The 68,895-nt window shown below is 60.2% G+C and overlaps 2 protein-coding genes across 2 annotated transcripts in view; one reads left to right on the forward strand and one right to left on the reverse strand.

Moving 5' to 3' along the window:
• Positions 25,648-46,511, reverse strand: LOC108638200 (protein kinase C alpha type-like). Its single transcript, XM_018063972.1, has 5 exons — positions 46,324-46,511; positions 41,920-42,027; positions 41,161-41,301; positions 34,160-34,207; positions 25,648-31,610 (listed from the first exon to the last, which is right to left on the reverse strand). The coding sequence occupies exons 1-5, from the start codon at positions 46,336-46,338 to the stop codon at positions 31,446-31,448; spliced, it is 477 nt and encodes a 158-aa protein (XP_017919461.1). The 5' UTR covers positions 46,339-46,511; the 3' UTR covers positions 25,648-31,445.
• Positions 62,308-68,895, forward strand: part of CACNG5 (calcium voltage-gated channel auxiliary subunit gamma 5) — an 8,563-nt gene continuing 1,975 nt past the window's right edge. The window contains exons 1-5 of the mRNA XM_018063974.1: positions 62,308-62,738; positions 64,058-64,144; positions 65,523-65,663; positions 67,587-67,732; positions 68,019-68,895. The exon at positions 68,019-68,895 is cut by the window's right edge and continues 1,975 nt beyond it. Coding sequence (XP_017919463.1) covers positions 62,543-62,738; positions 64,058-64,144; positions 65,523-65,663; positions 67,587-67,732; positions 68,019-68,276 — 828 coding nt within the window. The 5' untranslated portion in view covers positions 62,308-62,542 and the 3' untranslated portion in view covers positions 68,277-68,895. The remainder of the gene's footprint in view (positions 62,739-64,057; positions 64,145-65,522; positions 65,664-67,586; positions 67,733-68,018) is intronic.

Below are 68,895 nucleotides of genomic sequence, written 5' to 3' on the forward strand. Positions count from 1 at the left end.
GCCACCTATTTTGAGACCAAGTGAGGTTTACACCAGATGTCACCTGCTTCCCAGCGGTGAGCAGGGGTGTCTGTCTGCCTCTAAGTGCAGAGTCAGGACCCAGAAACGCAGGCAGGCTCTGGGGAGCCTGGCCTCCTGTGAGCAGGGGTGGAGGTAGGCAGTCAGGAGGGCAGGGTCCGGAGCGCAGGGTCTGGCTCTGTGACCACACAGCTGCAGGCCCTGGACAAATCGCCTCGCAGTCTGAGCCCCTGTGTGACTGTGAAACACAGGTGCCACCGTTCAGAGGGTTTTGGGGAAAATAAGTGTTGATGGAAACGCAGGGAAATCGGAACGCTCACACGTTGTTGGGGGGAGTGGAGCATGGCGCAGCCGCTGGGAAAGCTGTGTGGTGACACCTCAGGAAGTTAAACATCGCGTCCTGCACTGTGCGACCCCAGGACAGCAGCCCACCGGGCTCCTCCGTCCACGGGATTCTCTAGGCAGAAAGACTGGAGCCGACTGCCAGGCCCTTCTCAGGGGATCTTCCCGACCCAGGGGTCAGTCCTCACTCTCCTGCACGGGCAGGCGGGTTCTTAACCACGGAGCCACTTGGGAAGCTTGGAATCCCCAGAAGACCCAGCAATTCCACCTCGAGGGACACGCCTCAGAGAATGTTCTCAGCAGCATTCACACCGCGTCTGGAGCTCTGTGTGCTGGGGGTCGGCATCTACACCACCGTCATCTGCCTCTCAATTTTATCAGTGCACCACCCGATGGGGGAACCACTTGCCCCTTCGTGTTAGAATTAAGCAACCTGAGGCTCAAAGAAGGAAGACAATGAGGTCACACAGCGGTCAGGCTCCCATCCCCACGGCCCCTTCTGGGGACGAGGTGGTGAGGAGCCTGGGGATACAGCCCGGAGCAGCCCTGAGCGGCCAAGCCCGCCGTCTGCTCTGCAAAATGGGCTCGCCACAAGGTGCAGCCCTGGCGGTGTGAGTTCTCATTACGTGTGCTACCGTCGCAGGGGCTGCCTGCTCTTAACGGGAGAAGTGCCCAGGGACCTGTGCTCCGAGGGGCCTGGCCCTCCCTCTCGGGACCCGAGTGGGGGTGCCCCTCCAGAGCCCAGCTCTCGCCCCAGGCCCAGACCTGCCCCCCTGTCCAGCTGGCCCCCGTGAGCTGCAGACACAAGCATGCAGGGACAGCTGCTGCGGCTTGGCTGGAAGCGCTGCCAGGGGGAACTGGGGGGGCCAGGCTGGCTGCCCGCTCCTGTCTAGGCAAGAGCTGCCCCACACCCTCTGCCCTGAGCCGGCGGCCTCAGGCCTGCAGGGCGTCCCTTCCAAGAAGGGCTCACAGAAGCCGGGCTCCAGGGCGGGAGGACCTGCTGCCCCTCTCTGAGGGGCTGGGAACCTGGGCGTGGGCTCTGGGGACGCGGGGAACCCTCCCCATCCGGGTGACGCCGCCCGGCGACAGCGGCTTCCCTGAGCCACACGAGCTCCCGCAGCTCAGAGTCTGCCTCTGGATAATGAACCCTGGCTCTCATTTCCCAGGTGTCCCTCTGGAAACAGGAGCTACTTCGACAGCGAGAAATTAAAACAGCAAACAATCAGGGGCGTGAAGACCGCAGTGGCCCGCCTTCTAAAACGTAGCTCCTGAACCACGTGTCCCCCCTCCAAGCCTCTTCCCTCCCTGCCCACTGCCGCTCCTGCCCCGGTGCTGACACCGGGGGCCTGGAACCCCCTTGAGCACTGGGGGGACCAGGGTTCCGCCCTTGCTGGGCCGCCTGTCAGCCCCATGGTTTCAGGGGAGTTACTTCACACCTCCGGGCCTCTGTGTCCTCATCTGTGAAATGGGGATGATAAAGCCCACTGCCCAAGGCTGCTGGAAGCGTGCCAGTCTCCGAGTTGTGCCCAGCTCTTTGTGACCCTGTGGACTGTAGCTTGCCAGGCCCCTCTGTCCTCTGTCTCTCCAGGCAAGAATACTGAGTGGGTTGCCATGCCCTCCTCCAGGGGGTCTTCCCAACGCAGGGATCCAACCCAAGTCTCCTGCATTGCAGGCGGATTCTTTACCATCTGAGCCGCCAGGGAAGCCTCCAAGACTGCTGGGGGTACTTAACTAATAGTTTAACCAGCAGCAGGTCTGAACTAGATCCACAGAGGTGGTGCCACTGTCCTTTGGAAATGTCCAGCCTCAGCCGTCCCCCACGCGACTGACACGTGGGATCTGACCTGCTCCTGGGCCCCTGCCCACAGCCCTGAGGTGGGCCCCACATCTCGTGAACCTGACGCGCTCTTTTTAAGGTCAAGCCAGCTCCTTGGGGCACCCGGGGCCCATGGTCTGCAGTGACACGCCCGCGGGCCCTGAGGGTGGAGGCTTCGACAGCCGGAGCCTACCTCCTCCGCTCCCCCATCTGGGCCCTGGTGAAACCAGGCATCCTGAGCCCCAGGATGGGCCGTGGTCCCCTACTCCACTGCCGCTTCTGCCTGAGCTGCTCGGAGCAGAAGGCGTTCCCGGGCTTTGCCCCTAGAAATCTGGGCTCAGATCTCCATCTGCTGCTCGTTAACTGGGCAACCATGAGCGAAGGCGCAGCCTCTCCAACCCCCAGGCCTCTCAGCTGTCAAATGTGTTTGCAAACAAAAAAATTATAAAAAACCCACTCACCCCCCCAACCCCGGCCAGCCATGCTGTTATCATCACATCGTTTTACCAACGAGGAATCTGAGAGCGCGAGTCACTCGGTCCAGGCTTCTGGGCAGGGAGCGCTGGAGGCCACGTGTAGCCCCCCAAGGCCACACGCACACCCCCCACCCCCGTGCGTGCGGTCACTTCAGTTGTGTTGGACTCTGTGACCCCAGGGACTGTAGCCCGCCACGCTCCTCTGCCCACGGGACGCTCCAGGCAGGAATACTGGAGGGGGCTGCCATTTCCTTCTCCAGGGGATCTTCCCGACCCAGGGAACTCATGTCTCCTGGATTGCAGGCGGGTTCTTTACCACTGAGCTTCCTGGGAGGTCCACTACCTGCACCCCTCCCCGCCATCATTTTCACATTTTAAGGATGCCTGCTGCAGATTGCCGGCTAAGCCTGTCTGGAGTGGGGTGGGGGGTGGAGAGGACCTGGGCGCCCCCAGCTGCACCTCTCTTGGCCTCTGCTCTGTCCTCCCTCCACACCTCCTTCTGCTCAGACCTGAGCTCCAGACCCAGGGGCCCTCGGGGCTCCATGAGGCGGGGGCTGGGATCTCCCTTGCAGCACCGCAGGGGTCCCAGAACCTGTGGGGAAAGGGAACCCTCCCTCCTGCCCCGAGCTTTAGGGAAGAAGGGGGCCTGCAGAGGAGTGGGAACCTGCCTGGGCCCACAGTGAGAGGACTGGGCTCAGCCCTGGGCTCCAGTGCCCCCCCTAGACCGGGGCGCTCCTGCTCCTGTGGCGGCCCCTGCCCCACCCAGAAGACTCGAGGGCTGCTCCCTACGGCCCTCCTGCCTCAGGCAGCCAGGCAGGCACAGAAAGTGCCCTCCACCCATTGGGCATCTTCTTCCAGTGAATAAAGATTCCAGCAGTGATGGGAGTTCCCTGGTGGTCCAGCGGTCAAGAGTCCGCCTGGCGATGCAGGGGGTGGGGGTGTGACTCCTGGTCAGGGAGCCAAGAGCCCACGTGCCACAGAGCCACCAAGCCTTCACACCCCATCTAGAGTCTGTCCCCATCTAGACAGCCTGACACAGCGATGGTCCCTCGTGCCAGAGCTCAGACCTGGTGCAGATAAAAAGATGGATGATAGATGGAGACAGATGAAACGTCAGTGACGGATAAATAGGTGACAGGTGACAGATGAGAGACAGGTGATTGATCGGTGATACATCAGCGATACACAGAGGACAGATATATAGACAGGTGATTGATTGGTGATTGATCGGTGATAAGCAGAGGAGAGACAGAGATATAGACACGTAATTGATCAGTGATCGGTGATACGCAGATGAGAGATAGAGATACAGACAGGTGATTGATCGGTGATTGATCGGTGATCGCAGATGAGAGATAGAGATATAGACAGGTGATTGATTGGTGATTGATCAGTGATCGCAGATGAGAGATAGAGAGATAGACAGATGATTGACCGGTGATTGATCGCAGATGAGAGACAGAGATATAGACAGGTGATTGATCGGCGATACACAGAGGAGAGACAGAGATATAGACAGGTGATTGATCGGTGATTGATCGGTGATACGCAGATGAGAGACAGAGATATAGACAGGTGATTGACCGGTGATTGATCGCAGATGAGAGACAGAGATATAGACAGGTGATTGATCGGCCGATAGATAGATGGTATAGATGATAGGTGATAGGTTACAGGTTATAGGCAGACGACAGACGACACACAGATTAGAGAATCCAGCAAGGAGAGCTGGCCTGCCTGCCCGGCAAGGTCATCCCCGGAAACCACAGGCTGCAGGGACCCCGGAGCCCCAGGACGCAGCCCTCCTCACAGGGCACACACCTCCTGAGAGGGCCTCACACCCTCGACAGCCCTGCACACAATGGTCCAGAGACGTCCCCCTCAGGGTCTCTCATCCGGCATTCCAGCCCCGGGGGAGACACCCCCATGTGCCGTAGGGGTAGGGGTGAGGGGTGAGCTCGGTGATCCCAGGGAGGTCCTCTGCGTCCTCTGCGGACCAGTGAGTCTTAACTCTCGGTTAAGTTTTAAATCCAATTTTCCAGGCTTTAATAGGAACAAATTTCTGCTGTGAGTCACTTGCAAAGTGGTTAACTGAGATTCTCTAACGCAGAGCCTTGGGGGCCATGGGGTGGAGCCTGTGGGGGCTGCCCCACCCCCGCTGGGCTATGCGGTGGGGGTGGAGCTTCCAGCCCACTGGCTGCGAGGAGGAGCCCGGCGGGCACCAATTGAGGAGCCCAGAGCCTGGCAAAGGGTCTGTGACGCAGAAAGGGGGGCCCCTCCCCAGCTCTCGGGAAGGGGGGTAGAGGGAGGCTTGACTTCCCTCGACCTCTGGAGACCTTGCTCTGACTTCTCCAGATGGCAAGGCTGCTGCCCAGCAAACAGATGCTCGAATCTGGACCAGGAGCCCATGGCAGGGCGAGACCGGAGGGTGCAGCCTGCTCCTCCTGCCCCCTCAACCCCATCTTCCCAGGGGCGCAGGGGGCCAAGGACGACACCCCCACCCGCAGAGCCCAGGCCCCCGGGGCTCCGGACCGGCCCAAGGCTGAGCTGGGGCTTGGACCCACTTCTGTGTGGCACACGTTTCAGTCTGAGATGGCAGAGTGTGGATGCTCAAGAGCACACGTCTCAGGGGTTCTCCGCGCCGGCTTCACCTTCTGGGCTTTGGAAGGAGGCGAGGGGACAACGCTCACCTGAGGGCGGAGGCCGGGCTGGCGTCTGCTCCTGTGGCCGGGAGCACTCCGGCCTTACTCTCAGAGACGGAGCCTGGGGCCCTTGGGGGAGCCTGGCTGACTTCTCCCGCCCCACGCCCCCTCCTCCTGGACTCCTCCTTCCCGCCTCGCCCAGGGCCCGTCAGCAGGGGACCTTCTCTGAGCCCCTCTGGGAAACGGCAGCCCGCACCCCGCCCGCCCTCCTCCCCAGCACGCGGCCTGCTGGCGTGTTCTTTCTTCAGCACATGTGGCACATCTCCCTCTAAAGAAAGCTTGCTTCTAAGGGAACGGGATGAAAGTCTTTTCTTCACAGCCAGGGCCCAGTGGGGTCGGCAGTGGGCAACGCGGGCCTCCAGGGGACCTCGGGGACCTCGGGCCTGCCTCTGGGGGGACACGTTTGGGTGTCACAAAGCAGGAGGGGTGTCTCCCCACTGGGAGAGGCCAGGGCTGCTCCTAAACACCCGGCCGAGCACAGGACCCCTCCCCCGAAGAAGAATCTGCTCCCGAAGCCAGCAGTGCCTCCGCTGTGTGCCCGCGACTCACAGGAGCAGCCTGCACACAGTAGGTGCTCAGCGACGGACCAAGGACGAAGAGCTACTGCGGTCACCATCAGCACCATCACTATTCCTTAAGAACAGCCATGCTTGAGAACGGGCTTGCAGGGGGCGCTAGCGGTGAAGAGCCCGCCTGTCAAGGTAGGGGAGTCAGAGAGCAGGATTCCATCCCTGGGTCGGGAAGATCTCCTGGAGGAGGAAATGGCAACCCACTCCAGTATCTTGCCTGGGAAACCCCATGGACGGAGGAGCCTGGCGGGCTACCGTCTGTGGGACTGCAGAGCCAGACATGACTGGATAAATTTAGCACGCACACACGGTCGAGAACAATCTTTAAGGGTGGCCGTGCTTTGGGGCTTCATGGCAACAGGTCGTCCCGGGGGCCCATGACCTCTGAGCCCCGGCCTGAGCCCTGCCCTCAGCAGCACCCGGATGAGAGGCAGTCGGTCACCGCTGCGCCATCGGCAGGCAGGCCGGGTCCACGGCTCAGGCCCCGGGAGCCCAGGTGACATCGGCCTGCCCCTCCCGCAGCGGGCCTGCTGGGGGCCCCCCTCAACAGGGACGGCCAGTTCTCACCCCCACGTCCCCCCAGCACTGGCCCTCACGTTGGAAGACCCAGGACTGCGGGCCTGGCCGGGCCAGGGGCCACCTCCACGAGCTGCAAGGTGACCCCAGCCAACCCCGCAGCCCCCGGACTTAGGGGTCTGCGTGAAGCACGCTGCTCCTGCTCTTTCCCAGGGAGGCCCCGGGGGCTGTGGGGACGCATGGAGCACCCCTCACCCCGGCCAGCACAGCCCATCATCTGCTGACCTGACAAAGAGCGCGGCGGGTTAAGCGGCCAGCAGCACAGCAAGCCACGCTCCAGCAGAGCTAAGAGCACCTCCTACAGCCAGAGCCCGGCACACCCCACGCGGCTGCGCAGTCGCGGGGTGGGGAGGGCAGGCCGCTGGCCCCGCCCCCCCCCCCCCCCCCCCCCCCCCCGCCACGGGACTGGAAGCTTCTACCTGCTCCTTCCTCGTTTAGCAGACCGCCTGCCCCACATTCCCGCTGAGAATTCCCACTGAGGGTCACAAATTTCCCTGCCTGACTTCCCCCGCACCGACTCCCCAAACCCTTCCTTCTCCTGGGAGCTCACAGCCTCGCCTTTCTCCGCGGAACTCAGAGGCCGGCCAGCACAGCACGTCCTCTCGTTCCTCCCCCCTCCATCTCCCCTCAGGTCCTGAAAGCCTTTAAACAAGTCACCTATGCCTAAGTTTAGTAGCTGACTTAACTGGGTACAAAGCCACACATAGGCAAAGGAAAGAGTCTCTAATGGTGTAATGTTAGGCAGCAGACAGCTAGGTTTAGGGGAACAGGACGCTATCTGGTGGGTTTTCCTGGTGTCCCTGAGGTCACAAGTAGCTGGTCCTGATTCTGCCAGGGAGGAAGGCTGACCCAAAACCCAGGATGGACTGAAGGAGCAGGTGTGTGCTCACTGACCACCCAGGAATGAGCCAGGAGGCTGTGCGGGGCAGGCCCAGGGCAGCCAGGGCTGGAAGCCTGAGCAGAACGGTCAGCTCCTCCGAGGTGGGGCTGGGTAAAAACTGGGTTCCTATGTCCCACCTGCCTTCTGGGAACCTGAGCCCAAACTGTCAGCGTCTCTGATACAATGACTCACACCCTTGCCCCCAGCTCTGAGGACGGCACGAGGGGTCCCGACCTCTGGAGTCCAGTGTCCAAGAGTCAGGTGGGGCCTGGAGGAAGCAGAATCTACTGGCCTTGGTCGTCCCCAGTGAGCCAACACGACGCCTGTGTCCTTGCTTCATGTCACACCCCAGCCCCATTCCAGATGAGGGAGCTGAGGTTGGAGCCCGTGTTTCCCACCATGACCTATGGCCTGCCTCCTCAGGTCAAATGTGAACAGTTCAGGCAACCTCCCCCTGCACTCCCCTCCCCAACCTCAAGCCACGGAACCCCACCTCGCTGGCTGAGAATGGCCGAGGTCTCAAAGCCAGCTCCCAGCTGAGGCGGTGAGGAGTGCAGCCCACCAGGATGCCCCATGCCACAAAGCGACATGGTGCACAGGGCACTCCACTCCACCCCGCCCCTATGTGAGAGGGAGGCTGAAGTCTGGGGTGGGGCTGTCTTGGTGGCCACTACAATTTTTGCCCCCTTTCTAAGCACCCTGGGGACCTGGCCCTGGGACACGTCCCCAGCTGCCTCCAGCTGCCAAGTCCGTGGAGAAGTGAGGCCAAGCTCGCGTGTCTCAGGCAGGCGGGGGGCTCTGGGAGGGAGTGCCATCCGTGGGTCAGCAGAGCGCGTAGCCAACCGAGACGCCTGTGGTCCTGGGATGTCCTGGGGCCAGGACACCAGATCTGAGCCAAGGACTCCTGTGCCCACCCTGGTGCAATCTGGTCTGTTAATGTATCAAACCCTGGGCACGTGGGGCTGCGGGAGTGGGCCTGAGTGGGTGCCGGCGGCAGTGGGGGCCCGTCCTGCTCTCCCCCGGACGGCATGGGGCAGGGGCTGGCAAGGGGACCCTGCGGTGTGGCTTCTGTCAAACTAAGTCAGGCCCCCACGTGGGGCCCCTCTGCTGGGTCCTGCTCTTGTCCAGTAAGTGGTGGATCCCTGCCCCTTCCCGATCGAGTCTCAACCATAAAAAGGGACACTGATGTGACCAGTCCCCCGGGGGGGGGGCAGGTGAGAGCCGGTGGCCCCAGCACTGGCACTGTGGGGCTCAGAATGTGAACCCCCAGGCCCCCTTCCCACTCCCTGCTCTCTCCTCCTGCCCAGCCAGGTCACAGGGGATTCTCTCTTCAATCCTAGGAAGAAGCTATCTGACTTCATTAAGAAATTTTAGCACACTGAATCTTCACCAGCTGTCAAATTAGGGTGAGGGCAGGGAGATAGGGTGAGGGCAGGGAGATAGGGTGAGGGCAGGGAGATAGGGTGAGGGCAGGGAGATAGGGTGAGGGCAGGGAGATAGGCCAAGTCTTTGGAACGGGAGGGGCTCGGGCGGCCGGGGAGGCCGCTGTGTTTCTGGGGGCTGCCATCTCTGCCTGCACTGCCTGCACTGCCCGCACGCCCCCGGCCCCTCACCCGCGTCCGCCCGGCCCCGCACCCGCGTCTCGCCGCGCGTCCATCTCTGCTCCGCGGCCTCTGGCCCGACACGTCCTCCTGTCCCGCTGGACGGAGCATCCTCGCCACCCCCACCGTCCCCGCGGCCCCGCCGGGGCGTCCGGAGCAGGCGGACTCGCGGTGGGACCACCCGGCCGGCGCGGACCGACAGCCCAGCTCGACAGGCGGTGGGGGGCTTCCCCCCGCACCACCCCATAACCGCTGCCCGCGGCGCTATTCAAGTTTGTCGTGGGCGTGCGCGCCCAGCTTTGGAGCGGGCAGCCCAGCCGCGCCCGCACAGAGGGGGCGTCGTCACCTCCCCCGCCACCCGCGAGACAGGCAGGCAGACAGACAGACACGCACACACGCTCCCCCCACCGCGCCCCCTCCTGCAGCGCGCGGGGCAGAGGCGCGCACTCGGCGACAGTCCGGCCGCCGCCCGGCCCCGCGGTAATGGGGGGACCCCGCGCGGCGGCCCAGGCTCGGGGGGCTCGGCCCCTGGGGGCCCGCGAGGGGAAAGCCGGTCCCGGCTCCTACCTCGCTGGAGCGGCAGCGGCCAGGCCCTGGTCGCGGGTCCCTCGCCGGCTCCGCGAGGGCTCTGGGAGCCCGCCCCGTCCGTCAGTCCGTCCGCAGGAACAGCGCCAGCGACCGCGGCCGCAGCTCCGACTCGGGAGGGCGGGGCCGGCGGGGCGGGGCGGGGCGGGGCCTCTGTCCTCGGCCGCTGCGGTCTGGGGGCGCCCTGCGCCCGCGGGTTCCACCCGGGAGGTGCGCGCGTGGAGGGGACGCAGCTCGGTGGGCCTTGCAGGTGGAGAGTCGGGGGCTGGGGTGGGGAGCAGAGGGATCCGGGGGCCGCCAGAGCTTGGCCAGGACCCGCCCCCCCGGCGCCCTCCCCCACCCCGACTTGAATCAGGCTTACCCTCAGCTTCCAGCTGCTGCTACAGCTGTGTGCCCAGCCCCATGGCGTCACCATCCAAAGACAGCTCTGTCACCAGCTGGTGCGGCGACTGCTTCCCCTGCCCTGGGCGCTGCTGAGAGCGCCCTGCTGCGAGCGCCGCGGGCAGCGATTATGGGGCGGTGCGGGGGGAAGCCCCCCACTCCCTGTCGATTTCATCTGCTCTGTGAAATCCTCCCGCCCAACAACCCCATTGTGCCGATGGGAAAACTGAGGCCAGAGCCCTGAAGTGACGTGCCTGGGGCCGCGCAGCGCAGCTCAGACCGCCTGGCTGCCGGATGCGTGCCCTTAAGCACATCGCTTGCCCCTCGGAAGCACAGGATGGAAATACATGTGCCGTGAATGATGCGCTGCGCTCAGATGCTTCAGTCGTCTCCGACTCTTTGCCACCGCATGGACTGCAGCCCGCCGGGCTCCTCTGTCCATGGTCTTCTCCAGGCAGGAACACTGGAGAGGGTTGCCATGCCCTCCTGCAGGGGACCTTCCCGCCCGGGGATGGAACTCGCCGGCCTTATGTCTCCTGCGCTGCCAGGCGGGTTCTTTACCACTAGTGCCACCATAACAACCGATACTTTTTATTTCTTCTTTCTTCAGTTTAGCCATCTCCTTTATTCTCTGGGTCCCTGAGCTCCGCAGGACGTTGTCATATATGAAAGGAGTCATGAGGCGCTGGAACGACCGAAGGCATGTGGAGAGGCCGCCCCAGGTGTCCGCAGCATTTCAGGCCTGGAAACTACCCAGCTTTTTGTCTTCTCCCACCTTCCCCAGGAGAGTGTTCCTCTCCACGCCCAGGGTCCCCTGGAGAGGCCAGCCCACTGAAGGTCCCCACATCTCCCATCTGGTTGGAGTCCAGCCTCTCTCGACCTCCCAGCTCCCACCAGCCCCAAACTGTTAGCTGGAAGCATTAGATGGAAGTTGGGCTTCAGCCTGATTCTGCCCCTGCCTAGCTGTGTGCCTTGGACAAGCTACTCGACGTCCCTGAGCCTCCCTTTCCTCCCCTGTACCAGGGCCGATCTCGTGGGCGTGTGCACTCATCCAGAACATGCTCTTGGCTCAGTTGGCTTAAAGATCTGTTTTTGTCTGTTTTGGCCGTCTTAAATTGTTTAATCATTTTGAACAAGGAACCCCATTTTAATTTTGCCCTTGAGCCCACAAACTACGTAGCTGGTGCTGGTGACAACCCCCCGTACTGGATTACTGCAGCACTTCACTGGGGGATGTTTGACAAACATCTAACACCCAGCTCATGACAGAAGTTAGCTCCCTTTCTCTGATCTGGTCTTGAAGAGGTCACCGGGTGGACAAAAGGGCTGGGCAGGCAGTTTCATGGGGAGGGGCCGGCTGGGCGAGGGTACGAGAACACCAGTTATGTTCAGGGAAAGGCAGAGGTCTGGGCGGTGGGGAGGTGCAGGCAGGGGTGGAGAGCAGAGGGCACAAAACGGAGGACCCCCCAGGCCAGGGCGACAAGTCTTCTGGCTCCTCGAGGGGCTGTGCTCAGACGCCCCAGGCAGGGAAGGTGGGTGGCTCTCTGCTCCACGGCCTCGCTGGCAGTCGGCCGGGAACTGGCTGAGCTAATGAGGCAGGTGCTGGATGCCGTGGGCGGGAGCCCCGCTCCAAGCTGCCACAGCAGCCTGCTGACAAGCTCGCTGTCGACATGATGGGGAAATCTGCAGGTGTGAAGCCCCGCAGTGTGCCTGGGGACCTGGGACTCCAGGCCTGATGAATAATGGAGCAGTCCCTCTTCCCAGGGCTTCTTTCTTGCCTTTCAATAATTCATGCGTTCCCAGGGTTCAGGCGTTTCATAAAGCCTCAGCCTTTTCTGAATCCTGGGCCCATCTGATGGCTTCATGCGTCAGGTCTTAATTAGAGACAGACGTGCGTGGCAGTGCCCTCAGCCGCACGTGCCTTGTTCCTGACAAGGAAAACCTCCCATCACGTCCTGGAGGAGGAAGAGGCACCCGGGGCCCGGGAGGCAGAGGTGGGGCCGGCTGCCCTGGGCGGTGGGGGTGGGAAAGCCCACACGAAGGCGCCCCCGGTGGCAGAGACTGCACACCGTGTGCTCGGCACCCCTCAAGCCAGGCCTGTTCAGGGGACCAATTCGGGGACGACATCTGAGCAGAGGTGACGTGTGTCTCTCCCAGATGGGGACTGTAACGGCCGTGAGTGCGCGGCCTTTGGGACTGGGGAGCGCTGCTGTTGCTCTGACGCTCCAAGTGGTGTCTCAGAGCAGAGCTTCCTGCTGACCTCTGATGGGCACACGGCCTGGGAAGGAGAGAAAAGCTTTCCTGTGAAGCCGCTGGGCTGGGAGGGTCGTTGCATTGGCAGCACACTGTGGTCGAACCCACTTAGTCTCCCCTGCCCGCCCGCCCTTTCTCGTACTTTCTAGTGCCTGCTGATCACGCCCTTAGGAGCACATGGGCTACACAGCCTGTGCAGGAAGGAGACGGGCTGGGGACCCTGAGCTCCCAGTCCACGTGGTTGCCAGTGGGGATGAGGGGCGAGGGGAACAGATAGAGGAAGGTGTCGGGATGTCAGGGTGGATGGGGTCGGAGTCTCCCAGCAGATGCAGGTCAGGTTTGAGATGAGCATGGCCTCAGGGCCTGGGGGTTTTTCAGTGTGTGTGCCTGGGTCAGAGGGAGGGGAGAGGGCCTGGGAGGGCTGGGGCGGGGTGGGTGGCAGTAGGCGGGGGCCGGGGGCCTGAGCTCAGGTGCAGCCGCTCTGCGGGGCTGGCAGGCAGCAGCAGCCCGGCGCCTGTCCCCGTGGCACTCGCCTTTGTGTGTCGCTGCCCTTGGCTCTCGAGCAACCCTCCAGGCGAGGAGGTGAGTCCCTTCCATTCCACATGAGGAAGCAGAGGCCCCAAGAAGCCTTTGCCCCAGAAGTGAGGACATGAGGGCGCTCGAAGAGGCTGGCACATTCCAGCTCGCGGGCTTCGCTTCCTCGGGTAGACGAGGCCGCTCGAGGGGCGCTGGGCCCCCCCGGCCTCAGGCACCCAGACTGCATGCCCCTCCTTGCTGATCACCCCCCAGTTCCGTCCAAGCTGTTTCCCAGCCCTGCCCTCCTGAAGCCCACTGAGGGACTGGCAGGTCTCCCACAGGGGCCTACAAAGCCCCGAGCCCATGCTCACCCAGGACTGCTCTGGCTCCCCCCGGAGCGGGGCCTGGCCGGGAGCGGCCACACAGCCGCGCATGTCCTTGCTGGGTGACCGAGCAGCCGCTCGTATACCCCACCGGCTGCTCTCCAAGCTGCCCTCCCTGCCCCCAAGCCCAGCTGTCCAGCCTCTGCTCCTGTAACTGTCCCCTTGGCAACTAGATTCTGGCTCATAAACCAGTTCCAAGGGCAGGGGACCCCATCTACCAAATGAAGACTCTTCTCCATCACAAAAGCTGAGAAAGTGGCCGAGTGCTCGAGAAAACAGCGTTGAAAGGCGGGCCTGGTTGGGCTGAGACCTGCGGAGCGGGCTGGGCAGGGGCAGGGACCTCGGCAGGAAGGGTCTGCAGGTGCCCGGGAGGAGGGCCCGCGCGGGCACAGCTCCCTGTGGGCTCGGGAAGCGCGCTGGGGGCAGAACGGCGTGGCAAAGGTGGTGATTGCAGCCCAACCCGAGGCTCCCCTGCTCCCTGCTGGTCCAGGGGACCTTCTGCCTGGTGACTCCTGGGCTCAGGATGCAGGGAGGGTGAAGGGAACAGGTCCAGAGAGAAACCTGGGCGCAGACCCCCGAGGAAGGGACGTGTGTTTCTCGCCAAATCCACAGACGCCGGCTGCGTGGACCACCCTCTCACCGGGCGCTGGCTCGGGGTCCTGCTCAGCTGCTGTAGGCGGGACACTAACGTGCGAGGAAGCCCTGGGCCTCCCAGCGGTCAGTCCTCACACCTCCTCCCTGCCCCTAACCCCGGCCAGCACCAAGTGCCCTCTGTGTCTGTGGAGCCGCCCGTCTGGATGCTTCGTACAAACGGAGCCTCACAATACACAGCCCTCGTGTCTGGCTTCTTACACTCAGCGTACGTTCTGGAGCCCCGTCCACATGGCAGCTGCGTCGGCACTCAGCCCTTTTGCTTCTAACGTTCTATTGTATCACGATTTGTTTATCTTCTTACTGGCTGATGGGTATCACCTCTTGGCTGTTGAGAATGGTGTGATTGTGAACACATGTGTACATGTATTTGGACACCTGTTTTCAATTTGGTTGGTACATACATCAGAGCAGAATTGCTAGATCACAGGATAATTCTATGTTTAACTGTTTGAGGAACCGACAGAATTTTCTACAGAGGCAAACTGTTTGTATTCCCATCAGTAATGGATAAAGTTTCCAATTTCTCCACACCCTTCCTAATAACTGTTATTTTCCTTTTTAAAATGATGATGGTGAGTTTGCCATAGCCCTCCTCGCGGGTGAGAACCGTGACGCTGATTTGCAGGACAAGGCGTCTAGGACACGGGTAGCGAAGGAGGGGGGGAGCTGGGAGCAGGCAGCGCTGGGCCCAGGGGCCTGTGAGCTGTGGAGCTTGTCCAGCGGCTCTGGCCGGCCTTCCAGAGAGAGCAAACGTTCTGTGGGAGTCACCAGGGCTTGGTTCTAGGGCTCCCTCTGGGCAGGACAAATTCTTAAGACATGAGCCTGCTTCAGGTTGCCTGGAAGCCTCCAGCTCCTGAGACCTTGCTTCCGAGTGACAGATGACTCGGCTGTCACTAGGGAAGACCGCAGACGCTGCTCACACTGAGGGGAGGAAAGACCGCTTTCCCTCGGTTCTTACCATCTACCAGAAAATGTCTGACATTTCCCAGCAGGTCTGATGTCCATTCATGGGAGAAAGCTTAGCTCAGGCTGTTTCCTGCCCCTTTTCAAGACAAAGATAATGAGGGATGGCCCACTGGGGTGGAAGGCCAAGGCTGCTCGAAGCAGGGGGGCGCCCAGCTCTGGGGCCTGCCACTCCACAAGCGGTTCCTCCACCCACCTGGGGCTCACTGATCCCAGCACATGCGCGCCAGGGTGGGAGGGGCCTGAGAGTCCATGTCATCTGTCAGCCACGAGGTGACTTGGGTAAATTTCTTGATCCCTTAAGTTCTGGTTTCACGTTTCCTGGTGGCTCAGCTAGTAAAGAATCTGCCTGCAATGCAGGAAACCCTGGTTCAATTCCTGGGTTGGGAAGATCCCCTGGTTCAATTCCCGAGTTGGGAAGATCCCCTGGAGAAGGGATAGGCTACCCACTCCAGTATTCTGGCCTGGAGAATTCCATGGACTGTGTAACCCACGGGGTCACCAACAGTCAGAGACAACTGAGTGACTTTCACTCTCATCATTTGAAACAGGCACATAAAGCCCGCAACACCCAAGTTGAGGGTTTGTGGAGAGAATGAAGGAAACGGTTTCTTCGAAGCATTCCGCAGCACAGGGTCTGGTGAGAAGTAGCAGCTTTTTACGTTTGTCACGTGCCCACTTATAAGTCTCTCTGGGGAGGGCAGCGCTCCCTGACTGGTCATCTACCAGCCTGCCGGGCACGTTCCGGCAAGCTGGCGGGGCGGGGAGGGGCGGGGGGCCCACGCTGGGGCACCTGGTGCCGGGCAGCGGGCCAGCCAGGACTGGGACACACCCAGATGGCTCTGCAGAGGGGGGTCCTGCTTGGGGCGTCCCCTCATGGGAGGCGTCACCCCCGGAGGCCCTGCAGAGGCGGGGACAGGGTGGCTCCGGGGCTCGCAGCGGAGCGTCCTGAGACTCACTGCGGAGGGGCGCCTGCTCTCCCTCTCCTCTGAAGTGACCACCTGCCCCCTGCGCCCAGCGCCACTCGAGGCTGCTCTTTTCACCACCCCCAGGCCGCTGGCCGATGTCTGGAGACACCTTTGGCTGCCAACGGGGGTGAAGGGCTCCAGTGTCCAGAGGACAGAAGCGAGGGCCGCCGCCAGACACCGGGATGGCCAGGACGGTCCCCTCAGCAAAGACTAGCGAATTCCCAAATGTCACAGTGAGACGCCTGTCAGGTTGAGAAATGTCAGGCGGAGATCCACGTGCAGGTCCTGAGGGCTGCGGGGCAGGAGGCAGCTCTTGGGAGGCGGCCGGCTGCTGAGGGCAGTCCTGATTTCCGTCCACGGCCCGGGAGAAGGAAGAGGTCTGTCTAACCGCCATACCGGTCAGTTACGCAGTCTCTGCCGTCAGGAACCACGTCGCTCTCTGTGGAGGAAAAGCCCTGCGCAGGGGACTGGGTTCTGCTCCTTCTGAGTCCTGGCAGAGTCCTGGCCAAGCCTGGCGAGGGGTTGGGGTGAAGGTCCTGCGGAGGGGTCAGGGTCAGGGGTCAGCATCCTAGGGAGGGGTCATGGTCAGGGTCAGGGGTCAGGGTCCTGGGGGGGGGTGGAAGCTTCACAGAGACACAAAATCACTCAGGGCTTTGGGGACCAAAAGATCGCCCCACCTTCCAAATGATTTCTCTGTGTTTTCAGCCGAATAAAATCCCCCAGCATCTCCTCTCTGGCCTTGAATCCCTCCTCCAGAGTCAGCTCACTGTGATTCGCGCGGTTCCGCTATAAAGCGCTCTTGCGGCAGCACTGTGTCTTGCCGGGGGGCCCCGGATAAGGACTTCCAGAAAGACCGCGAAGCAAGACGCTCGTTCAGACTGAAACGCCCCCAGGACCTCTCTGATGCCAAGCTGGTCTCTCCCAACAGCCCCTTGGGGCATCCGCAGGGCTCAGAGGGTCATCGGAGGCGGCTCTCAGCACGTGTCCTCGCCCAGAACCCACAGTGTCTGGGCCACGAGGCCGCTGGGGTTCCTGAGCTTGGTTCACACCATGAGGACCCATCCCCCAGGGCTCTAGAGGACCCACGCCTCCTCAAGTCAGCCCCAGACTGCATTCTGCCAGCAGAGTGGGGCACAGGACGGTGACCAGGTAGGCCACGGCCGTTGAGGGTTTTCCCGACAAGCTTCGACGTAGCCACCGCAGTTGCAGCAGCTGCCCCGCCCCCCGGGGACCACCCTGCGCTGCCCCCACCGACAGGCGGCTTCTCTCCTCGGGCTCAGGGGACTGGACTGCCTGGAGCCTGACCCCCAGCAGCCTGCCCATGGGCTTGACCAACGATGGGGCTGACCCAGGGGGTCCCAGGTCAGGGGCCTCCTGGCCTGGCCTGCTGGAAGGAGCCAGGAGGAGGCGGGGTCGGCTGAGATGTTGAGAAAACAGGCAAAGCAGGCGAGGCAGAAATGCATTCAGAGGGCCGCACGCTGTGTGCTCCTGGTTATGTAACTCTCTGGGAAGGACAGCGTCCCGGTGGGGAGGCTCAGCCATTGCCGGGGGCTGGAGCGGGGGCGCCACGTTTCCAGACGGAGCTGCCCTGGTCGTGAATACAGTGGTGGTCCCGGGCATCTGTGCCCACGACCGAATTCATAGAAACGCACGGCACGGAAGACCTGCTGGGAGCGGGACCAGCCCGCGGCTGGCCAGCAGCTCCTTTCCTCGGCTGATGTCCTCGCTTGGATCGTGTGCTGTGGTTATGTAAGCTGTCGCCGTGGGGAAATCGGGGTGGTGGGTAGGTGGGAACTCTGTATTATTTTTGAAAATTCTTTTGAGTCTTAAATGATTTCAAAATAAAAGATTTTAGAAAGAAAGGGAGAGCTGAGATGCTGACACGAGTGACAGAAGACGTCTGCCTCCCCAAAGCGCCGCAGATCCAGAGATTTCCGGGCCTGGGTGGGCCCATCTATGCTGACTGCAGGCCAAGAAGCCGAGCAGGGCAAACTCCTGGTGCATAAGGCTTGGTGTACATTTTTCATTATTTCCTTAGGAAAAAAGCCCCCACTGCAGAACTGCTGTGTGTGAGCGCATTTTTAACTCTTGTTACTTGTGCCAAATTCCCCTCTAGAAGGATTGCACCAATTTATACTCCCACCCGCGGCGCAGGGGAGGGCTGGCTTTCCCAGAGCTTGCCAAAATTGGGTTTTAATCTTTAAAGAAGGCTTAATTTTTGCCAAGGTAATACATAGAACTTGAAGTCTTGTTGTTATTTTTTTTCCTCCAGGAATTCTAAATTCGTGAACTGACTTGGACCACACAATCGGCTACTCACCTGGAGACTTGAGTGTATTTATCTTTCATTTAGTTATCTGTCTGCTTCATGAAGTTGCATCTCAATGTTAGGCCCCTGAAGGGTCACTGAAGAAAGGCTATGTGACGTTTGCTCCTGCATTTATCGTTTCATAAAACCTCAGACACACGGAGGACATCGCTTCTCCCATTGCTCAATCTCTCTTCTGTATAATGAAACCACTCCCAAGGATTTCTTTCAGGATTCAGTGCTAGGAAAGGTTCTCACTCCTGGAGGAGCACATAAGCTTCCTCTTTTCCAGGTTGGGAGAGCCCTGTAACGGAGCATCGATCCCAATTGTTTTGGCTGCTGGAAATGCGAGGCCATTGTGAGGATGAGCTATAGCGAGGCCATTGTGAGGATGAGCTATAGCGAGGCCATTGTGAGGATGAGCTATAGCAACTGTGTTAACTCTGGTGGGAAACGTCATTCTGTTTCTCTTGCCTTCAGTCCTGACCTTCTTGTTTTTGTCATTTACTTGATGTGTTTCACATGTAAGCTGCTTCATATCCTGTGGACCAAGGCAAAGGCCGAGACGTCTCTTGACTATGAGCTCTGCTATTCACAGAGAGCCCTGACCTGGAGCCCGACACAGTCCTCACGGAGACATTCGTTGGGTGAATAAAGGACCGAACTTGACAGCAGACTAACAACAGAGCTGACGTTGGTTGGAAAGAAATGCAAGTTACTAGTTGATCGAAGAGCCAGAAAATGTTACCAAGAAACGCAGAGCTTCAAGAAGCCAAACCAGAAGGAAAAAATACCAAGAGTCTCAAAAATGTTCAGTGTTTCTATTTCTGGGAACCCAACTGAGGAAATGATCCAAAGTGCCTTCAAAATTTTAGGAACAAAGATGTTCATCACTGAGTTGTTAAAAACAATTAAAAAACTAGAAATAACCTAAAGTCCAGTAATAGGAGAGTCAGTAAGAGAACTAGGTAGCCATTTAACGTGCTCAATACAAAGAGTCCTTGGGAACTGCTTGGCCGTCCAGCGGTTAGGACTCCACACCCTCGCTGTGAACCCAGGTAGGATCCCTGGTCGGGAACTAAGATCCCACCAGCCCCATGGTGCAGTCAAGAAAAGAGAAAGAAATCTTAGTGACCCGAAGGAAAATGTGTGCAGAAACGTTGCACGGAGAAGCAGGACACAGGAGCGCACACTCGCCACGCCTCTCACAGTGTCAGACACACTCAGAGAAGGGAGAGAAACTGCAGAGGCCAGCGATTGCCTCCAGGTCCTGTGACGGTGCGCGAGTCCTATTATTCTTCCTTGATTTTCCTGTATTTCCCAGATTTTCAACAACAAGCATGTATTTTACAGTAAAAACAGAAAAGAAAGAGTCCCGAGGCGAGGCTGCCTCCCTGGAACGCCCTGGGACCCGAGCAGGCTGCCGTCGAAGATGCAGCTCGAGTGGTCGCTCGCTTCTTCCGCTGACAGTGGTCAGGGCCCTGGAAGGCTCACCCACCTGGGCTGCGCCGTTTATAAAACGTGCCCACAGACTCCCAGTGGCCCTTAGGTCCTCTCCCCTTGAGTATGGGCTTAGTTACTAGACTTGGCTACTTGCTGCTAAGAAATAGCAAAGGCTGGAAGTGACACTGTGTGTCGCCCAGGATAAATGGTCCAGGCACTGCTTCTTCCTTGTTCTGTCTTGAGTCGCCTGCTTCTGGGTCAACACTGCCAGTCTGTCGGACATTTGAGCAGCTCAGCGGAGACCCGAGCTGGGCTCCCCAGATGGCTCAGTGGTAGAGTCCGCCTGCCCGCGCAGGAGACACAGGTTTGATCCCTGGGTCGGGAAGATCCCCTGGAGGAGGAAGTGAAAACCCACTCTGGTATTCTTGCTGGGAAACTCCATGGACAGAGGAGCCTGGTGGGCTCCAGTCCGTGGGGCCGCAAAGAGCACGACGCGGCTGAGCGACAGCACGTGGAGGCTGGCGGGGGGCAGCCGAGCCCGCGTCGGGAGGCAGGGGGGCGCGCCTTCTCCGAAGCAGAGGCTCCCCCGAATGGCCTGCCGGGCCCCGTGAGAGCCAGCAGCGAGCAGGGCTGCTGCGGAGCCTTCTGAGAGACAGGGCGCTGTTTTTCTCCCTCCACCCACACCCAGACAGCTCGAAAAGGAAAAGAAAGTCAGGTGAAGGTGGGAGAGAGCCTTCCAGAAATAGTTACAGAAGGGCCTGTGGTCTCAGAGGCATCGGTCAGCTGAGAAAAGGAAGCTTCCCCTTGGTGATAGGGTGGGCTTTGGCGGGAAGCCGTGAGGGGAGAGGCCCCCAGGAAGGTCCCATAACCCCAGCCGGGCTGTCTCTTTGGCCTCCTGAGCTTGCAAGGTCAGGAAGGTCAGAGACACGTCACTGCGCTGCTCAGGAAGTGTGTGACTGGAAGCAGTTAATTAAGCTGGGCCTCAGCTTCTGGTCCCTGAGACGGGAACCCCAGCTCTATTCTGGGAGGCGTCCTGAGGACTGAAGGGGGCGGTCACAGGGCAACCCCTCCAGAGCAAGAGCTGGGTCAGAGTCAGCTCTTTCCCTCCTCCCTGTTTAATGGTTTCGGTGTGGCTTCGACCCCTCCCGTCCAGCCTTTTCTCCATCAGACCGCAGCCTCCCACCCCTTCCTCCAAGAAGTCCCCCTAGCATGGCTCACATTGTGCTCTTCCAGTTGGCTCAGCTTGTCTGGTGTTGCTCCCCTGGGGATTGTTAGTTACCTCTTGGACTTTACTTTCCTCTTCTGTAAAATGGGCACAGCAAATAGGACCCACCTCAGGGAGTCACCGTGGGCTTTAAAAATGCACTTGAAGAAACCAGAATGGTGCCTGGCGCGCTTTCGGTACTGTGCGCACGCGCGCTTGTGTGTGGGTTTATCACCTGCGCCTACCCTCCCTTATCTTTTGCCATCTCCCCCGAGCCTGTTGAGCCCCTAACTCTTCTGTTCTCTAGAACCGTCTCGGACGCTCCCCGCTCCTGCCCAGAATGGCTCCTCCTGAATGTTACGGATCGAATTGGCTTTTCATAAAAGCGCCTGGAGGAGATGGGTCCCGCCTTCTCAGAGCCGCAGCGCGGCTTGCACGCGCCGCTCAGGCCCGGCCCCGCCCTCCCGCACGGGGGCTGGTCGGCGTTAGCGGTTCAGCTGCAGCACGATTTTACCCCAGAGCACGCGGCAGGCCAGAAGAGCCAACGCCAGGGCGTCAGTCGTTACTTGGTGCCACCGGGCAGCCACTGCCCCCGGTGCTGGGCTGACGGCGGGCCGGACAGCCGGGGTTCCCGCAGCACAGGCCGGTGGAGGGCTCGGAGCCGACGCTGGACTCGCGCCTGTGTGCGCACCGTGTCGCCGCCATCAGCCCGCAGACTCCCCGGAGCGGGGCCGTGACGGCGACGCTTCGGGCCACAGCCGGCCGGGCGGCGGGCAGTCTTGGGCCCCGTTCCCTCACTCATTTCTCCACAGACAGGAGCCGCTGCCGCGTGCCAGGCACGCTTCTAGGTGCTGGGGTCCAGCAGGGAATGGGTGGACACGCTCGGTTTTCTGGGAGAGCTTGCATTCTGATGGGAGAGGGCACACACGTGCACACACACACACACACACACACACACGAGTGAATGATCGAGTCGGCACCGTCTGAGCCCACCTCCTGCCTGTGGAACCTGATGTCACAATCCCGGCTGGGTGAGGCTGGGGGGCAGTGGGGATGTTTGGTTTATTTAAGGGTCATGGGGAGCCGCTGGAGGGCTTTACACAGGGAAGGGACCTGCTCAGACAAGGTCACGCCGGCTTCTGGCAGAGGGCCGTGGGGGTGGCAAGGGCGGCCTCGGGGCCCCAGGCAGGGAGACCCGTGCACATGGGTCCCAGCGGCCGGCCTGGGGGCTTTCCCAGAGCAAGGATCTCAGCACTGGCAGCGCTGCTGTCTGGGCTGGGTCCGCCCTCGCTGTGGGCGCCTGCGGGTTGCAGGATGTTGACGGTGTCTCTCGTCCTTGGCCCCTGCCTACCAGACGCCCATGCACTTGTCTCCAGACACGACGACCAGAACTGTCTCAAGACATTGCCCCAGGCCTGCTGGGGACAAAGTCACCACCGTGGGGAGTCGCGGCAGGCCCAGCGGGACCCGCCAATGAGCTGGACGCAGGCTGCAGGCGGTGTGGAAACCTGCCCACGGCCAGGAGGGGCAGGAGTGGGGGGCAGGAACCACAGGCGCCCCTCAAGCCAGACGACCTGCAGAGCTGACCAGGGGGCGAGTGCCGGCCCGCCAGAGGCTGACCTGTGTCAGGGAGGTCATAGGCTGTGGGCACCGGGTGTGGGGGGCAGCGGGACGGCTTCCAGGGCAGCAGAGCCTCGGTCTCGAGGTTAATGATGGTGAACCGAGCACAGCCCTCCTGGTGCTGGGGCCTCCGCGTGGCCTCTGCGGGGCCAGACGACCTGCTCACATGCTCTGGCCTTGGGGTCGCCCTGCGGTCTTGCTGTGGGGTCGCCCTGCGGTCTCGCTGTGGGGTCGCCCTGCGGTCTCGCTGTGGGGTCACCCCGCGGTCTGGCCTTGGGGTCACCCCGTGGTCTCACTGTGGGGTCGCCCTGTGGTCTGGCCTTGGGGTCGCCGTGTGGTGTCGCTGTGGGGTCACCCCGCGGTCTGGCCTTGGGGTCGCCGTGTGGTGTCGCTGTGGGGTCACCCCGCAGTCTGGCCTTGGGGTCCCCCTGTGGTGTCGCTGTGGGGTTACCCCGCAGTCTGGCCTTGGGGTCACCCTGCGGTCTGGCCTTGGAGTCGCCCTGTGGTCTAGCTGTGGGGTCACCCCTCGGTCTGGTCTTGGGGTCTCCCTATGCTCTGGCCTTGGGTTCGCCCCACAGCCTGCCTTGGGGTCGCCCTGTGGTCTTGCTGTGGGGTCACCCCACAGTCTGGCCTTGGGGTCGCCCTATGCTCTGGCCTTGGGGTCGCCCTGTGGTCTCGCTGTGGGGTCACTCCTCAGTCTGGCCTTGGGGTCGCCCCGCGGTCTGGCCTTGGCGTCGCCGTGTGGTCTCACTGTGGGGTCACCCCACAGTCTGGCCTTGGGGTCGCCCTATGCTCTGGCCTTGGGGTCGCCCTGTGGTCTCACTGTGGGGTCACCCCACAGTCTGACCTTGGGGTCGCCCTATGCTCCAGCCTTGGGGTCGCCCTGTGGTCTCACTGTGGGGTCACCCTGCGGTCTGGCCTTGGGGTCGCCCTGTGGTCACACTGTGGGGTCGCCCCACGGTCTGGCCTTGGGGTCGTCCTATGCTCTGACCTTGGGGTCGCCCTGTGGTCTCGCTGTGGGGTCACCCTGTGGTCTCGCTGTGGGGTCACCCCATGCTCTGGCCTTGGGGTCGCCCCGCGGTCTGGCCTTGGGGTCGCCCTTTGGTCTCGCTCTGGGGCCACCCTGCAGTCTGGCCTTGGGGTGGTCCCGCGGTCTGGCGTTGGGGTCGCCCTGCGGTCTGACCCTGGCATTGCCCCGCAGTCTGGCCTTGGGGTCGCCCCGTGGTCTCACTGTGGGGTCGCCCCGCGGTCTGGCCTTGGGGTCGCCCTGTGGTCTCGCTGTGGGGTCACCCTGCAGTCTGGCCTTGGGGTCGCCCTGTGGTGTCGCTGTGGGGTTACCCCGCGGTCTGGCCTTGGGGTCATCCCGCGGTCTGGCCTTGGGGTCGCCCTGTGGTCTCGCTGTGGGGTCACCCTGCAGTTTGGCCTTGGGGTCGCCCTATGCTCTGGCCTTGGGGTCGCCCTGCGGTCTCGCTGTGGGGTCACCCCGCGGTCTGGCCTTGGGGTCACCCCGTGGTCTCACTGTGGGGTCGCCCTGTGGTCTGGCCTTGGGGTCGCCGTGTGGTGTCGCTGTGGGGTCACCCCGCAGTCTGGCCTTGGGGTCCCCCTGTGGTGTCGCTGTGGGGTTACCCCGCAGTCTGGCCTTGGGGTCACCCTGCGGTCTGGCCTTGGAGTCGCCCTGTGGTCTAGCTGTGGGGTCACCCCTCGGTCTGGTCTTGGGGTCTCCCTATGCTCTGGCCTTGGGTTCGCCCCACAGCCTGCCTTGGGGTCGCCCTGTGGTCTTGCTGTGGGGTCACCCCACAGCCTGGACTTGGGGTCACCCCACAGTCTGGCCTTGGGGTCGCCCTATGCTCTGGCCTTGGGGTCGCCCTGTGGTCTCGCTGTGGGGTCACTCCTCAGTCTGGCCTTGGGGTCGCCCCGCGGTCTGGCCTTGGCATCGCCGTGTGGTCTCGCTGTGGGGTCACCCCACAGTTTGGCCTTGGGGTCGCCCTGTGGTCTCGCTGTGGCATCACCCCACAGTCTGGCCTTGGGGTCGCCCTATGCTCTGGCCTTGGGGTCGCCCTGTGGTCTCACTGTGGGGTCACCCCACAGTCTGGCCTTGGGGTCGCCCTATGCTCCAGCCTTGGGGTCGCCCTGTGGTCTCACTGTGGGGTCACCCTGCAGTCTGGCCTTGGGGTCGCCCTGTGGTCTCACTGTGGGGTCACCCTGCAGTCTGGCCTTGGGGTCGCCCTGTGGTCTCACTGTGGGGTTACCCCGCGGTCTGGCCTTGGGGTCACCCTGCGGTCTGGCCTTGGGGTCGCCCTGTGGTCTCGCTGTGGGGTTGTCCTGCGGTCTGGCCTTGGGGTTGCCCCGCGGTCTGGCCTTGGGGTCGCCCTGTGGTCTCGCTGTGGGGTCGCCCCACGGTCTGGCCTTGGGGTCGTCCTATGCTCTGACCTTGGGGTCGCCCTGTGGTCTCGCTGTGGGGTCGCCCTGTGGTCTCGCTGTGGGGTTGTCCTGCGGTCTGGCCTTGGGGTTGCCCCGCGGTCTGGCCTTGGGGTCGCCCTTTGGTCTCGCTCTGGGGCCACCCTGCAGTCTGGCCTTGGGGTGGTCCCGCGGTCTGGCGTTGGGGTCGCCCTGCGGTCTGACCCTGGCATTGCCCCGCAGTCTGGCCTTGGGGTCGCCCCACAGCCTGCCTTGGGGTCGCCCTGTGGTCTCGCTGTGGCATCGCCCCAGGGTCTGGCCTTGGGGTCGCCCTGTGGTCTCGCTATGGGGTCACCCCACAGTCTGGCCTTGGAGTCGCCCTGTGGTCTCACTGTGGGGTCGCCCCGCGGTCTGGCCTTGGGGTCGCCCTGTGGTGTCGCTGTGGGGTTACCCCGCGGTCTGGCCTTGGGGTCATCCCGCGGTCTGGCCTTGGGGTCGCCCTGTGGTCTCGCTGTGGGGTCACCCTGCAGTTTGGCCTTGGGGTCGCCCTATGCTCTGGCCTTGGGATCGCCCTATGCTCTGGCCTTGGGATCGCCCTGTGGTCTCGCTGTGGGGTCGCCCTGCGGTCTCGCTGTGGGGTTGTCCTGCGGTCTCGCTGTGGGGTCGCCCTGTGGTCTCGCTGTGGGGTCGCCCTGTGGTCTCGCTGTGGGGTCGCCCCACGGTCTGGCCTTGGGGTCGCCCTGTGGTCTCGCTGTGGCATCGCCCTGTGGTCTCGCTGTGGGGTCACCCTGCAGTCTGACCCTGGCGTCGCCGCGCAGTCTGGCCTTGGGGTCGCCCTGAGGTCTGACCCTGGCGTCGCACCGCGGTCTGGCCTTGGGGTCACCCTGTGGTCTTGCTGTGGGGTTGTCCCGTGGTCTGACCATGGCGTCGCCTCGTGACCATAAGGAAAAGTGCCTGCGCCGCTGCCAAGAATGCACACGAGTCCGAGGACACCAAGGGATGGTCGTTGTCTTTATTCGAACACACGGGCTTCCAAACTACAGGTGATGCATCTAACAGAGCACAGCATGCAAACAGAGGCCAGAGGGGACAGTGTCAGAGCAGCGCAGCAGCTGGCACACCCATCTCGGCCACGGTGAACCAAACGCGACCGGACAGCTGAACGGCCTCCGCGCGGCCCCGAAGGGAAACCACAGCCGCCAACCCTGCCTCCTCCACACAGACTTGGGGTCTGATTGACACAGGACGGTTTTCAATGAACAATTTAAACCTAATGTGTCCTTCAACCCTCCCCCCCCCACCAACAGAGCAAAAGCAATGATTTCAAGCGTCTCTGATCGTCTATATAAGATACTCTGAAAGAGTCTAATAGAGGAGAGACGAGGTGAATTTTTAGACTCAGAAGAATCACAGCCTTCATGGATGATGTGAATAGCCCCCGCAAGAATCACATTTTTCCCAGGGAGAGTATCAACAAAAGGCTACCGACAGTCACAGGGATAAAACGCCTGGAGTTACGCTGAGGCGACAAGGACACAGGTGTTTAATCAAAAAATGCGACGCCACCTTTTGTCTTATTTTAGAAAAACAGGTTCTTAGAAAGTAGACTTGATACTGTTTTCTGACAAGTGGGTCCTGTCTGCTCACACGGGAGGAGACACTGATGGGCACGTTTGCCGCTTTCTCTGGACGTTGGAGCAGGTCTGAGCCGCCTTCTCAGGGAGACCCCGAGAACTGCACAGCTCTTACACTGCTTCAGTGAACTTTTCCCAAATAACTGAGACCTGGGGACCCTAGGGACCGGAGACAGAGTGGAGGCGACACCCCTCTCCCAGGCCAAAAGGTGGCTGCAGAGCCTTGAGGAGCAAGAAAAGGGGCCCCAGGGACCCCCGCAATCCTGGAGCTACATCTGTACAGAGAACAGGGAAGCTTCTCTCTCGTGGCCCAGAGTCTCCAGACTTTAGACAGTGGTCCCCACTGTCTATTAAGAGCATCAAGGACGTCATTCCTCCAGGCACTGTGAGGGGCCACCGCACCCCACTAGCGGGGGCAGCCCTGCAGCAGAGCGCAGGTCCGGGCGCTCTGGGAGGCCCACCCCAGCTGAGTCCTCCTACAGGCTCCTAGTGACTGGAATCTTATGAAATCATTGGAATCACTGGAATCTTATGAAATCTTATGAACTCATTCTAAAATAAAATGAGTTTTATTTTAAAAACTCATTTTAAAGGAAGAATTGATTTATTAAAGTTCTCTATAAAAAAGTACAAATAGCCCAGTATATTCAGATGTTCTGTTTGGAATGAACAAATTAGATTTTTCCATAAGGTTTCAAAAAGTCTTTGGCGCCTGTGGGCCATAGTGCGGGTTATCATAAGGCTGTTTGATGACTGAGTTGGACACACACAATTATTAACTATCAGCTGATCACACAGATCAGAGGCACTGGGGTCCTAATCTCAGCTTTTAACCCTCCTGAGGGCTCCCGACACTGCAGGATTAACAGAATTGTGGCTGCGCCTTCCCTATGGCTGCCTCCGCCCAAACGGGGAACGGCAGGAACGCTGACAGTCACTATATTTCATAAAGTATAGCCCAAGTAACTCGAGGAAAAGGCTTTAAAAGACATCTCCCAACACTCCCTGTTAGACTGCAGCGTGGTGACTACCAGCCAGGGGACCCTTTCTCCCCTGCTGCCGGATCCCAAGAGTCATGCCCGGTTCCCTGCCCAGTGCCAGGGCCATGAGGATGTTTCCGGCGCCTGGCGGGGCAACAGACGCGGCTGCCCCTGCGGGGCTTCGAGAGCAGGAGACGGTGCACCGGACGGCAGTGAGAGGGTGCCTGCCACGGCGCTTCCTTTCCGGGGCTTTAAAACCGGACGGCCCCCACTCTGCCTTCCTGCAGCTCTGAGAAAACACCCCCAGCGACACACTCAGACTTCCGCGGGGTGCCCTGGGCGTGGGGCCGCCTGCGGAGCCCGGCGATTTTGCCCTTTCTGCCCGCTCCGCCCCGGGCTGCAGGCCGCCACCCTGCAGGACACTCGGGCCCCACCCAGAGCTGGGAGCCCCTTCACGGGGCGGGGGCTCAGGGGCCCGCCGTGGCCTTCCGGACGCTCTCGGGCCAGGAGCAGCAAACTTGCTCTCAAGCCTCCGGGAGCAGCTACGCCCCGCCGGGGCCCTCCCCCTTCCCGGCTTCCTCCTGCTGCGGGGGCGTCCGTCAGTCCTTCTGCGCCCAAGCCCGCCCTTGCCTGCACCCCTCGGCCCCCTCCCACGACCTCTCCCGGCCCAGAGCACAGCAGGGGCCCTCGGGGCGACCCCTCCCGCCGCAGACCGTGCTCATCCTCCAGGCGCGACTCGCATCAACCTGGGTCCTCGCGGTCTTCCATCCGACCTTCTCAGCCCGGGTTTCCAAAGACCTCTTCACCCTCTGATTTTCTCCCAAATTCCTGATAAGAAAGCCTAACACACCCCCCTCCGAGGACACAGCGGACAGTGACCCTGCGGGACGGTGAGCTCAGTCAGGCGGGCGGGCAGAGCAGACGCCGGGACCGGGGCTCCCCGCGACCTCCCGGCCCGCTGGCCCGCGCGGACCTCCCGGGAACCCTGCGGGCGGCGCACTCCAGGTGCTTCCTCAAACCAGGCCCCTGTGGGTCTAAACAAGACGCCGAGAGGAGGGGCAACCCCTCCCCGCGGCCCGCAGCCTCGCAGGACCGTCCGCCCCAGCGCTGCCTCTGGCAGGAAGGGGACTCGACCTTCTGAACGGCCTCTGGAGCCACGGGGTCTGGATTTCCAGGGCCTGCTGCTGCTGGGCCCACAGGCCCAAGCGATACCGCCTAGTCCTTCCCGGGTTGCTCGGGGGCCTGACCCCTCGAGGCCTCCTCCTCACTCCAACCCTTTGGCAGCTCCTCCCTGGGCTTTATTTTACCAGACCCCCGTGAAGGGGGTGAATCCACAGAACTTCGCTTCAATCCATTCTGCTAACCATCACCTACATGGTGTGTGCTTTCAACAGAACTATCGTGGGATGCTCAGTTTCTTAAAAAGCATCAGCTTTGATCTAAATTCGGGGCACAGCCACGCATCGACTCGCCCCACCACGGTGACCCTTGCTGACCCTGATCTTCCCCGGTTTCCCCCAAGTCTGTTTTCAAGCTCGAAGCCGCTCCCACAGGGCTGGCCCCACACAGGGGTTTCCGCACGTTCAGAAAGGATGGAAGCCCGCTGGGATGCGGGGCAAGGTTCCGGAGAAAGGCGGAGAAAGAGGAACAACCTGGAAGCCTGTCGGCCGCGGGAGGACAGAGCGGCTTCCCCGGCTCAGCGCCTGCTGGGGAGCACGCGATCCGAGCCGCTGTCCTGGACTGCCCTCCCCTTGCCGGGCGCCTGCCTGGGGACCTGTCCTGGGGTTGCTCCACTCCAGGGCAGGGTGACCGGCTGTTTCTTGGGTTCTCTCTATACCTGGGTCTCTTTCCATCAGACCAAATGAGGTGTAGGGGAGGATGGGCCAGACCCGCACAGACCCCCCACGGGGGCCCACGGTCCAGCAACGGTGGCTGAAGAAGCTCCTCTTCGCTGGTCTAACCTCTTCCCTACCCGGCGCCTCCTCCAATCACAAGTTCCCGGGATGGCAAGGCCTCTCGTCTCTTAAGGCCCCTCAGGGGTGGTGTGTCAGCCGAGAATCAGGGAAGAGCAGAGCGTAAAATAAAACGACACGTCCCTGGGAGGCCCTAGGGGCCGACGGGGAACGGGGCACCCCCAGCACTGACGGCCACGGCCTTCGACACGCGCTTCCTGCTGCTGCCGGCCGGCGCCCCCAGGCCCTCGCTGTGATGCTGTCTCACAGCTGTGCCCCCCCCAAGACCCGGAGAGAGCGCCGGCCTCCCGAGAGCATCTGCGGACCGCTCGGGCCTGGCCTTGCTGTCTGCGGACCGCTCGGGCCTGGCCTCACCGTCTGCAGGTGCGGAGTGGACGGTGGGTCGTGCCAGGGCCGGCATGCTCCTGGGGCGTCCACGCACCCACGTCGGGAAGGGCTTCCCGCATCACTAGCAGCAGCAAGGCTGCAGGAGGGGACAGAACAGATGAACCAAGTCTGGCCTGGGACCGCGAGGATGCCACAGCGGCACCCGCAGCCTGGGTCCCCTGAAGCCAGATGGTCCCCACGGCCCCAGGAGGGAGAGTGACGCAGGACCAGGGCACAGATGGTGCTCGGAGGGCAAGGGCGGGGGGGGGGGGTCTCACCTCAACATTATCTTCCAGAGAAAACTTCTGTTTGCAGGTAGAATTAAATATTTATACATATATATATACCTTATTGATCATGTAAAGTAGCCATTCACTTTCAGAATTAGATCTACTGCAATAAAAAATTAATAAAGCCACTCTAGTGCCAAGGCAGGGTACACACAGAGCGCGGGTGCGGAAGAGGAAGCTTTGCAAGGGGAAGGAAGCTAAAACTTGATCATAAAAGCAAGTTAGAAACAAGGGCCTTCACAAATATAGCACAGTTGTGTCTTATAAAATTATTATAATACTCTCTTTATACTTGATACGATTATATCAATAATATAGATTCACTTGTTATTAAGGTTTATTATAAACATGCAAAGTTCATTGCATGAAGCGTTTGCAAAACATATTAAAATCCTTCCAGCAATAAGCCTCTTTGAGCTGATACGCATCCAGGTTTCCTGACTGCAGCGCCAGGCGTGTCATTCGACACGACGCCCTGGGGCACCCACACTGTTCACCTCAGAAGATGGGGATGGGGGCGCGGGGTCCTGGGGCTGGAGCCACACCGGGTGAGCTGACTGTACATCGTACTCTCATAGACACCGCAGCCCGTTCAATAAATAAGTACAAAAGGGGAGGGGCGCACGCTTCCACTTCCCAGGCAGCAGGCAGTGAAACAGCAGTGTGTGGACGGGGTTGGCTAACAACACTGTGAGTAGTGGCATGATGGCTGATGGCACCCTGGATCCAGAGTCATCTCTCGGAGATTATGAATGTCCCACACTCACTCACACACACACACACACACACACACACACACACACACACACTGGTCTGTCCTTGATCTGATTTCTTGTGCTCATTTAGCGGATTCCTTAGAAGATTTGGCCTCTTAAAAAGACATGCAAGTATCAAAACAGTTATCAGCCAAGTCAGGTACAAGATGACAGACGCCCCCAACACCCATCTAGGGTTCTCTTCCTCTCTCTAAACCAGTGACCGCAGTACGGGAACCGTGAGCGGGTTACAGCGCCTGGGAGCAGTGAGCTTGCAAACTGGACTAGACTTCTCCCAGCCTCTCGGGCTCTGGGGACAGTGTCCACGGAGGCAGAGGACACAAGCGGCGGGTTTTCTGAAGCCCTCCCAACCCCCGAGTCCTGCCTCGCTCGCGCTCTGGGACCTCCATTCTTTTATTCCAAAGACGTGGTGGGTGGAGATGTTTCCGGCCCCCTAGACCGTGTGGTTCATTTGAACATCTCTGATCGGGAAATCTGGATGGTGACAATCAACAGAGGGTTTGGGAAACACATCAAACAGTACCAAAAAAAAAAGTGGGCCAGAGTCTGTCTGCTTTCCAGGAAGGGTCGATCCCCCGCCAGGTGTCACCTCTACGTAAAGCGGATGCTGACGTGACGTCATCTTCCGCCGAGATGACGCAGCCGAGCGCGGGGACCGCCACCCTACAGTTTCCAGGCCTCCACCTGGAACAGGGAGGGCCGAGGCCGGCAAACTCTAGGGTGGGGGTCGCTTCCCAGGCGGGGGCGCGGGCGAGGCTTCCGCGAGGTGTCTCATACCGCGCTCTGCAGGATGGGGTGCACGAACTGGGGGTTGACGTACGAGAAGCCTTCGAAATCAGACTGGTCGATGTTAGCGATGACCAGCTGGTCGGGCGGCGTCAAGACAGGCTGTCCTCGCGTGAAGAACTTGTCAAAGTTCTCTGCTCCTTTGCCGCACTGTGGAGAGAAGGGAAAGGAGAGGTCGCTGGGGGTTCCGCCACCGACCCCGGGGGCCGCTCTCCGCGGGGCGGGCCGGGGCCTCAGGCCGGTCCGGCGGGACGAGCCCTGGAGGGTTTGCGGCCGAGCGGCTGGCGAGCCGGAGCCGGGCACAGCGATCGCGCACGAGGTCACTCGCGGGTGAATCGGCCAGCAGCCCGGAGCCGGAACCGGAAGCCAGGCGGGGGCCGGCGTGCCGGCGGGGCCGGGCCGGCCGCGCCAGAGAGCCGGGTCTCCTGTGTTCCGCCCACACTCCGCCCGGCCCTTCGGAGCCACGGGGACAGACACCACGCGCTCAGGGCCGCGGGTCAGTCTGCCAGCTGGCAGGCCGGGAAGTCGGGGAATGCGCACAGTCGCCCCTGCCCTGAGAGGCTGGGGGCCTGTCGCACGTTTGGGTCTTTGCAGCCGTGTTTGTCAAGTTGTGTTATGCTTGTCTTCCAGCTAGGAGGTTCTGAAAACCTCGACCCTAAATTCATCTTCAGCCAGGACGGGATCAGCATGGAGGCAAGGCTGGCCTCTTCCTTCCCGGGCTCAGGGGATGGGGGCACTTCTGCCAGCCAGCAGACAGGCGGCCACGGAGCTCACTGTTTGTGGTTCCGGCCGGAGGGCGTGCGTGCCGGGGTCCCTGGACCAGAGTGTCTGCCTGTCCCAGACGCCCACCGCTCCCCTCCCGGGCCCAGCAGGCACTTCATGCGCCCGGGGCTGCGGGCAGAGCTGCCCGCCTGGGGGAGGGGTTCTGGGAAACACAGCAGCGTAGGCAGCACTGCTTGGGAGCCTGACCCCCAACTAAGAGGCAGGGGTGTCCTGCACACACTCCAGTCCCCAGAGGGGCGGCAGGTTGGGGTCCCGGATCTCAGGGCGACTCTGAGGCAGAGTGCTGGGGGTGCCCTGGTGACATGAGTGACCATCTTCTCCTCCCCCAGCGGGGACCTCAGGGTGGCACAAAGCAGTCCTGAGTCTGCGGAGCTCCCCCACCTCTCACAGGGCACAGGGGAGACGTGGGGCCACCCCACGCTCCACATTCCCAGGGAGCGCAGAGCGCCTTCGGAGTGAAGGCCAGCAGATGCCCACTCCCACGTTCGGGGCCCCCACCAGACCATTCAGAGTCCAGGCTCTTCAAGGAAGAAAGGACGGGAATTTTCCGAGACTCAATCAGGGGCCACACTTGATTCATCAGGAAAACCGACCAACAGCAACCAACCTCCAGACACTCTGGGGCCCCCACGACTGGTCAGGACAGAGAGACGGTGCGGGTGCGGAGGTCAGGAGGTGGCCCCAGCCTGGCGTGTGTGCTGGACGGCTCCCTGGGCAGTCCCGAGCCCAGACTGCCTCTGTGGCCGCAGCAGTGCGTCTGATACCCCGGGAGGGTTGGGGTTCAGGGCTGAAGTGCCCGGCGGTGGCTTCGGGCAGCGCACACGCTCCCCCGAGAAGATGGGGAGCGAACACTTGCCTCCTGCGGCTGCCATGAGGTTAAAGGAGCAGCTGGGGAACCCTGAGCCGGCGATGAGGTCCGACACAGACCCAAGATGGGCCCCACACACGCGGGCATCTGGCAGGGACGAGGCATGCAGCTAACTCGTGAGGGATGAATGAACTATTAGTAATCCGCCTCCTGCCCGACTCTGGATGGAGCACTGCCTGCCTAGTTCACTGGACGTTCCTGTGTCTCCCACCCCATTCCCCGATCTGGACTGAACTGCCCGCCTGGTTCTCTGCGCGCTTCTGGCCATTTGGTAAAATCATCGACGAGTGAAATGAATTGGGAAGGTCAGGCTGGCAGGAGGGGGTCACAGGAGGCTTGGGATATGCGCTCCCCTCCTGGAGCCCCACAGAGCTCACAGCCTCTGCATCTGTGCACAGGGCCGCGGGGAAGAGACGGCGTCTGCTCCTCGGACTCTCAGCTGGGACCCCGGCCTGCGAGGGGCCAGTGACAACGCACAACACACACGCTGGTCTCAAGCCTACCCTTCACACCTGAGTGTCCCGATGACAGAGAGATTAGACCCACGGGCACCAGCATGGGGATTAGGGTGAGTGTGAGTAGCTCCACAACGCTAGTTACAGAGCAGAACACCACACCAAACTCAGCACAGCAGGAAGGGTGTGGAACGAAGCCGGAGGAGAGGTGGACAGCGCAGCGAGGGGAGGACACTCCCTGCGGGCGGGGACCGTTTGCCAAAGACCAGACATGGCAGCTTTGTCTCGGGGCAGGCCGGTGGTCCCAGCAGAGGGGGCGGGGGGCACATCGCCCGCAGTGGGGCTCAGCTCCCTGACTCTCCATTTAGTTAAGGAGCCGGTGGAAGGAATGAGCGGGCGCCCGGGGAGGTCCCGTCTATACCAGAGAGCTGTCTGGCGAGGGGTTGGGACGCCGGGGTATCTGTGCTTCCTCAGACCAACATGCGGAGGGCGGGGGCTCCGTGCACGGCCCAGGCAAGCGGGAGCACACGCCAGGATTAGGCAGTGCGGTTAGTTTGTTCATCGCATCACTCAAGGTTCCGAGAGGTGCTCACCGAAGGCCTGGACGCCCACTGAAGCCAGTGCATTTTGGTGCAGAAAGTCTGGAGGAGGAGAACGGACAGAGGAGGGTTTGGAAGAGAGTCAGTGCCCGTGCAGAGGAGCCACAGGGTCACATGAGCCACGTGGGGCACCCCTGAGGTGGACCTCCGTGTGAAGGTTCACACACGCACGCAGCCTTCTGGAAGCTTACAGAAGTGAGTGAGCAGCAGGCACGGTCCGTGCAGAGGGTGGTCTTACATCCTTCCCTGCGGCTTGACTGCCTCTTTCCACACACAGAGTTTGTATTTTAATGATAATTCAAAAAAATGAGCTGGGGCCTCTTTCACCTCCTGCCAGTGTTCCCTGGAGACAGACCCTGAGTCTCTGACAAAATTAAACATAACTCCTCTCACCTGCCCGCAGAGCCTCTTAGGGAAGGCCACTCCAGGTCAGGAGGTAGCTGATTTATGGGTGACTTTGCCCATAAGTGGGGCTTCCCTGGTGGCTCAGATGGTAAAGAATCTGCCTGCAATGCAGGAGATGTGGGTTCAGTCCCTGGGTCAAGAAGATCCCCTGGAGAAGGAAATGGCAACCCACTCCAGTATTCTTGCCTGAAGAGGAGCCTGGCGGGCTACAGTGCATGAGGTTGCAAAGAGCTGGACATGACTAAGTGACTCGATGGACGTGAATCTGAGTGAACTCCGGGAGTTGGTGATGGACAGGAAGGCCTGGCGTGCTGCAATTCATGGGGTCGCAAAGAGTCGGACACGACTGAGCGACTGAACTGAACTGAACTGAAGCGACTAACACTTTGCCCATAAACAGACACACTGAAGGGGCAGGTTCCTGCAGGGTGAGGGCCTGCATATCTGAAGGCAGAGGTTGCAACTAATTGCGCCCTGTATTCTCTGGCATAAAAACACACATGCCTCCTGGTCTTTCTTTACACTAATAGCCAGCTTTATGGCGTTCGAGGCTGCTTCTCCAAGGAGGGCTGTTGTCCTGAGTAGCATCGTGGGGGACCTTCCTCCAGACCACGGCCAGTGACCACGGGTCTGCACTTTCCCCATTGCCTCCACCTCCCCACCCTGCCCTACAGCTCCCTGGGCCTTGCAGGAGAGCTGCTCATTCATATTGATAATTACTTTAAAAGTCTCATTTCTTCACGTTTCTCTCTTGAGCAGAATAGCATTTGGGAGCATGATTACCAAGGAATAGGAAGGCTTCTTGCCTCCAATTAACCAAGAAGATGCCGTCCTGGCCACGTTCCAGGCTTAAATCAACACCAGCACGTCACCTATGGCAGATTCCAATCCCCCAAGGCTGGTTAGTGTCCCCGCGCTGTCGGCGACCCTCCCAGAGCCTTGAGCATCTTGACTTTAATTAGCATCATTGCAGCTGGTTCCACGGAAGGACTCTGAGAAGGAACCATCTGCCACTGGGGAGGGCTGATGAGACGCGCCCCAAGGCTCCTGATCCAGCCTCCCCAGTCCTCCTCTTCCTCCTTCCTGGAGGGCAGCTGCTGCTCCCTGTAAGCACCTTCTTAGAGCAAAAGACTACAGCACCGTGAGATGCCCTTGAAAGTGAAAGTGGTCACTCAGTCGTGTCCGACTCTTTGCAACCCCCACGGACTGTGGCCCATCAGGCTCCTCTGTCCATGGTATTCTCTAGGCAAGAACACTGGAGTGAGTTGCCATGCCCTCCTCCAGGGGATCTTCCCGACCCAGGAACTGAAGCTGGGTCTTCTCCATCACAGGCAGAGTCTTATCGTCTGTGCCACCAGTGAAGTCTGAGAAGCCCTTAGTTCTAGGAAATGCACATGGAATAATGTCGGTGTGAACCTGTGGCTTTCTCTCAGGGGACCCAGAAAATACATGTATGTGTGTCCTCAGCTCGCTGCCATCACAGCGACGCAGAGGAAGGAAGACACGGGGCAGTGGTGGGAGGTTAACACTTAGGGGGTCCAGGGAAAGGGCATTCAGCAATCTGTGCAGCTCTTCTGTTTCAAGTAATGATTATTTCAAAATAAATAAAAAATACTAGAACACTGCACTAACTTGGATAATAAAACCATCATCACACTGCCTAAACAAACTGAGGACCCTGTGAGATAAAGGACTTAGAGGCGAATCTGACTGTGTCTTATCACCGTCCAGATGAAAGTTCTTTTCTGTTTTCGTAGGTAAAATAATAATAGTAATTTCTCAAGAAAGGCCACCTGATACAGACAGCCCTGTTTCTAAAGTTCTCTGCTCCCCTGTCAATCCTGGGTGTATTTCTCAGCGTTCACTTTGTAGATTAATTTCTAATCACCATTTCAGTGCAGTGGATGCTTTTGGCTGACCCGTGAACTAACTATTCTGCTCCTTGGTGCTGGCGGATAGGATTCAAGAAGAGAAGCACCAATTAACTCTCTGATTAGGATATTCACATCAACTGTTATTTCTCGTAGGCAGGCTGAACAGAAATGTGAATGCTGTTCTTGGGCTTTTTAGTCGCATGAATAATTGTTGTTCAGTCATTCAGTCTTGTCTTGACTCTTTGTGACCCCATGGACCGCAGCACACCAGGCTTCCCTGTCCTTCACCTGGAGCTTGCTCAAACTCAGGTCCATTGAGTCAGTGAAGCCATCCAACTATGAATAGTAAATCAAGATAAAAGCCTACAAAATGCAAAGTGACACGTGCTTCTGAGGGCGGCTGCAGGGATAAGGACTCGGGCCTTTCGTGTTTTCAGGAAAAACAAACAGAAGGTGCTTTCCTCTTCCAGGGAGTTCTCCCGGTGCTGGCCAGGCAGGCGGCTGCACCGTCCTCTCCTGATACCTGGTTGTTTATGGATGTCACCGGGAGGCAGCCCAGATCCTCGAATTTCTCATTAGTAACCGGACACGAGTCCTTTCGGGGGCAGCGTCTTCTTTAAACTCAAAAAAGGGACCTTCTTACATGAGATCTTTGGGACATAGCCTCTTTCGATGACTCAGCTTTGTCTTTCAGATCATCAGGCAAAACTGAGGTTCTTGCTTTGTTGTATTTCCTTGAAGAGAAAACTGAAACCCGCTCGGTTTGTACTTTTCTTCCATAAAGGAAGCTACGTGGCTGCCTTGTCTCCAGGAGAGAGCACGGCAGCACAGTGTCTGGTTTTGCCCAGTACACGAGGGACGGCCCGCCTCCTGGAACAGCCTCTCCGCCATCACACAGGGTCTCCCACCTCGGGGGCCGCGGGAGCAGGTGCACCCCTGAGCCTCCAGATTTGCCCCACCCTGTGGGAAATGGCCGTGGCCGCTCCTCCCGGCCCACGTTCACGCGAGACCCGGGACAGAACCCAGGCCGTGCTGTACTGCAGAGCCTGCCCTTAATGCTGCCGAGAGGGCGAGTTCTCTCAGAGCCTCCTGGGAGCCCAGGGCCATCGCGAGGTGCGCTGGGCTGTGGGATTCCACATCTTCCAGGCGCATGGGTACAGCTTCAGGGATGTAGCTTTGGGAGGAAAGAAGACACGCAGGGCCAGGACACCTGGAGACCCCTCTCCCCCTAGCTGAGCTCCGTGGCGGCCCAGGGATAGAACATCTCAACTCTCCGAGGGACGTCAGTGATCCTGGAATAAGCTTTCACTGGAGGATCCAAAAAAAGTTTAAACAATAAAACAAAGATGAGCCTCCCAAGCTTACATGCACAAACTTGATCTCCAGCTGCGCCCTGCAGATAATTGCGGGCACCTGAACTCTTTCTGTTAGTATTTACAATAACCAAGACCATGATTTCACGAGGGGGGGCAGGTGCTAACAGTCCTTAATCCAATAAATCTCAGGGAAGTCAGCTCTCCAGCGCTTGGTATAAAAGCAACGAGCGGCCCTCACCAAGACTGACACGCGAGGCAGCCAGGGCTTTAAATGTGGCTCCGAGCAGAGCTGCTGTCAGAGGTGGGCTCACTGCATGGGAAAAGAGCTGCTGGCAAAAAAAAAACTTGCCTGATATTTTGTCAGCAGCGAAAGCCAGGGTGGTGCTCCTGCGGCTCTCTGTGAAATCACAACACCGCCCACAGGAGAAGTCTCAGCTCTGCGTTTTATCTATAAATGCCTCTGACCCTGTCGTTGGCTCTGGACGAGGGAACCACGTCGCAGGGTAATGTCGGGGCCGCCATGTTCCCTCCGCGGCCGCACGTCCGGCAGCCTCAACAGAACCGGGGCCTACGGAGCTTCCAGCGGGTGGAATCGGCGCTCCTGGGGCTGTTCCCGGTGCGGGAGGGCCCGTCCCCTGAGGCAAGGCCTTGCCGTGCTGCCCGCGGGCGCCTGCTGTCAGGATGACTGTCCGGATCGGACTTCCCGACCGGGCCCCTCCCCGCCGACGCTCTTCGGCTTTGGGGCAGAAAGGCCACTGCCCTGCTCCTGCTCCAGCCCGCACGCGGTCCTGCCTTCCGCCCTTCTACACCTTCTCCGGCTGCGTCCTCTTCTGCGTCCACACGCCCGGCCCCCCTCACCAGGCGCTCCCACCAGCAGGCCCCTCCCGCCCCAGGCCCCGCCCCCGCCCCAGGCCCCGCCCCCCGCCCCAGGCCCCGCCCCAGGCCCCGCCCCCTGCAGGCCTGGGGCTCTGCCCCATAATTCCTGCTTCTGTCCTGAGCTCGGGGCTGTTTCTTCACAACCAGGGGCAGCTGGTCCACCCTCCTTATTAGTACCGTAACCCACGCTTGGTGAAACGCCAGCCGGGCAGCAGCAAGGCTCCAGGAATAAAGAAGTAAACACACCCTGATCCTGGCTCAGCTGCCTGACTCTGGTCCCGGGAGTTCGGTGGGCCTGGGGAGCGACCTGCCTTCTCCACTACCAGAGCAAGGACCCCATGTTTCCCCCACGTCTGAGTTCGGGGCCACCGTAGCCACGAGTGGGAGGCTGTGCCAAGAAATGGTTTCTTCTGAAGATGAAGTTAGAACAGAGAGAAGACGACGACGGATATTCTGGTTGACTCGGCTGCATGTCCCCTCTTTCTGGAGCGTGACTGACAAGCAATTGCACTTTGCTCAACACGCAAAGCAGGGTCAGCCCGTGCCTCTACGCTGTTGCTGCACAGAAACTAAGCTGTGAGTAGGACGCTACTGTGGGCTTCCCAGGCGGCTCTAGTGCTAAAGAACCTGCCGCCGGAGCAGGAGGCGGGTGCGATCCCTGTGTCGGGAAGATCCTCTGGAGGAGAGCATGGCAACCCACTGTAGTATTCTTGCCTGGAGAATCCCATGGACAGAGGAGCCTGGCGGGCTGCAGTCCATGGTGTTGCAAAGAGTCGGACACGACTGAAGCAACTTAGGGCACGTGCACAGGATGCTGTTGGATCAGTCAGTTCAGTCGCTCAGTCGTGTCCGACTCTTTTCGACCCCATGGACTGCAGCACACCAGGCTTCCCTGTCAGTTACCAACTCCCGAAGCTTACTGAAACTCATGTCTATTGAGTCAGTGATGCCATCCAACCATCTCATCCTCTGTTGCCCCCTTCTCTTCCCGCCTTTAATCTTTCCCAGCATCAAGGTCTTTTCCAGTGAGTCAGTTCTTTGCATCAGATGGCCAAAGTATTGGAGTTTAAGCTCAGCATCAGTCCTTCCAATGAATATTCAGGACTGATTTCCTTTAGGATGGACTGGTTGGATCTCCTTGTAGCCCAAGGGACTCACAAGAGTCTTCTCCAGCACCACAGTCCAAAGGCATCAGTTCTTCCGCGCTCAGCTTTCTTCACAGTCCAACTCTCACATCCATACGTGACCACTGGAAAAACCATAGCTTTGACTAGACGGACCGTTGTTGGCAAAGTCATGTCTCTGCTTTTAATCTGCTGTCTGGGTTGTGTACTGCCACATACCTCTCATATTTAACTTAAGAAGCCTGAAGAGATGTGAAAGGGGAGAGAGAAAATCCCTGACGGAGTACTCCACTGAGCCCTCCTGCAGCGCCCTTCATTACTGTCTTCATCCAATGCCCTCCTGCACCAGGCTCTGCAGCCTGGAGGTGGGATCCACTCCCACGGGAGCTTCCTGACTCAGCCAGGACCGGCTACAGAGAAGCTGGGTGGCAGAGACACAGGGCCCTACTTGAAATGATGACTCAGGAGGAAGTCAACTGACCCGATTAATTTCAGCTTTTCTTTAGTTTGTGCTAAAAATATCTTGGAAAAAGAAAATCAGTAGGCTCACCAGCAGCAGTTTTATTCTTGGAGGAGAGGACACATAAGCAGATTGAATGAGAAAGCTGCTGCTCTAAGAAAGCCACAAGCCCCCCAGAGCTACCTCGGCGCCCCGGGAGGGTCCCTGTGCAGGCTCAGGCGGCCCCTGTCGGAGGAGACAGATTCAGGCCGAACTAGCCCCGTGGACGTTCTGATGCTGCCTGTTAGTATGGCTGTTCCCCAGTGCTCTGGGAGGCCGCCCCCGCTCCCGGCTGAGATGGGGTGTGAAGATGCAGCCACGGGCAAAGGGGAAAGGTCCCGGGGCCAGAACACCGGAGCCGCGTCCTGGTTCCACCACTTAGCCGTGTGTGTCCTCGAGCAAGTGAGTCAGCCTCTCTGTGCTTCCGTGTTCTCAACTGTAAACTGGGGACCACAGTCGCCACCTCCCGGGTTGTTGTGAGGGTTAAACGAGTGAATTTGTAAACGGAACAGGCCCAGGGGAGGTCATACAGGAAGAATGGAAGCCAAGGCACTGTGCTGGAGACAGGCGGACACGGTCCTTGGGGCGGGGGCCCGGCCAGCATGTGGACCGTGCCCAGGCCCGCTGGTGGGCCAGCTGAGGCCTCCTTATGCTTTGGGGTCCCCGCTGGCCGAAGCCAGGCTGAGAGAGCTGCAGACAGTCCAGGGGGCCTGCCAAGGCCAAGCCAGGAGGTCCTGCCCTGGTTCTCACATCGTGTGGGGGGAGCTCTGCTGCCTACGGAGGGCATGGGGGCCACACGACTGAGGCCCGCTGAGAACTGCAGAGGCTGGGGGGTCACCAGCCCCTTCCCTCCAGAAGAAAGCCCCATATCCCCAGGAAGAAGGGCCGGGCACCGACTCACCACTTTGGGCTTGAAGGGTGGCTGGATCTCACGGTTCTCCAGCTTCTCCCAGTCGATTCTCCGGAAGAAGGCGTGCTCCCGCACATCCCGCTCGCCCTCGGGCCCGCAGCCCAGCCGCTTCCCAGGGTGCTTGGTCATCAGCTAGAGGCGGGGGAGAAAGAGGCTCTCAGTGGGACAGGGGCTGACGCGCACAGTCCCGGACTGTGCGCAGAAACCCGCTGATAGCCGAGCCGGAGCGCTCTCGCCAGAAAGATAAAAGAGGTGACGTGAGGTGATGGATGAGTGAAGTCAGCTGTGGGAGCCCTTTCACACTGTGTGTCTAGGTCAGACCAGCACACTTAGGCCTTAAATACGTGCCATTTTTCTCAACTACAATCAGTACAACTGAAAAAAGAGAGGAACAGACAGATCCACCGGACCACCGCCAGGGGTGGGTGGGAAGGCGGCTGACAACAGCGCCCGCCCTCGGGTTGCTCTGCACCCAGATCGAGAGCCCCTGTGCCGCAACTGCGATCCAGCCAGGCCAAATAACAAGCTTGTTAAAGGCACAGTCGCTACACCTGGTGTGTGCTTGAAGTGTCAGGCCAGCATCACGCGCCTGCTTGCTGTCTGGACCCAAATGCTCTGAACCAAGACTCATGGTTCACAAAAGCACACTCTGTCACAAGAAAGGCGCCACCTGAAACCTGGGGGCGTGGGCGCGTGGCCCCCCGGATGCCTCTGAGACGTGCCAGGAGGCATCTCCGGCCTGTGACTCACCCCTTTGCAGATGGACACGGCCTCCTTGGACAAGGACTTGGGGTACGAGACGTTGTGCTCCATGATGGACTGGAACAGCTCATCCTCGTCCTCGCCGTCGAACGGAGGCTGGTGCGGGGAAGAGGGGGAGGGGCGACTTAGGCTGAGAGGCTCACCCCTCGGGCCGCAGATGCCGCTCAGAGCCAGGGAACAGCTGGCTCCTTGCACCTGCGGGCTGCACACCTCGCGGGCTGATTACTTTTAATTAGGTTGGTGGTTGAATGTGTTTTCCATTTTTTTCCTCTGTCTCTTTAATTATCTTGCCCTGGGCAACCCCAAAAACCTTTAGGGAAAATGCTTTTGAGTAATGCTTCTAACGATTTGCAAATAAATTATAATTAATCCATGAACCTGTTCTTAATCTCTTCTGCTTCTCCTAGGTCCATACCATCTCTCTGTCCTTTATCGAGCCCATTTTTGCATGAAATGTTCCCTGGGTATCTCTGATTTTCTTGAAGAGATCTCTAGCCTTTCCCATTCTATTGTTTTCCTCTATTTCTCTGCATCATTCACTCACACAGGCTTTCTTATCCCTCCTTGGTATTCTTTGGAACTGCATTCAGTTGGGTGTATCTTTCCATTTCTCCTTTGCCTTTCAGTTCTCTTTTCTCAGCTATCTGTAAGGCCTGGGATGGACTGAGGGCAGGAGAAGGAGGGGACAGAGGGTGAGAAGGTTGGACGGCGTCACCGACTCCATGGGCATGAGTCTGAGTGTTAGAAGCCACTGGCTTCGAGTCTGAGACTCTGGGGGCTGGCCCAGGAGGAGGTCTCTGGGGAGGACGCCCAGGAGGCCTGGGGATGGAGGGGGGACAGGATGGCAGAGGGGGTGGCGGGGCGACCTGGCCACAGGCCTGAGCGGGACCGTCTCCCCTGGCCAGCGATGACCAGCCCGTCTCTCCTATAACGGGCACCCGTGGAAACGGACCCCGACGTGTCACCCCCAGCCTCGAAGCTGCCACACGAAAGTGTGAATCAGGGAAAGCGGCCTTGCTGTCTGGACTTGAGTCGGGTCGTTCACGTGGATCAAGGAGGGGAACTAAGCTTTCTGTGGCTTCGTGAACAGACGCCTCCCACAGGGATTACAATCCAGCCAGTTTTACTGTCAAAGTTTGAAAGGGGAAACTAGCTGCTGCTGCTGCTGAGTCGCTCAGTTGTGTCCGACTCTGCGACCCCATAGACGGCAGCTCACTAGGCTCCCCCGTCCCTGGGATTCTCCAGGCAAGAGCACTGGAGTGGGTTGCCACTGCCTTCTCCGGAAATTAGCTGGATGGAGGCAAACTTGAGCTTTGCCAGCTGCCGTCTCGCTGACAATGCTGCTGTGGAACTGGCTTTTCTGTGTTTACCAACTGAGATATTTAATCTTAAAAAGAATGTTTCCTTGAGGGGAGAAAACCTAAATAAATAATACACAAGCCCCTTTCTTAATACCAAGTGTTAACATCACTGAGAAATAATGACCCAATATAGGCAGAACCTCTTATTTCTTAAAAGACTGTTTTCGTGTCTCTGAGATGTATGACGCAATCAAAGCACGAGAGGCCACGGGCGGGGGGTGGGGTCTCCCAGCCCAGCGGGAAGCCAGCAGTCGCCTGACCCCCAGGCCCTGGGCCAGGCACCCTCCCCGCGCTGCCCTAGGGTCCTCCTCACTCCGCTCCAGCCACCTGCGCGGCGTCCTGGCATCTCTCCAGCATCACCGAACACCTGCGCCCCAGGGCCTCTGCTTGCTGTCGTCCAGCCTGGAATGCTCGTGGACACCCCTCCCTTCCTTGCAGTCCTAACTTCATCTTCTCCGTTAGGTCCTCCCTGGCCACCCTAGCTGACGTTCCAGACTTCCCTCCTCCAAGCCTGCATGTTCCTCTCCTGGTTTGCTACCCTTCTTCTGAGTTTATTGCTATTACAGTCAGCCAACCGTAGGTCGAAAGTGAAACAAAAGTCCAAAACATTTTAAAAAGCAAAACCCAGGATTCCCCGGCCATCCCGTGGCTAGGACCTGCCTTCACCGCCAGCACCCGGGTCTGATCCCTGCTGGGACACTAATATCCCACAAGCCATGCAGGATGGCCAAAAATACATGAATACAGGAAAAGGGAAACTTGGATTTGCCACACACCGGCAAACACTTAAAGAGCACTGGTGCCGTATTTACAGTTACGTACGCAGCGCTTACAGCGCGCTGGTTTTCAGCAGACACAGACCATTGACACCGTATTTACAACCACGTACGTAGCACAGGACACGCCCGGCCTGCGCAGACACTGTGCCGTCTACTCCAGCACTCGCACCTCCAGGACCCGGAGGTCTGCGGGTCGGGGAGCCAGTCCCCCCAGGACCCGGAGGTCTGCGGGTCGGGGAGCCAGTCCCCCCAGGACCCGGAGGTCTGCGGGTCGGGGAGCCAGTCCCCCAGGACCCGGAGGTCTGCGGGTCGGGGAGCCAGTCCCCCCAGGACCCGGAGGTCTGCGGGTCGGGGAGCCAGTCCCCCCAGGACCCGGAGGTCTGCGGGTCGGGGAGCCAGTCCCCCCAGGACCCGGAGGTCTGCGGGGTCAGGGAGCCAGTCCCCCCAGGAACCGGCTGTCTGCGGGGTCAGGGAGCCAGTCCCCCCAGGAACCAGCTGTCTGGGGTCAGGGAGCCAGTCCCCCCAGGAACTGGCTGTCTGCGGGGTCGGGGAGCCAGTCCCCCCAGGAACCGGCTGTCTGTGGGGTCGGGGGGCCAGTCCCCCTAGGAACCGGCTGTCTGTGGGGTCGGGGAGCCAGTCACCCCAGGAACGCGGCTGTCTGTGGGGTCGGGGAGCCAGTCACCCCAGGAACGCGTGCTGCCTGCGGGGTCTGGGAGCCAGTCCCCCCCAGGAACCCAGCTGTCTGCGGGGTCCAGGCACCAGTCTCCCCCAGGAACCTGGCAGTGTGCGGGGTCCGGGAACCAGTTCCCTGCCAACGCTGAGCGGCAAACGCTCCTCATCTACAGTCTCTCTCTAGACTGCAGGCTTCCTGAAGGTCAGGTCTGTGTGCTGCTCAGAACCTTCACCAGGCACATTTAATACATTCGCATTGAAGGGATAATAAGTGAGTTGATGGAGGTGACTTGTCAGAAAGGGTGACTCTTTCCCAAGAACAAAGATTCAGAGACTTCTTTGGGGGTATTTATTTACATTTTCTCCTACGAAGGCTCTTAGCTACGGAGGGCAAGCTCCTCGGCACACTTGGAGGCTGATGGGAAAGAGAAAATCGCTCAGTCGTGTCTGACTCTTTGTGACCCTGTGGACTACAGAGTCCATGGGATTCTCCAGGCCAGACTACTGGGTGGGAAGGCTTTCCCTTCTCCAGGGGATCTTCCCAACCCAGGGATCGAAACCAGGAGGGATTCTTTACCAGCTGAGCCACCAGGGAAGCCCCTGGAAGGCTGAGAGGTCACCTGAAGCTGCCCGGGACAGGATCATTGGCAGAAACGGCTGAGACGTGCCTGGGGCTCCCCAGCCCCGCAGTCCCACGCCGAGCGCGTGGCCAGCCCTCTGCCTCTTGGGGGCCCGTGGCCAGCACAGCGCAGGCAGGAGAGATGCATGTGGGCTCCAGGCTGGCCCCTCAACACTCTGTCCCCCTCTCTCCACCGGCCAGTTGAGTAAGGAGGAGGCAGCGGTGGAACCTGAGGCCCTAGACGGCGGAGCCACAGCCGGGAGCAGCGTGGTCCGTGGATGACCGCGGGCTGAGCTCCCCACCCACAGGCCTGCCCCGAGACCCTGAGACGGATGTGCCCCTGTTGCTGCTAACCCACTGAGGCTTGGGGGGGTTGTCTGCCAACGGCGGCTCGTGTCCTGAGCCTAGTGACATGGACAGGGAGCCACACCTTAGAAAGAGGGACTCGGGCAGTGGTGCCCTTGGTGATCTGACCTGGGTCACACGGGCAAGAGGAGCCTAGTCTTCCTTTTCTCAACGGGAGGTTCGGCCTCGCTGACTTCTATGAAAAGTACAATGAATTGCCCAGGGAGAGATAAGGGCAGATGGAGAAGCTATTGAAACACCTCTTTGGGTTTAACTAACATCTTGCTTTGACGATGACTGTCTCCGCACACGCAGCAGCTGGTGCTTTCTGGAGAACCATGCACCTCACCCCGGCCCCGGCTGAGACACGGAAGCACCGCAGGCGGCTGCCGTCTGCACCGCGCGGGGGCTTCAGTGGGTGACGAGAAAGGTGCGCCGTCTGCACCCCGCCAACAGGGCTTTTTCGATCAGAAGATGAGCTTGGCGCCAGTTTTCCCGCTCTCACCAGGATCAGGCAAGTCTGACCGGAATCGGCCGCGCCCCATGACCTTGGCCTGAGAGACCTGCAGCCGTCATGCCACGCGGCCGCACATGAACGTGAAAACGCGAAACTTACCTGCCCGGCCAACATCTCGTACAACAGGACGCCATAGGCCCACCAGTCCACGGACTTCCCATACGGCTGATAGGCGATTATCTGTGAGAAGGCAAACACGTCGACTGCATTCAGTGAGCGAACAGGGAAGGCAAGCGTGCAGGCGCTTACACTCTGTTCTCCACACGAGGTGGCGACGATGCTTGTTGCCACCAGGGATTATAGAAAGAGGCACTCGGGCAGCGGTGCCCTTGGTGATCTGACCTGGGTCACACGGGCAAGAGGAGCCTAGTCTTCCTTTTCTCAACGGGAGGTTCGGCCTCGCTGACTTCTATGAAAGTACAATGAATTGCCCAGGGAGAGATAAGGGCAAATGTACAAGCTGGACCTTGTCTGAATCTTGATTCAAACCAACTGTAAAAAGAAGTTAGTAAAACTAAACTACAGTCTTGAGATTGGTTGATGTTAGAGGATTGTTGCTAATGTTGTTCCCTGGCTACAAGGTCTGAGGGTTAGTTACAAAGTGTCCTTCAGTTAGAAGCGAGAAGTATGCAAGGCCCATGTGCCTCAGAGATGTATCTGTGGGTGTAACATGACACATGGCATCTTAGATCTGGTTTAAATACTTGAGTAAAATGAACCCGCTGGCTGCAGCTGGTGATGGGCCCAGAGACCTTGTCCCCTACTCGCCCCTCTACCCCCTGGAGACTCTCAGATGTGCAGGCTTTTCATGTTTGTACTTTCTGAGTTTTCAGACAAGAACAGTCTTCAAGAGAAACTAAGGGCTCTCTGCAGGTCCCTCTGGCTCTCCTTGTCTTGCCGAGGAAACGAGCTCTGAAGCTACCACATCCGAACATGCGCCCCCTGGGAAAGGGGGTAGTACTGACTCGGATTTCTAAGAGACACTGCCTCGCAGGTAGGCTGTGGGCCTGAGCACACACGTTGCTGACCGTGGTGGCGCCCCAGAACTTGGGTGGAGGGTTCCGACAGGTGCTCAGTACAACCACCTGCAGCTCTGCAGACAAACTGGACTCTGGGATGGGATGCCCTAGAGGACTCTGGGATGCCCTAGAGGACCCTGGGGCGCCCTAGAGGACCCTGGGATGCCCTAGAGGACCCTGGGGCGCCCTAGAGGACCCTGGGATGCCCTAGAGGACCCTGGGGCGCCCTAGAGGACCCTGGGATGCCCTACAGGACCCTGGGATGCCCTAGGGAACTCTGGGGAGTCCTAGGGGACCCTGGTGTACCCTAGGCTATGTTTCCCCTACGTCTAAGCAATGTCCTGGGACATCAGCTAACTTCCTGTATGTCTGTCCACCCCGTTCTTTTAACGAGTTACTATTTCTCGCTGGGGTGTGAGGAGGATGTGTTCCTGGCTCCGTGTGGGTGGGAACGGGGCGCATGTTCGGATGTGGTAGCTTCAGAGCTCGTTTCCTCGGCAAGACAAGGAGAGCCAGAGGGACCTGCAGAGAGCCCTTAGTTTCTCTTGAAGACTGTTCTTGTCTGAAAACTCAGAAAGTACAAACCTGAAAAGCACAAAAAACCCTACCAAAATGTGTCCCTAGTTTATTCCCTAATGACATGAAATGCTGGAGTCCTACCAGTCCCCGATGGCCTGACCTGAGCAAGTAGAGGACCACAGATCCTGTCTGGGAGAGGAGGGCTCACTCGCCCAGCTCCTAGCGTGTCACACTGCACACTGTGTGTGGCCCAGGGAGCCAGCAACGACTGCTATTCTCAGACTTCAGGGGACAGAACCGAGAAGCACAACGCTTATGAAACTTGCCCGAGACCAAACAGATAATAAGTTGTGCTCTGAATATTGACATATTTGTTTTAAAACTACAATTTATGGCTTTCAAATACACGGAACCACTCACACTGGGATTAATAAAATATGAATCAAAGGGCTCTGAGGATTAGTTTAACAAGATTCAAAATCATCATTCCAGTTGTTGTAACTATATTTCAAAAGCCCTTGAGTAAAATTTGTTCTTGTAACTATATTAAAGAGAGGCCCTCAATCTGTTCTCATTAATCAGTATTTTAGTGTTTTTAAGAATTTTTAATAGAAGGGCAGTTGATTTACAATATTGTGTTAGCTTCCGGTATAAAGCAAAGCGACTCTGTCACATATATATGCATGTGTTTGTGCTGAGCCACTCAGTCGTGTCCGACTCTTTCGTGACCCCGTGGACTGTAGCCCACCAGGTTCCTCTGTCCATGGGATTCTCCAGGCAAGAATACTGGAGTCAGTTGCTATGCCTTCCTCCGGGGATCTTCCTGACCCAGATATCAAACGGCAGGTTTTTAACCATCTGAGCCACCAGGGAAGACTACACACACACACACACACACACACACACACACACACACACACAGACACACACACACAGAGACACACACATGTATATATGTTTTTAAAAATTCTTTTCCATTTAGGTTATTATCAGATGTTAAATATAGCTCTCTTAGCTGTATAGGAAAACTGCTGTCTATCTATTTCAGTTTTTGTTTATTTTGAACACAGGCTGTGCGGAGGCCCCACACTGCTGTGTGACCCACAAGGCTGAAGTGCGGCCTGGGTAGGGAACCAGCTTTACCTCGGACTCCACTTCCACACACATCCGAGCATCTCACCATCCAGGCCCGCCTGCTCGTGGGCTGGAAGGTGCCCCCGAGTTCAGGTAATTGTCAGAAGTCCAGGGTGCGGAACTCTGACTCTTGCCAGAATGACCCACACACCCTAAAGGCTGCTGGAAGCTTTCAATGCTGTTTGTTCTGACTCTTGTACTGACTTGCTGCTTGCGGTCCATGTCCACAGAGTTAAGCTCTCCTGACTGGTGCTCAGAAGCCCGCTGCGTTCTCTGAGACGCAGCCAGCCAGCCCTGCTCGGAGCGCCCAAGGCCACTCTGAACCCCACAGCACCTGCGGGTGTTAGTAACGGGACAGCCTTAGGGGTTAGCAGGAGCATTTCCTCCTGGGGATCCTGAGAGTCCATCACGCTGGCTTTGCCCTGGATGGGATGAGACGGCTCTAAGATCTGAGTTGCCAGAGAGGTGGTGACCTCAGCGCCACACACCCTCATTTAGCAAGAAGCAGACTTTGCCCCCAGTGAGCTGCTATTAACAAACATCTCCACCTCTCTGCAAAGGGGAACCTGCTAGAGACGGAGCCCGCGAAAGAGCCGAGCACCTAGAAGCACAGGCCTAGGGGAGACCCGCTCTGGCCCCCTGAGCAGCCGCTCAGCCACGTGCGGCTCCGAGCCTCTGAGAAGCAGCAGTGAAACAGAGATGCACCTCTGGGTGCAAAACCCCCAAATGCAGAATAGCCCGTGGAGAATTGTTTACTTTGGATATACTGGATTCAATAAGATATATTAGAACTAACTTCCCCTCTTTCTTTTTTCAGACACGTGGCTGCCTGAAGGCAGCTCTGGCTTGCATTTTATTCCATCTGGCAGGGCTGGTCCAGACTGTCTGAGTCCTACCAGCTCCCACCATCCAGTCCGGTGCTCCTGCTCCCACCCACCCAGGAAGCCAGCTCTGGGCGAAGGCCGTTGCTCAGGGACCGCAGCGCGGACGGGAGGCTGCCTTGGGTCTGTCCCCAAAGGAGACGGATGCACCGTCTCCGGCACTGGGAGCACAGCCCAGCCCAGGAGATGCCTGGTGCCCTGCAGACCCCGCGAGGGGCTGCCCTGGCAACATGGTTCCCGTCGCAGGAAACTCATGACAGGAGAGGCAGGCTCGCAGGAAGGCTGGAGCCGGCGGCCTCCCAGCGGCACACGGGAGGCAGAGGCGGCCCCGGGGCCCGGTCACCAGCTCCACGGCTGTCATCGTGACCGTTACCATAGCCCCTCGAGCCACGTGTTTGGGGGCGTCAGGATGTTGCCTGTCTTGTAAGCAGGGTATGAACAGCTTTCTGCCAGCCTGGGCTCAGGACCAGGGAGGAAGGGGCAGGGGCAGGGGGCAGCCCTGGCCTCTTAGGGGCCACAGGCCGGCAGCAGCTGGAAGGATGTCGCTCCAGGACCACCCCCGCCCCCCGGCCCCCACTGTCCTGGGCCAAAGTGGACGGGCCTTCGTGGAATCCGGGGCAGCGTGTATGGCTTCAGACGCAGTTGAGAGCAGCAACAATCAGGACTTTGACCAAGGGCCGGGGTCTCCTCTCTTTCGGCACGTGGAGCCCTCGTGAGGCGCCGGCAGTAGGAGCAGCCCGTTTCAAAGATTAAGGAGGAGGGACAGACGGGTCAGGCGGCCTAGTCCAGCCTTGGGTGAGCAGCCGGTCAGGGCAAAGCCAGGGCTTGCACCCGGGACGCCTGGCCTTGGCCTCCGCGACCTGGAACACGTGGTTCCTTTGCTACAGCCGACGGACCTGCAGCCGCACCTCGCTGTCCCGAGCTGGCCTCTACCGGGACCCCGGGTTTCCGTCAGGGCTCTCTCTCGGCCTGTGCGTCTCACCGGGCTTTGAAAATGCACCGTGGCGAGTGCCACGACTGTTCTCGAGTCTCCGCGCCCTCAGACCCCTCTGTGCCCCGGCCCCCACCCCGACCGTGGCGGTGGCCCATCTTCTCCATGGTCTTCTAGTTTCGCCTCTTCCAGACATGAGAGCCGAGCTTGAGCAGTGTCTTCAGGCTGGCTTCTGCCACTTCGTCGTGTGTACTGAGGCTTGCCTGGGCTTTTTCAGGGCTTGAGAGCTCCTCTCTTGAGTGCTGAATAACATCCCACCATCCAGACGTGTTGCAGTTTATCTACTCACTCACCTGCGGGAGGGCGTCTCGCCAGCACCCAGGGTTTGGTTGCTACCACTAAAGCTGCTGTGAACACGTGTCTGCGGGCTGTTGTGCAGAGACACACGTTTTCAGTTCATCTGGGCAAACACTTAGGAGCAAGAAGGCAGGACCGTACGGCGAAGACTACGTTTAGCTTTGCAAGAAGCTGCCGGACTGTCTTCCGCAGGGGCTGTGCTGACGCTGAAGGAGGCACCCGTAAAATTCTGAATAAACCATCAGACTTCTGACCTGGTGGGAAGACCCCGCGCCCACACACCTGGTGTGCCTGGTTCTGGAATGTGCTCCAGCAGGCCATCAGCGGTCCTCGGATGAGGCGTCAAGCACAGTTACCCGGGGAGAAAGCACCCCCATTCCAAGGCTCTGTAGTAAAGCTCTAAGCTCTTACTTTGGCCAATCTCCCTCCAGCTCCTCTGTAACATTTGCTCGTCAAGGGATAAGGCAGGAAGCTGACCGTGGAACAACCAGGGCTGGAGAAGCACCATCCCAGTTGCCCTGGGCCCTGCAGCCTCCTCAGCCCCATGCCAAACCGACTTCCACATTGTCTGTTGCGTCAAAAGAACGGGACACCTTCAGACTCTTTCTCTTCTCCCAACGTGAAATTTTCAAGAGCCTCCTCAGAGCGAGATGCACTAAGAATATGATACAGTGACAGAGGCTGAGTTTTAACCCCACCTGAGCCACCGTGCACCGGACGCGTCTCCCGTATCCACGGGGGCAGCCAGGGCCTGGCGAGCTCGGAAGCAGGGACACAGAGGGGCTGGGGAAGACCCAGGGCTCCACCCTGGGAGGGATTCTCAGAGCGGGTGGAGGGTCCTCCTGGCCCTGCGGACCCCAGAGCTGTAGGGACTCCAACTGAGGAGGCCGAGGAGGGCGCTGGAAGGGAGGGGTCGGTCTACCTCGGCCTGCACGCAGCCCAAATCCAGCGAGCCCTCCGTGTGCAGCCTGGGAGCTGAGCACGGTTTTAAATTGTTTAAATGCAAATGGAAAAATGTAAAAAAGATGATCAGTCTTTGAGCCTTTTGGCAGGAACAGTTGCTCAAATTGGCGAAATCTAAAATTTAGATGAAGGCAAAACCCAAAACATTTTCTCTCTAGCTCTTAGCAGAAAACACTTGCTGATCCCAGTTGGGTAACCAGAGCGGGGGCCTCCTGCCTGGGTCCTGGGCGCCTTTGAGACCTACCCCCTTCAGGGAGCATGCTAAGGGTTCTCTGACACGGAGCTTAAGGCCAGCTGTGCAGGGGATGCCCCCCACGATCCTGGACGGCCTCTGTAGGGGGACAGGCCTCACCTCTACCAGGATCCAGGACTTACGTGTCTCCCCTGGATACAGAGCTGCCTGTGAACATGCTCTGACCCAGAGAACGTGGGGGGAAGACACAGCAACTGAGTTCTAGGTGCAGCTTAAGGGGCCTCATTGAGGTCCTCTGAAGCTCTGAATAAGCCACCGGAGGAGGAGAAATCTCACGCAGGGCAGACCACACAGAAGAGGACCCGGGGGGCCTTGTCCAAGAGCCAGAGCCCAGGGCCCCCATGGACCCTCCAGAGCCCGGCGGGCCGCGGACTCGAAGACTCCCAGTGCTAACTCAGTTGTAGTTTCAAGCCCTTAAGTCTTGGGGTGGTTACACAGCAGCAGATCACTGAAACAACAGCCAAATAAGAGACACAACTGTACGAAGCCCTTCCTGGAGGCCAAGCTTACTATGGGCAAAACCTAGTCCTCGAAGTGGCACTTTGAAAACGGCACTGTGACGATTCCCATTTTACAGACGTCACCCTGAGTTCTTAAAAGAGCAGAGCTATAGCCAGGGTTGACTCAACAACAATAAAAAAAAAGTCACAAAGTCAAACAGAACTCTTCCCTTCTCGGAGACATCCTGTCTGCGTGGGGCTACGAGACAGCAGAGCCGAAGCAATCCAGAATCAACGCACGGCCGTCAGCCTTGGCCTCATGAGGGGCTCTTGAGCTCAGCCACGGCAGCCTGGTCACTGGCCTCCCCCGGGGCGGCAGGTGGGGGGCCCGACTCACTGCTTGGCGACCCCGTTGGACCCCCAACCCCCCATTATCTCAGGCCCCCTCTGCCGAGCATGGTGCGGCTCACACTGCTCCTGGCGCGTCTGAACAAGACGGTCACTTGTGCAGCAACAGAACGAGCTAGGCATTAGGAACACAGCATGTGCCAATAAGATCTTTATCAGCCAGAATAGAGGCTTTTCCGAGTTTCACAGTCCAGGGAGTCTTTACGGATGCGTGCGGCACCCTCAGAGCAAGGGTCACTGAGGCGTGAGGGACACAGGCAGCCTGCCCTGCCACCTGTGGTCTGCAAGCCCCTACAGGCCAGCTCGCCTTTTCTTTGTCTGCAGAACAGGCACTGTGCCTCTCACCCCCAGGACTGTCATCAGCACGAAGGAGGGGACAGGTTCAGGAGTGCAGTCCAGGCCCCGCAGCGGGAACACTGCCCGCCACCTCGGGCCAGACGCCAGCCTGCTCCTCCCCACGGCCCGGGGCAGATTTGCCACATAAAAGGTGAAAAGGAATTCCGTGCTCTTGGCCCCATTTTAAAAAGATTTAAACAAATCTTCAACGGAAGGGCCAAGGGACGCAGCCACAGGGTCCCAGAGTCAGGATGCGTCAGCGCATCCAGCTCGGAGGACACGGCCAGGCCCGGACGGAGGCTCAGAGGACACGGCCAGGTCTGGATGGGAGCAGGTGTCCATCCCCAGGTGGCCTCCGGCCGGGACTGCGGCCGCTGTGGGGGGACTGAGGAGCCCTGGTGCAGAGCCCAGGTCGGCCGGCGGAGAACTTGAGGCCACGGGGAAATAAACAGACCTCTGCCCCTCTGGTTCGTCATCTGGAAAATAGGGCCAACAGCACCGAGTTTGCAGATTAGACTGACGTCAAGGAGGTCAATGTGTCTCCACTCAGCAGGGCATCCATCCAGCGTGGCTGATCTGCAGGGAGCGCGTCTTCTCTGGGGGAGCGTGGGAGGGGGAGGGGAGGCCGAGGGAGAGGGAGGGGGAGGGGAGGGGAGGGCAGGAAGAGAGGAGGAGGGAGCGTGGGGGAGGGGAGGGAGCCGGGCAGCAGGAAGAGGCTGGGGACAACATCACAGGAGGGGCCCAAGGCTCCAGAGAACTGGTAAACCCATTCAGCTCTGATGCCAGGAAAACTATGAGACAAAGAACCGCGGGCGGACGATAGAATATGCGAGGTAATACAAGCAACATCACTCCTCTAAAGATCTGAGACAAGTGTGCAGTTTAAGGAAGATCCCCCTCCCTTCCAAAGTGCCTGGCCAGGGCTCTTTAGCCGCTCCACCTCGGAGGGAGGCAGGCAGCTGCTTCACGGGCTGCTGGAGTCGGTGGAGTGACCCGACACGGAGGGAAATCGGCCTTTGAAGGCGAGAAGCGCCTTCCTGCTTATCCTTCTCTTTCTTAATCAAGGGCTTTTTCCGAGGCCACGCGCCCACAAGCCCGACCTCAGAGCAGCCGCTGCACCCCACACTGGCTCGTGTCTCTTCCCCGTTTCTTCCCGTCTGGCAGGCGCTAGCTTACTGCCTGGCTGCCCGCCTGTGTGCACCGAATGAGGTCCTTGTTCCTTTGCCTTTCAGATCCTTTCACTCCCTCACTCTGCGACCTTTTCCCAGAGACCAGGAGGCGTCTCCAGGGAGGAGGGTATTCTGGCCTCTTGGGCCATCTGGGTTCCTGGGGGAGCTTCCCGTCCACCTTCAGACCCTCGGGGGTGCCCAGTCATGGATGAGGGGAGCCGCGAGGCCACCGTCTCTGCTCTGTTCCCCGTGATCACCCCACACCCGTCCCGTGGGCCACGGCAGCTCCAGTCTCCCAGGCAGGGGTAGGGACTCCTCAGTGAACAGCAGCCAAGGGTCCTGCCGCTTGGAGCTCAGTTGGAGACAAAGAAATAAGTAAATGCGTGAGCACGGGATGTGGTCCATCAGAGGGTGACATGTGCCACCAAAGGGGCCAGGGGTGGGGCCGGAGGGGCAGGAGGTTTGCCACCTGGGCCAGGGTGGCTGGGAAAGGCGACCTCCCACAGGTGACATCTGAGCTAAGGCTTCAGGAGGGGAAGGCTGGCCCAGGTGGAGGGAGGGAGAGAAGAATCGGGCGTATTTCATAAATACCGGAGACTTCCGGCAGCTCTCGGTAGCCCCCGAGGCAGGCCCCAGGACAGGAAACCATCTGGCCCCGTGGATGGGCGTGCAGGTGTGCTTCTGGCTGGCGGGGCCGGGGCGGGGAGAGAGGGCGTGGCAGGCCTGCAAGCCTCTCTTCCCAGGAGTGACCCGGGCTGGAGGCCTGTCTGTCGTCTCCCAGGGGAACACGGGCTCCTCCGGCTCTGAGCTCTCCTGGCAGCGGCCCACTTGGAACCGCTCCGTGTCCGACCCTCGGGCAGCCCCGCCTCCACGGGGCCCTAGCAGGGAGCATGCCTGAGGGGAGGGGCTCCCAGCTGCAGGCTCAGCCCAGCTTCTGGTGGGCGGGGGCAGGGGTATGCCCGGGTACCATCCTGACTCACTGGCTTAGAGAAGAAAGGGTCTGGTCGTGACTGAGCCCCTCAGGCATCCACGTGGTCCGTATCACCTGGCGGCTTTCCCTCGGGCGTTTCCTTCTCTCTGGAGATGGTGCAGTTCGTGCAGAGGACACACAGGCTTTGCGCTCAGTGCCTCGGCTCCAAACCCCACCACTGCCTCCCCCAAGTCGTGTGTCAAGTGTGACAGGCAGACGCTGTGTTCCGAGGGCTTGGTCCGGAGAAGAGGGTCTCTGCGTTGTGGGTGACGCCCTCTGAGGGGGGGGCTACACGCCCCTGCCCCACCAGGCTGTGAGGTTCCGCGGGGTGCACCTTCCAGAGGCTTCTTCCCCACTGCAGCTGGGGGCCCACAGACGCTGCCTGGCTCTCTCCTAGGCCAGAGCCGACGGGGCTCGGGTCTAGTCGGCCACCAGCAGGCCCTTGACTCTGACTGGATCTCCCAGGCCAGGATAGCTGAATTTCAGGTGGGGGATGAGGTCCAGATGAAGCCTTGGGGACTCTCTAGCTGACCTCGAAGGGTCCTTTCTATGGCAAAGCAGAGAGTCGCGGATCGTGCAGCCAGGGCACCAACAGCGAAGGCAGTCAGTCCAGGAACCACTCTGCACCACAAGGCTGCTGCCCGTGCTCTCTTAGGAACAAACTGACTCTCCACTCCAGGCCCAACACCCACTAATCTATTCCCATTTCTTATTTTGTTCATTTCAAGAATGCTATACTTGGAATCATGCAGTTTAAGGAAAATTATTATCAACAAGCAGATGCGATGAAGCCACAAGTAGAAACTATAGCGAATACATTCTGATTAGGCAGTCTGTAGGTTAGCACTGTCCAAGCAGGAACTATGTGAACCCAGAGATGTAATGTAAAATTCTCCAAAGCCACGCTAAAAAGCATGAAGACATAGGTAAAGATCCACATATTTTAGGCTAGATATACCATTTCACCATATAACCCATGTCTGGGGTCGCACAGAGTCGGAACATGACTGAAGCGGACTTAGCAGCAGCAGCAGTGGGGCGTTCACTCTCTTTGCTCGTGCTAAGTCTTAGGAATCCAGTGCGTATTTGTACAGACGAAGGCTCATCTCCGCTTGGATGAGGCACGCACATTTCAAGGGCTCGGAGCACGTGTGGCTGCCTACCGTACTGGGTGGCTCGCGTGGTCCAAAGGTGGAGAGTCCAAACGTGAGCGTCGGATTCTGTGCGTCTCCAGGCCAGAGGCTCCCTGAGCAGCGAGTGGCTCTCACGCTTGGTTACACTTTATGAATCACCAGGATTCTTGGAAAATACTGACGCCTCACCCCCTTCCCACTTCTTCACCCCTACGACGGAGGTTGGCACTCGGTCTTGGAAGCGAACTGGCATATATTGGATTTGTTTTTGAATGCGCCAGTGCGCGCCATGAGCAGCAGGGAGAGGCCCCGCTGGCATGACAGGTCCTCTGGCACCCGCGGTCCTCTGGGGTCCTGACGGGCCCTGGGACAACCAGGTTCCTGCCTGCCCTGGCTCTTGGAGGCAGCGCCTGCCTCTCGGGAGGTCTCTGTGCTCGACTCTGCAAACCCACCTCATCTCTGCCTTGTCCAGTTTTCCAGTGCGATGCTCAGTACTCCCTCCCGCAGGGCTCCAGTGGCGGTCAGGACCTCCCCGTGGCCAGTCCTGTGTCCCTTCCTGTCAAGAAAAGCCGACGCGCGTTTGCCAAGAGCCGCTGACCTCCTCGTCCGCTCAGCACCTCGCAGCCGCCCCTGGGAGAAGCCTCCTTCTGCATCACTGAGGGGGCTCTGGACGGGGCAGGGGCGGGACCAGGGCCCAGACCACCTGGGCGAGAGCCCACTGGGCACCCAGGGCAATGGAACGAGGCAGCTGGGCTGAGCGTCAGCTCCCTTCCCAGGGTCTTCCGTGCCCCGTGGCCCTGGACCTGTGGGGCGGGGTCTTGGCGGGGAACACACGGAACAACACCCCCCGCCTTGTCACCAGCCTCTCCTGGGGGGCCCATGGGATGGTGAGACCCCTCCTTCTTGGTGCTGATCTCTCCACAGGCCCTCGGTTCCGTCGTCCAGTCTGGAAATCCTGTCTCTTTAAAAACGCAGTCAGCACCCTGACCCCCTGTCTTGAGAGTCTCCAGGCGTCTGCTGGAGCCCAGACGTGTGGGGTCAGCGCCAGACCCTCCGGGGACCCCTGGGCCGCCTCGGGCCCCCCCCCTGCTTGGGGCCAGGCCGCTGGGGCCTCGGGGTATCCCCAGCAGTCTCACCTCAAGTCATGGGGTGGAGGGGAGGCAGGAAGCCTCGCGCTGAGACAGGCTCCTCAGGGAAGCACGTGCTTCTAACCCCTTGCCCGGCTCTCAGGAGGCTCGCCCTCGAGGGGCCAGCTCTTCCATCCCCACTAACGCGGGCGGCGGAGCTAGAGGGCGGGGCCCCCGGGGTTCCTCCTGGACCGGCAGCGACCCCGTGCCTGGGGCTGACGGGGCCGGACGGGGCGCGTGGGAGGAGGGCAGGGGTGCAGGGGGAGGAGGGTGGGGACGCTTGGGCCACTAGCATGCGAGTCAGTCGTGGCAGAACGCGGTGGAGGCAGGGAGGCCGCGCTGGGGGCGTGCTACGGAGTGCATCGGCGGCGCCGCCAGCCCGGCCGGGCCACGTGACTGCCCGCAAGGCCCCCTCTACAGGGCTGCTCTGTGAGCGGCGAGCCTGTCGCCGCAAGGTGCCGTCCAGGCAGTTTCTCCAGAGCCAGACTGCTTTCCTCCCCACGCTCCACCGCCGCCTCCTTCCATCCTCCTTCCAGAAGGAGACTCAGCAGAAAAAGCAGCATCTCTGTGAACGCCGGTTCTAAGCAGGGAGGGGCTGTGACCAGGACTAACTGGCGTGTCCAGCGGGACTGTCAGCCCCTCCCCTCCCCGCCCCTCCCCTCCTCCCCTCCCTCCTCCCCTCCCTCCTCCCTCCCGCCCCTCCCCTCCTCCCCCGCCCTCCTCCCCTCCCGCCCCTCCCCTCCTCCCCGCCCTCCCTCCCCTCCCTCCCTCCCCTTTCTCCCCTCCCCTCCCTCTCCTCCTCCCCTCCCCCTCCCTCCCCCTCCTCCCCGCCCTCCTCCTCCCCTCCTCCTCCCCTCCTCCCCTCCCTCCCCCTCCTCCCCGCCCTCCTCCCCCTCCCCTCCTCCTCCCCTTTCTCCCCCTCCCCTCCCTCCTCCCCTTTCTCCCCCTCCCCTCCTCTCCTCCTCCCCTCCCTCCTCCTCCAAGACCACATCCCACAAGGAAAATACCGGGTTCGTCCATCCACCTGAGTGAGGCAAAGGCCCGGGATTGAAAAGGCCTGAAATCCTCAGCCCTCTTATCTTAGGCAAGAGGCTGATGATGTTGAGGGAAAACGGGCCACGCTTCCACTGACAGTCAGGAGTCTCCTCCTGTTGGGACAGAGTGTCAGGTGGTGAGCTCGGCGCTCCGGGAACCTCCACCTCCCTCCGCAGCTCTGAGAACCAGCCAAGACAGTGAGGAGGCCAGGCCAGACTGCAGGCTCGTGCCCCGGCTCCCTCACTTGCTGGCTGGGTGAACACGAGCAGAGGGCCGACCCACAGCCCTCACCTCTCACGTGGGGGGTGGCCGTGGCTGGGATGAGCGCGCCGCAGGCTGGAGTTCCTGTTTGCACCTGCTGACCTGTGTGGCTCACTGAGCCCTCATGAGCTTGTGCAGAAGTGAGTAGCGTTAAATGTCCTCATATTAATACCAGTGCCTAGTGCCAGGGTTGCTGCGAACGGCCTGTTAGCCCAGAGTCCTGCCTGGTCTGGTAGCCATCGGCCCGTGGGCGGCAGAGCATCCGTCAGCAAGAGGGCCGGGAGCAGAGACCCCGGGTCAGCGCTCCCTGCAGGCTTCCTCAGCCTGTGTCAGGTGGACAGCCGGTGTCACCAGAATCAGGTCACGGGGGCACGACTCCCCCGTCCACACGTGTTAAGACACGGGGAGCAAAACCGCCGTTCATCTCTCGCTGGCTTTTTCCGCACCTGCTAGCTGTGTGAGGGGGTGGGCCCCCAGGGCGGGCTTCTAACTGCCGACAGTTAAGACCCTGTGCGCTGAGTCCCACAGGCTGCAGCCCCGCGCCCACGCTGTAAGGATTCCGAAGGAGAAAGTAGGCGCCCCCCCCCACCTTTTCTAAAGGGAGTCTGGTTTCCACAAATGCTGCAAGATAAGCGTCTGCTTCTCTTCGGGTGGAAGTTGTTGGTGGGGCCTGTCGTCGGGGACTGTCCTGAGGGCTGGGCTGGTGCATGCCGCCTGCTCCCGAGGCCCCCGATGTGCCAGGTGGCCGGGGCTGACTTGGGGCAGAGGGGAGGGTGTGCCTCTGGTTTGTGGCTGCTGCCGGCGCTGGAAACGTGGAGCCCTGGCTTGATCCCTGTTCCGGGAAGACTCCAGCCACAGGGCACCTGCACCTCCTTGGACCCAGGAGGCACACAGCATGCCTCCCGGTGCAGCATCTCGGGCCTGCTAGGCTCAGGAGAGGAGCTGTGAGGGGCGGCTCAGAGAATTTGTGGTCCTTCTTTAACCCCCGTAGGGGGGTCAGCACCGTGGAAACCAGGTCACAGGAACCCTCTGGCCACTGGTGTGTCCTGTGGGAGCTGGCCAGGCTGGTGCCGAGTCCTGGACCAGTGAACAGGAGCAGCTGCCACCAGTGGCTCGAAGCCCCGCTGAGAACCGAGGTCCCCAGACCGTCGTCAGGCAAAAGTCCCGGGCTTTCTCTCTGGGTTGTCGGCTGCAGAGATCAGGCGTCTACGCTGGCCTGGCCTTCCACGTTCCTCCTTCTCCTCTCAATTAAGCCGTCTATCCTCCCCAGCTGTCCTCTAACCAAGGCTCATCTGTCTCCGAGCACCTAGGCACTTCATCCCACGTCCTTTTATTATCGGCCTGGGCAGGAAAATGCGCCATTAGTGATTTCATCTCGACAAGACATTTCTCCCTAATGGCTAGTTATGAATGATAATTAGCAACTATTAATTCCTGATAATTAAGCTAATACTTCCAGGTAATGGCAGCTGGGTAATCATCTAAAGAAACTCAAAGCTGCTGTGCTTTCCAGGCTCCACGCTCCAAAGGATGACAGTGCACCTCAGCTTCTCTCGCCCGGGAGTTCGGGGCTCTTGCCTTTTCTTTACGTGGGCAGTGACTGCAGAATTGATGAGTCTGGCCTTTATTTAGCTTTCTCCTCTGGATGTAGAAATAATACATGTTCTTTTAGAAAAGTAGAGAGAATCAAATATACATAACCTATTACCTGGAAACGTCCACCATCAACACTTTGGTTTCTTTCTTCCCAGTCTGTGACTTTATTTCTCATAGTTGAGTTCACACTAAATACACGCTTTCACATCCAGCTTTTTTCTTGCAGTAACACAACACGAACATCTTTCCTTGCGATGCACATGTGCGTGCTGAGCCGTGTCTGACTCTTTGTGACCCCACGGACTGTAGCCCACCAGGCTCCTCTGTCCATGGGATTCTCCAGACAAGAATACTGGGGTGGGGTGCCATTTCTTCCTCCAGGGGATGTTCCTGACCAGGGACCCTGCCTTGCAGATGGATTCTTTACCACTGAACCCCGGGGGGAGGTCGCTCACCTATAGAATGGGGGTGGTGATCTGGTTGTGAAGATTAAAACTAAGTGCTTGGCAGATCAGATCACACTGAGCAGTGACGGATATTCAGCGCACTTCAGCTTGTGTTGCTGTCCTTTCCTCCCTGTCCTGGGAGGGGGCCAGGCCTCAGGAAGCCTCATCTCCCTGCAGCCCGCGGCTGCTCAGGACGCGGCTCCCGCAGCTGCTTCGAGGCTCTGCAGCTCATGGGGCTGGTATTCCCTCCTGTTCCTCTCTCCTTCGTTTACTGCACTCACCGTCCTCGGGGTTCCAATTCCGGTCCCCACGGCAGATAATGGGATTTTGTGAGCCTCAAATGTAAGCGGAAATTCTTCGTAAACGGCTGTCAGAGTCCTCAGGACTGTAACCCATGTGGGGACACCCGGCTGGTCCAGGCAGCCGTTCCCCAAGGGGCCCTGTCCACACCACACCTCCGCCTCGGACCTGCGGCTCCGCTGGACAGAACACGGCCCACCCTCCCGTCCTGGCCGTTCAGCTGTCATTTCGTGTTTCTCCAGCTCACAGTTGACAGAGACTGACTGCTTTGCTTCTGGGCAGTGAGCACGGGGCCCACGCACAGGGGGCGCCTCACGGGCCGGCCGGCCCCTCCACCTCCCACCTGCTGTGTGGAGAGTGGCCTGGTGTGTGTTTCGGCTTCTCCTCTGGAAGCAGGTGCAGGCGGGGCTGGCTGGCATAAAGGCCTGTGCTGTCCTGCCTGGGGCTATACCCCTTTGCCTCCAGGAGGCCAGCACCGGCCCATTGTCCGGGTCAGCCTCCCCTTGCCCCGACCCTGGGTCAGCTGATGAAGTGGGGCTCCTGCCCCTCGTCCTGGTGAAGGATGCTTATTTCCTACACTTCCCTTCCCCTCCTACAGCAAGCCCAGACCCCGCAGAGGAAGGGAGCCCCCACACCTGACGTTGCTTCCAACTCCGACCCTCCCAGTGGAGCTCAGGCCTCCTCCCCACCCCGCCCCACCCTCGGGCAGAACTCGCCAAGCTGCAGGCTCCTTGCTTTGGGCTTGGGAGTACTGTCTTCTAGGTGGAAACCTGTCAAGGGCGAGGGCGGATCCTGCTCATCCCCGGTGAGGGGCAGCATCAGCCAGGGGCTCGAGGGGACACCGGCCCCTCACAGAGGTCAGGCAGGCAGGCTCTGCGTCCCCCACCGGAGAGAAGGCAGCCCCTCTGTCAGGTGGCCTGCCGGCCCTGGATCACCCTCTGCCCCGCGGGGGCTCTGCTTCCCTCCCAGGCCTCGCCTGCTCTCGCCGCTGTCTCGCTCTCCTGCCCCCAGAGCCCACGCCCGCTGGGCTGACCGGGAGGATGGGCGCCTGTGGGAGGAAGGCCCTGACCCTGCTGAGCAGCGTCTTCGCCGTGTGCGGCCTGGGCCTGCTGGGCATCGCCGTCAGCACGGACTACTGGCTGTACCTGGAGGAGGGCGTGGTCCTGGCCCAGAACCAGAGCACCGAGGCCAGGATGTCGCTGCACTCAGGCCTGTGGAGGGTCTGCTTCCTGGCAGGTAAGCATGTCCTGACCGCGCCCAGCGCTGCCCCAGAGAGGAGCAGCCCTCCCACCCCACACCCCCCAGGAAGCAGTGTCTCTGCGGGTAGGGGGTGTTCCCGCGGACGCGCTCCCCTCAGCGGCCAGCCCTGCCCTTCAGTGTCCATCAGGCAGGTCCTCTCCCCTCTGAGACCCGGGTCTTCCCACCTGAGAGCGCACGTGACCCTGGGGAACTCCTAGCACATTCTCCGTCCACGGAAGGGCAGGGACTAAACCCAGGTGCAGTCTTTCCGACTCTGCGAGAGGGAGCAGGCTTCCACCCGACCCATCTGGGCCTCCTGCCCGCTTGCCGGGGTTTCTCTGCCCCGCGCGCTCTGTTCTTATCCCTTCATCATGACCAGGAGCCAGGCTGCATGAAGGCATCTCTTGTTCAAGGCTGCCTGGAAACACCGCAGCGGGTCCACGCAGCCTTTCCTAGAGGCTCTGTAACCCAGGCGCCCGTGGGCACAGGGCACACTCAGTCCTCCCAGCCTCACGGCAGGGCTCTGCTGGGAGGCACCAACTCATGCTCAGCAGGGACGACACCTGGAGGCCTGGCCGAGTCTGCCTAGGGAATACATCCAGCGCCGGCCCCACCTCCCACGGCCTGCACTGTGCGGCCTCCATCTCTGCTTGAACCTGAGGCAGCGTTAGGTCACCCGGATCCGGCCACCAAGGCGGCGACAAAGGGGCTCTGCTCCTCGGCTCCCACACTGGGGCGCCTGAGCCAGCCATGCGCCACCCTCGGTGGACCCTGCCCCCAAGCCACCAGACGTCTGACGCAGCCTCGAGCTGCAGTGCTGATCGCTTTTCACGCAGCTTCGGTGCTTCTCTGGGGAAAATGTGCCGATAGGATGGGTGGGCCACCACCCGGGGACCGGCCCCCGAGGGCTTGGATCCTGCTCAGGTGTAATACGGAGATTCTAGAAGCACTTGCCCGTGCCACGTGAACGTGCCAGCTGCACACCCGAGCTCAGGAGGACCCAGAGGACGTGAGGACCGTCTGGCGGGGAAACCGTCGCCCCACTGATTCCCAGGGCTGGTTCAGCTGACTGGGCCGATCAAGCAGGCATCCCCTTCCCACCCACCCGCCCCCCGCGCTCCCTGCGCACCCCTCCGGGAGCTGTGCGCCCAGCCGAGGAGGACGACCCACGGGGAGGGCTGGTCTTTGGTCAAGGGTGCACGAGTAGCTGCGCTCGCCTCTAGAGCCTCCAGACGAGCTTGCCAAAGGCCCCGAGCATCTAGAGCCTCCAGACGAGCTCGCCAAAGGCCCCGAGCAAAAGCGGCCTTGTCCTGCAGGTGAGGAGCAGGGGCGTTGCTTCACCATCGAGTACGTGATGCCCGCGAGCACCCAGCTCACCTCGGAGTCCACGGTCAGCGTACTAAGTAGGTGTCTCCGACCTTCCACCCCGGGCCACGGGCTGCATGGGGCTGCACGGGGCAGAGGGAAGAGGCGGCTTGTTTCTTGAGAGCCAACGCCCCGGGACTCAGCTGGCGTGCCAACCAGAGTTGCAGAGTGTTTGTCGGGGGGTCAGGTTGCTGGCACTGCCAGCTGCTGTAACCCGACCAAGGGAGAGGGCGTCCACACCCAGGGTCCTCCTCTGCGTGGGCAGACCAGCGAACCACAGACCAGGCAGCTTAGAGACAGCAGAAGCGCGATCCTCTCAGCTCTGGAGATGAGAAGGCCAAGACCAAGGTGCCAGAGACTCTCCCGGAGGCCCCGTGCAGTGCAGGGGGCACGGGTGTGACCTCTGGTTGTGGAACTAAGACCCCACATGCCTCATGATGCAGCCAAAAAATTAAAAGATAATTTTTAAAAGGATCAAGGTGCCGGCCTGCTCAGCTCCTGGTGAGGCCCTCTCCCCAGTGCGTAGCCCAGGCGGTCCTGCTGTGTCTTCTCATGGCAGCTTGGCCGAGGGGCTTGCCTGTCTCTCTCTTACGGGCACTGACCCCCTTCATGAGGGCCCCACCCCGATGACGTGAGCCCTCCCGAGGCCAGCCCCAGATACCATCCCTTGGGTGTAACATGCAAGCTTTGTGGGGCTTCCCTGGTGGTTCAGATGGTAAAGAATCTGCCTGCAGTGCGGGAGACCCAGGTTTGACCGCTAGGTCAGGAAAGATCCCCTGGAGAAGGAAATGGCAACCCACTCCAGTATTCTTGCTGGGAAATCCCATGGGCGGAGGAACCTGGCAGGCTACAGTCCACGGAGTCACAGTCGGACATGACTGAGTGACTTCACTTAAAGAATCCGCCTGCAATGCAGGAGACCTGGGCTTGATGCTGGGGTTGGGAAGGTCTTCTGGAGAAGGGAAAGGCTACCCGCTCCAGTATGCTGGCCTGGAGAATTCCATGGACTGTGTAATCCATGGGGTTGCAGAGTCGGACACGGCTGAGCGACTTTCACTTTGTGGGACACAGACATTCACGCCATTAGCCCCAGGGGACTGAACCAAGCTCTCCCTACCCCCACCCCCACCCCCCAGCAAGACTGACGCCATGGCCTTGGCCTCACCAGAGCCGGTTTGGACCCCAGATGAAGCGGCAGTGTAGTTCTGACACTAATCCCCAGGTTAGCACAGACCCCACGGGTGAAGGGCCGAGGGACGAAAGCCCACTGAGGAGGAGGTGGAGGCCGGCCACTCACGCAGGGCAGGGGCTTGGGGACCAGCTGGGGGACGCTGGCAGGCTGCTCAGATTGGGGGGCGGGGTGATCGCAGAATGAGCCCCTGGAGGCTGACAGCACCCTTCCGTCCCCTCGGTCAGAAATGATTCGCTCGGCCACCCCGTTCCCCCTGGTCAGCCTCTTCTTCATGTTCATCGGCTTCATCCTGAGCAACATTGGGCACGTCCGTCCCCACAGGACGATCCTGGCCTTCGTCTCAGGCATCTTCTTCATCCTCTCGGGTGAGTGGTGCTGTTTCCGCTCGGGTACGCTGGACTCCTGACACCTCTGCCCTGGGAAGCCCTGGTCCCCCAGGTGGGTCAGCCGCAAGGGACCTGCCGCGTCAGTGGCCCAGGCAGAATTGAGTCTGAGCTAGAAGAGAGTCTGAAGATCCCAGACTGGACCCTCCCCCTGGAGGAGGGTGACCTGGCAGCTTCCAGGACACAGCTGGGATGAGAACCCAGGGTCCTCATTCCACACTATCACCGCCGCTTCTTCTGGACGAGGAAATGGCAACCCACTCCAGTGTTCTTGCCTGGAGAATCCCATGGGCAGAGGAGCCTGGCGGGCTGCAGTTCATGGAGTTGCAAGAGTCGGACATGACTTAGCACTGTCTTTTTTGGGTTTCCATGGTAGCTCAGGTGGTAAAGAATCCATGGGCAGTGCAGGAGACCCCAGTTCAATTCCTGAGTTGGGAATGGACAGGAGAGAAAGGATGTCCCACTCCAGTCTTCTTGGGCTTCCCTTGAGGCTCAACTGGGAAAGAATCCACCTTCAATGCGGGAGACCTGGGTTTGATCCCTGGGTGGGGAAGATCCCGTTGAGAAGCGACAGGCTCCCCACTCCAGCCTTCTGGCCTGGAGAATCCCATGCACTGTGCAGTCCGCGGGGTTGCAAAGAGCCGGACACGACTGAGCGACTGTCACTTACACCACTTCTTAGCTGCCGCAGTCTCGGGCGCTCCTGTTCTTGGAGGGCTGTGTCCTGTGTTCTTACACGAAAGAAACACAGCCTGCCTTTGGGATGATGGCCTCCTCGCCTCCCAGCCCTCCGCTGTCCTCCAGAGCCCCGCCCCTCCCCGGGGCTGCCCAGGGCCCTCCGCGCGGACCTGTCTCCGCCCGCCAGCACTCCGTCAGTCAGTCTTTCGTGTTCCCGCTCGTCCTTTCCGGCACCATCAGGCCGCGTCCTGGGGCTGGGTCCCCGCCCTCCCACACAGACAGGCAGCGTCACAGGGGATGTGGACAAGTGCAGGAACAGGGACCCTGCCTGAGAAGGGCTAGACCTCACAGCCCCGGGGTGCCTTCTGCTTCTCTATGCGCTTCGCGAGAGTAGAGGCCCTACAGCAGCCTCAAGGCACCTGAGGTTTTCAGCGGCGGCAGCAGGCCGGAGACCTCGGCTGATCCGGCCACGGAAAGTGTGTAAAGACAGCCGTAGACAGGGTTCACTTGGGCCTGATCCAGCGTGAGTGAAGTGCTGAGAAAGACCCGAATCACACTTGTATTCCTTTAACCTTCAAGGTGCCCAGCTTAACCATGTGAATGGAATTAAACCCAAACAGCTGAACACAGAGTAATCAACTGTGTCCTGATCTGATTACAGCCATTGACTGACAGGCAGATGCTGAGTGTCCTTTGCTCCATGAGGGGAGGGGTTGGGCCCCGGCACCCACCCCCGGCCTCTGACTTCCCACTGGCCGGTCTGCCAGCGTCTTCACCACCTCTGCCGCTCCAGCGCAGCGGGACACACCCAGGGGCCACACCCAGGGGCGGGTGGGCTGCACAGACCAGCCATCCGGGGACTGGAGGCCCTGCCACCTCTGGCGGGGAGCACACGTTACCCCTGAGCACAGCAGAAGCCACCTGAGGCCACCGTAGCGTGACCTGGGGGGATTCAGGGCACTAGGCGCCGGCTCCTGCCCCGGCAGTGACTCAGAGGAGGGCGGGGTGCGCTCCCGGGAGGCCCTGGCAGAGCACGAGCCCCTCCTGCACGCCGGCCTCCGTCTGGAGGGTGCCGGTCCAGGCAGGGTCTTGGGGGGTGGACCCCTGCTCCCCTTGAACCCCAGAGCGCGCTCACGGTCACCCCGGCGCCGCATTTTCCCGGAACCGGAGGGGAGGCGGACCCCCGGGGCAGCGCCGGGCCTCCTGGCTGAGCCCCCGCCCCCACAGGCCTCTCCCTCGTGGTGGGCCTGGTGCTCTACATCTCCAGCATCAACGACGAGATGCTCAACAGGACCAGGGACGCGGAGACCTACTTCAGCTACAAGTACGGCTGGTCCTTCGCCTTCGCAGCCATCTCCTTCCTGCTAACGGAGGTAAAGCCCTTCCAGGGCCTGGGTGGGGGCGGGGCTGCTGGCAGGGGGAGGAGGAGGAGCCCCGCCAGGCTCCGCCCTTCATCCCGCCCTCCCGCTCCATGCCCTCCCGCCCCATGCCCTCCTGCTCCCCGCCCCATGCCCTCCCCGCTCTCGCCCCGTCCCCTCCTCCCCGCCCCGCGCCCATCCCCCACCCTGCCCCATCCCCTCTCCCTCCTCCCAACCCCTCCTCTCCCCTCTGGCCGCTGCCCAGGCCCCACGCAACAGCGCCCTCCGTCTCTCCCCACAGAGCGCCGGGGTGATGTCCGTGTACCTGTTCATGAAGAGGTACACAGCCGAGGACCTCTACCGGCCTCACCCCGGCTTCTACCGCCCGCGTCTGAGCAACTGCTCAGATTACTCGGGCCAGTTCCTGCACCCGGACGCCTGGGCCCGGGGCCGCAGCCCCTCCGACCTCTCCAGCGACGCCTCCCTGCAGATGAACAGCAGCTACCCGGCGCTGCTCAAGTGCCCGGACTACGACCAGCTGTCCACCTCCCCGTGCTGAGCCGCAGCCTCCCCTGGACCGCGGCCCGGACAGCCTTCCCTGTCCCCGCTGGCCTGTGAGCCCCAGCGCCCCCACACCCAGCTGCTGTCGCCCGACCGGTCCCCTCCCCACTCCCCCCACTAGCTCCTAAGCAGGTCGAGTGTCAGGAGCAGGAGAGAGGGCTGACTGGTGGGGAGGGGGGCGGGTAGCCAATCGCTCAGGCCTCTGCTCCCAGGGGAGAGGTGGGCACCACTGGGTCTTCACCCCTCCCACCTGACATCTCGGCCAAGACCAAGGCCAGTGCTGGGATGCCAGGTTCTTTCCAGAGGCCCAGTTCGTCTCATGAGCTTGCTGCCTGGCCTGGCCTTCCCTCATGATCTGGCCTGTGGGTCAAGAGGTGACCGATTCGGAGGTCCGGCTGGTTCAGAGCTGTCTAGCCGAGTCCTTGAAAAATCCTTTATCCCTGGTGGTCACCTACATTCCACTAGGCCACACCTGTCTGCTCACTCCAGCTCCTGGAACCCCACAGCCTGGGGGCTCTTTCCTCTTCTCTCACCAGAACTCAGCTGCCCCAAACGCTCCCAGAGGGGTTAAGGGGGTCTGGACCACTCGGATGAGGTCACAAAGAGACATTAACGGC

This window comes from Capra hircus, chromosome 19 (genome assembly GCF_001704415.2).
Source record: "Capra hircus breed San Clemente chromosome 19, ASM170441v1, whole genome shotgun sequence".
NCBI lineage: Eukaryota > Metazoa > Chordata > Mammalia > Artiodactyla > Bovidae > Capra > Capra hircus.

Bases quoted from the DNA above. Each gene is read 5' to 3' on its own strand.
- LOC108638200 (XM_018063972.1), bottom strand. The intron at 34,208-41,160 runs GTGAGTCGGTGC...CTCCTCCTCCAG, and splicing joins CACCCTTCAAGCCCAAAGTG to ACTTTCTGCACCAAAATGCA. The intron at 31,611-34,159 runs GTGAGCACCTCT...TTCTCTCCACAG, and splicing joins AGTGGGCGTCCAGGCCTTCG to TGCGGCAAAGGAGCAGAGAA.